Genomic DNA, 72089 nt, shown 5'->3' with positions numbered 1-72089 from the left:
AGGTTAAATTGATGGATACACAGAACAGGGCCTTTTCAGTAGTAGCACCTAGCCTCCATTCTTATTTCCTTTCCTTTCCTGGGAGGCCTGTTTGGTTCTCTCACTCTCAGCCTTTAGCCTTTAGAGAAACTATGAAAACAGTTTTCTTCAAGAGCTTTTATTATTTTAAATGCTATAGTTTTAATTCAACATTGTTTTTACTTTTTGCTGAATGGTTTTTGGGTGTCCATTGTAACTTTTTGTGCTGTAAACCATTTTGAAGGCCACATATGTGGCTGAAAAGTAGCACATCAATAACAGTGCAAATAACACTTCAGCACATGGTACCTAAGCTTTCATTCATCTGGAGCAAAGATGGTTGTACCATTGCTTTGGCCAGGTGCAGAAATAAGATTTCAGTGTATGTTACAAATTTGAGTTGATTGGTGGCATGTGTAGCTTAACCCAGTTTCTAAATATGCACATCTGGTTAAATGAGAGAGACTTCAGCATATGTTCAAAAGCGATGTGGACTGAGGTAGGCATGCGGAATCATAAAGTATGCTAGACTAGAGATTGTTTCAGCTTCATAAGTCTTGCTACAGCAGTACCTGTTCTGCATGGGAGATGTTCCATCAAACACATTGATGGAAACATTGCTATGGACAGTACATGCCATAAGCCTGTCATAAGACTGTGCTGACCCATCCGTAAAAACATTCTACATTCAAAACTCAGTCCATGTCACTGAAGCCACCACATGAGGCCATCACCCTCTGAATCAGCACCAACAGGACTGGCACTAGGGACACCTTGTGTCCTACTTTATAGGAAGCAGTTGAAGGACTGTCCAAAGGCAGTCCTCTGTTTGAAGGGCTGGCTGGTCCATGTCCAGTTTAAAAATAAAGAACCACAAGAAGGAGAGCAGCAGAGGCCTTGAAGTTTACCATCCACAGTTAGTATCTGGACAGCAGACTGAGCAGACACACAAATCACCTGGTCATAGTCTTTCTCACTATGGTAAGATGTATTGTATTTCTCTTTAAATTATAATAACTATTTCTAAATTTGCATCTGTACATGTACATTAGCACATCAAATTTCATGCAAATCATTGCCCTCTTTTGCTGATGCAATTCCTCTTATTCGGCAATGAGTAATTGGTCACCCAAGCTGGTACATGGCTCATTATACTCTGGGGACAGATTCACCTGTTAACCAATCCACCCATGCTAAAGATGCCTATGCCTCAAAAACAGGGATACAAAATGCTATTTTGTAGGACACTTAACAAGAAAAGAAGTGCTGCAGACAACAGAGTTGATTGCAACCCAGGCCCAGCTATTCCATTTCAGCTGAAATTGTTTCATTTCATATAGCAAAACACATCTGCATTTGAAAGTTTCCATCTCTGTGACCCAAATACGTGGCTATGAACAGATCCAGTGGGAGAATGGGAAAGAGTGAGGTCAGAAGGACACCAGGTTTTGCTTTTATTCCATCACACAGCCATGCTTTCATGTTTACAGACAAGCTTTCCTTTTTCTGCACACACTGCTACCACCATTTCAGAAACTAGGTCAGTGTGGCATTTGAAAACAGACAAGAGATGAATGAAAATAAACCCTGGCACAGAGCTTTCAGACAATTACTGCAGTTGCGAGAGACACCTTGATGAATGAAGAGAGGAAAATAACATCAGAACCAGACAGACCTATCTAACCCTCTGATGAAATCAGCTTTGATATAGCCTTTATGACTCTCTTCCAGTGACATTCTCAGAAAGGCATTAAATGAGGCTTACTTCCAAGGAAGTGCAGGACTGTGGCAATATTCTCAGAAGCCAGTTAAGTTTAGAGGATGTATGCCTCTATCCCCATGTAGCTATCATGCTTCTGTGGAACTACTGTTTCCAAAAATATCTTATTCAAAATTAAGGACTTAAAATAGTAACTGCTTAGAGAAAAGTGTGGCCACATGCTGAAATATTAGCATTCATATTAACAGTTGCAGAGTCTGAGACAAAAGATTGGGATAAAAACCAAAGAAATGATGAAATTTTAAAAGGGGTAGGCCTAGAAGTAGGCATTGTGAGAGCAGGGGCACAGGATATAAATTCAGAAGAGCAAAATTACCACAGGCCAAACCACAAGTGCCAAAGACACTGGAAGAGAGACACTGCTTACAAGTGCCTGTATGCTAATGCTAGGAGCCTTCGAACCAAGATGGGAGAACTGGAGTGCTTGGTCTTAGAGGAGAGCATTGATATAGTGAGCATAACGGAGACCTGGTGGAATGGAGAAAACCAGTGGAATACGGTTATCCCTGGATATAAACTATATCGGAAGGACAGGGCAGGATGTATTGGTGGTGGAGTCGCTCTATACATGAAAGAAGGCATTGAATCCAGCAAGCTCGAAACCCCCAAAGAGGCTGACTCCTCCACAGAATCGTTGTGGGTGGTGATACCATGCCCCAGGAGGGACTTAATACTGGGAACGATCTATCGTCCCCCTGATCAAAATGCTCAGGGAGACCTTGAGATGAGATATGAAATTGAGGAAGCATCCAAACTAGGAAATGTGGTAGTAATGGGTGACTTCAACTACCCGGACATAGACTGGCCGCATATGTGTTCCAGTCATGACAAAGAAGCAAAGTTTCTAGATATTCTAAATGACTATTCCCTAGACCAGTTGGTCATGGAACCGACCAGAGGGACGGCAACCCTGGACTTAATCCTCAGTGGGGACCGGGACCTGGTGTGAGATGTAAGTGTTGTTGAACCGATTGGGAGCAGTGACCACAGTGCTATTAAATTAAACATCATGTAAATGGCCAATTGCCAAGAAAATCCAACACGGTCACATTTGACTTCAAAAGAGGAAACTTCACAAAAATGAGGGGATTGGTAAAAAGAAAGCTGAAAAACAAAGTCCAGAGGGTCACATCACTCAAAAATGTTTGGAAGTTGTTTAAAAACACTATATTAGAAGCTCAACTGGAGTGCATACCGCAGATCAGAAAAGGTACCGCCAGGGCCAAGAAGATGCCAGCATGGTTAACGAGCAAAGTCAAGGAAGCTCTTAGAGACAAAAAGTCTTCCTTCAGAAAATGGAAGTCTTGTCCGAATGAAGAAAATAAAAAGGAACACAAACTCTGGCAAAAGAAATGCAAGAAGACAATAAGGGATGCTAAAAAAGAATTTGAGGAGCACATTGCTAAGAACATAAAAACCAACAACAAAAAATTCTATAAATACATTCAAAGCAGGAGACCATCTAGGGAGGCGATTGGACCCTTGGATGATAAGGGAGTCAAAGGTGTACTAAAGAATGATAAGGAGATTGCAGAGAAGCTAAATGAATTCTTTGCATCTGTCTTCACTGTGGAAGATATAGGGCAGATCCCTGAACCTGAACTAACATTTGCAGGAAGGGATTCTGAGGAACTGAGACAAATAGTGGTAACGAGAGAGGAAGTTCTAGGCTTAATGGACAATATAAAAACTGACAAATCACCGGGCCCGGATGGCATCCACCCGAGAGTTCTCAAAGAACTCAGATGTGAAATTGCTGATCTGCTAACTAAAATATATAACTTGTCCCTCGGGTCGTCCTCCGTGCCTGAGGACTGGAAAGTGGCCAATGTAACGCCAATATTCAAAAAGGGATCCAGAAGGGATCCTGGAAATTACAGGCCAGTTAGCTTAACTTCTGTCCCTGGAAAACTGGTAGAAAGTATGATTAAAGCTAGATTAACTAAGCATAAAGAAGAACAAGCCTTGCTGAAGCAGAGCCAGCATGGCTTCTGCAAGGGAAAGTCCTGTCTCAGTAACCTATTAGAATTCTTTGAGAGTGTCAACAAGCATATAGATAGAGGTGATCCAGTGGACATAGTGTACTTAGACTTTCAAAAAGCTTTTGACAAGGTGCCTCACCAAAGACTTCTGAGGAAGCTTAGCAGTCATGGAATAAGAGGAGAGGTTCTCTTGTGGATAAGGAATTGGTTAAGAAGCAGAAAGCAGAGAGTAGGAATAAACGGACAGTTCTCCCAATGGAGGGCTGTAGAAAGTGGAGTCCCTCAAGGATCGGTATTGGGACCTGTACTTTTCAACTTGTTCATTAATGACCTAGAATTAGGAGTGAGCAGTGAAGTGGCCAAGTTTGCTGACAACACTAAATTGTTCAGGGTTGTTAAAACAAAAAGGGATTGCGAAGAGCTCCAAAAAGACCTCTCCAAACTGAGTGAATGGGCGGGAAAATGGCAAATGCAATTCAATATAAACAAGTGTAAAATTATGCATATTGGAGCAAAAAATCTGAATTTCACATATACGCTCATGGGGTCTGAACTGGCGGTGACCGACCAGGAGAGAGACCTCGGGGTTGTAGTGGACAGCACGATGAAAATGTCGACCCAGTGTGCGGCAGCTGTGAAAAAGGCAAATTCCATGCTAGCAATAATTAGGAAAGGTATTGAAAATAAAACAGCCAATATCATAATGCCATTGTATAAATCTATGGTGCGGCCGCATTTGGAATACTGTGTACAGTTCTGGTCGCCTCATCTCAAAAAGGATATTATAGAGTTGGAAAAGGTTCAGAAGAGGGCAACCAGAATGATCAAGGGGATGGAGCGACTCCCTTACGAGGAAAGGTTGCAGCATTTGGGGCTTTTTAGTTTAGAGAAAAGGCGGGTCAGAGGAGACATAATAGAAGTGTATAAAATTATGCATGGCATTGAGAAAGTGGATAGAGAAAAGTTCTTCTCCCTCTCATAATACTACAACTCGTGGACGTTCAAAGAAGCTGAATGTTGGAAGATTCAGGACAGACAAAAGGAAGTACTTCTTTACTCAGCGCATAGTTAAACTATGGAATTTGCTCCCACAAGATGCAGTAATGGCCACCAGCTTGGATGGCTTTAAAAGAAGATTTGACAAATTCATGGAGGACAGTGGCTACTAGCCGTGATGGCTGTGCTGTGCCACCCTAGTCAGAGGCAGCATGCTTCTGAAAACCAGTTGCCGGAAGCCTCAGGAGGGGAGAGTGTTCTTGCACTCGGGTCCTGCTTGCGGGCTTCCCCCAGGCACCTGGTTGGCCACTGTGAGAACAGGATGCTGGACAAGATGGGCCACTGGCCTGATCCAGCAGGCTCTTCTTATGTTCTTATTGGAATACAGATGAAGCTGTGAAACGGGAAGTCTCTGGTTCAAATCCGACCTCTGCCAGGGACTTGCTAAGGTGGCCTTACACAAAGTAACTGAGTTTCACGCCCCCATCATGCCCTGTGCATTATTTTGATAATAATTCTGGCCCACATTCCAGGATTGTTGTACGGGTTACTTAGATAATACATGTGAAGCACTATAAAATACTAGATAAATGTTTATTAATAATAAAAAGTGGGACCCTCAACAAAATGTTGCAGTTTTGGGAGTGTTGCTATTCAGGATTGCTCCTACTCTGTTCCATTCCATCTCCCCACCCCCTTCCCATTTCCCACCTTCCCATTTCCCTCTCAAACTTCAGTCAGGATTTTGTGTCCAAATTTGGACAGGACAGCCCTCAAATAGAAGAGAACTTCAAATAAAGGACTGTCCTTGGTAAAGCAGGGCACATGGCCATCCTAAGCTAAATATGGGGATGGGAAAATATTTCAATCCAAAGTGTAGACTTTCAAGAGGAAACACATTCTTTTGCTGAAGTTATTTTCATGCTACTCTAGTTACAATGGACAACCAGCTTCTTCAGGCTCCTCCTTCAACTCTCATATATTTATTTTTAATTTTCATTTATTTATTACATTTCTTTACCATCTTTCCTCCAAGGAACTCAAAGTGGTGTACACGGTTCTCCCTTCTCCATTTTATCCTCACAACAACCCTGTGAGGTAGGTTAGACTGACAGTAGGGATGGGATTCATTGGCAGATGCTGATTCAAAAGCATTCCATCAATCTAACAGGCTGGTATCGATTCAAGTTCATTCTTTGTCCACTAGCCACTATTTTAAAAGGAAATAATTGATATTTTGAAAGGAAATAATTGATATTTTGAAAGGAAATAATTGATATTTTGAAAGGAAATAATCAATACATGAAAGGAAACATCAATAAAATTCTCATTCTTAATATTGATATTTTAGAGAAAGATTTTTTAAAAAAGGCTGTGGAAAACTGCTACATAAAAGTCTGATTTGCAACAATAGAGAATAAGCAATTTAATGGAAAATACAGTCAACTTGAAGGCACATAACAACAACACAACTGTACCAACTCCGAACTGGGCAGAATTCTAGCACATCCCTATCTGAGAGACAGTGACTACAGAGACAGCAGCTATACCATCAAGCTCTTGGAAAGGGAAAGAGATGAGTCTGTAAGATCTTTCCATCAGCTCTCCAGAAACATTAACAACTTCTGTCTTATTCTCTTGAACTCTCTCCATTCCAGTTGGCCATTACAAGATCTCTGTAACCAAGGAACAGTACCCAGGATTGCTTTTTCCTCTCCTCCCTCCCAATTCCTTTTCCTTTTGTGTCTTGTCTTTCAGATTGCATGAAGGACTGCTAGAGACTGCTCTGCTGCACACTATCCTGCCTTCTTGGTGCCGAATCAGGGTCCCATTCCACAGAGGCTACTGTTAGGGACTCAAACAGAAAACAGCTGGAATTAGATGCAGCTGCTTGGAATGACCTTGAAAATGCCCCAGATCCTCCTATAAAAGAAGAGCTGTAGCATCAGGAGGACCGGCAGGACGACCTGTTAAGCAAGAGGGGAAACTCCTAGAGTAGGAGGGACTCAGTAAGTGGCGGGCCTTGTGTGAAGGAGAACTTGAAGGGGATAGGTACAGGCAGAGAAGCCGACTTCATTCAGTGGGCCCCTTTACCTCAGAGTTTGCTCACCTGGAAATGTGGGAAGGTCCTGGAAAGGAACTGCAGTAAGGTTTCCCCCTGTCTTGTGCCTACCCTGGAAAAAGGCTGCACTAGAACTGCCAGGAAAGAAACGCCCTTGCTTCCACAAGTAAAGCAAAGACTGTATTTTCTCTCTGTAGAAGATCTCTTGAGGGGGATCACTGGTGTGGTGTGGACTGGGGTGTTCAGAGTATGTGCTAACACATAAGCTGCTGAGCATTTCCTGTGACTGTGTCCATTTGTATAGCAGAAGAGGAGGGCGGGAGGATTGGAAGGAACTCCTTTTGATGGGCCCCTGCCCATGGATGTCCACCAGATTGTAAAGCTAAAAAAGGGGGTCACTTATCCCAGGCATTTGTAAGCTGCTCTGGGGGCCTTTTATGGTTGAGCAGTGGGGTAAAAATGGAGCATTGCTTTACATGGAGTCAGACCCTTGGTCCATCTAGCATTGTGTTGTCCAGGGTTTCAGACAAGGGGACACTTTCCCCAGCACTTCCTGGAGATTCAACTTGGGACCTTCTGCATGCAAAGCATATATGCTGTATCACTTTCTCCCCTGAAGGATTCTAGAAACCTTACGCTACAATCCTATGCACCTTTACTTGACAGCAAGTATCCACTCACTTTGGGCTCATCTACACGGTGGTTTATTGTGCGTTTGGTGCTACTCACATCCCCTTTTAATTCACATGGTTCACATGACGTTACTGGCAAACAGAAGCTACCATGCAATTTCCCCCCATAAATTCATACTAACCCAATCCTCTGATAATATGAAAAGGGAAGGAAAAATGACCTCACTGTGTAGTGCTTGCCGACACTTTGCTCTGATGCTTTTAGGTGTGTGTGTCAATCATTCCCCTCTCCACGCCCAATCCCTCCTCCTCCATTCATTTCATATCCTGTGGGCTGACAAACGACTTCTGGCTGCTCTCTCCCATTCTGCAAGCCTTTTTTATGTTGCTGCAAATGGTGCCTTATTTTTCTTTTCCCATTAACTGGTGTGCAACAGCATAACACTGCTCAAACAAAGATTTGTATTTCAGCTGTATTGTACCAATGAAAATGCAAATAATTGCACTTCCAGGTTGTTGTTTTTTAAATGAAACTAACTGGTAGAACAAAGTGAGCATGCTTGGTTGCCTAGTAACCAGAAGGAGTGGAAAAGTTAAATTAGAGGGTGTGGTCATTAGGAAACTGTATGATTGATCCTTCCCCTCAGTGTGAATAGAAAACACCATGTTTGAAGCTGGCATTGAGCCCTTCCTGTGGACGATGCAAATAGAAAATGGAGGTAAAAACAGTGTCTTTAGTATGAAGTAATGCTTCCATGTGGATAAGCCCTTTGACTACAACCAGCCCACTTTTGACTGGTTCCACCTACCAGTGGCTCTAACCCCCAACTGTTTGTTTTCTCCCGGGATCAATGGCCCTTCAGAGAAAAATGCCCCCTTGCTGTTGCTCTAGTACAGGTGTGGGGAACCTTTCAGCCTCCAGATGTTGCTGAACTACAGCTGTATTTTAATATCTAGAGGACCAGATGTACCTGCTCTAGTACATACAGTCTTTCTTTAGATAGCATGCATTGTGGGAGGGGGCCTGTGTTCCAATGCCTAGTTCAGATATTGATTCAGTGGATGGCCTCACTGTCAGCTATATGTTAAATAAAGCCAACTGCTGGAATTTAGGTCACTGTCCTGTCTCACAAATGAATGAGATTAGAAAATACCTTTGCATAGTCTTAGAGAAGGGACAAACTAAAGATATAAATAACCATGATCAGCACTCTCTCCAATTGCATAAATATTTAATTCTTCTTTGTTGCTCTGTGTGTAGTTGTGTTGCTTAATTTCATTTAAAAGCAACACCACAGCAGCAGAGAGTAACAGCAGATGTTGAAATGCGAGTGTGCTAGTGTGTGCGTGCGTTTGCCTAAGAAACAGGCTTTTACCCTGCATCAGCATCACTGAGACTGGAGATTTAGTAAAATAAGAAAAGCTACTCTATTTATAGAAATACATAGTAGACAGAAAAGGCATACCTAGTTCTAACTAACTAGCTAAGTTGGAGGCATAACTCCCAGGTGTAGGAGTCAGCCCCATGCTCAGAGAGAGAGCAGAGACAAAGGGATGTCTCCTCTCTCACGGACAGCCGGAGGACAAAGGAGTGGAAAGGGCGGAAGGAGGAGGGGCAGGTAAGCTTCCCTAAAGACTTAACAGTCTAGTGACAGAAGGAAGTCAGTCAGAGCATCACCGGTAAAAGGTAAACAAGCCTGTCCATCTGGAGGACCCTAGCTCTATCTTCCCTCTGGAGCATAAACAAAAGAACAAAACAGGAGTTGCTCTTGCTCCACTTCCAACACCCCTTCTCAACGAGTGTTTGGTTCAGTCCACGAGATTTGTCTTGTCTCACAGCTTGCAATGTCTGACTTTGCCCAACGCCTTTGTGAGAGCATCTGCAGTCATGTCTTCTGTTGGACAATACTCCATCTTGAGCAGTCCTCTACAGTAGGTGGGTGCTTCACGTCTATGTACTTGGTGCGTGAACTCACCCCTTCTGACTCCAAGAGTCTGTTGCATCCTTGCTTGCTTCCCAGTCCCTTTTGGTTGGCGAGCTGGTTCTTCAGCACAGGTATCCCACTGCTACCACATCTGGCTTGGTAACAGTACTCATATACAGGCTTTTCTTTAGCATTTGGCTTCTTCTTGAATTTCCTCTTGTAGCTTGTGGCTTTCCTTCCTTGAGGAAGCTTGGGTGGTGTCCAAGTTTTACTTTGGTGAAGAGATCCCAGCTTTTCCTTAGCTGGCTGCCTCCACCTCTCAGCTTCAGCTTTGGGTAAGGCATCAAATCAATCTCTTTCCAGGTCTCTGGTTCTGGAAGTTCATCTCTCACGAGGTAAGCAAGTCTCTCTAGTGGTACACCTCTGTTGGTGCGCTCAGAGCGTCTGGGTGCTGGCACTGCGGCTGCCCCTTCTGGCTCTGATGCCTGTTCTGGCTCACTTGCCTCTTCTGGCTCAGACTCCTCACCTTCCTCTGCAGGTATATTGTTATACCTTCTGTGGTGAAAGAATAACTCAGCTTCTTCTTCCATTTCGCTGTCATCTGTTTGGTGTGGCGCCCCTTCTGGTTGGTGTACGCACTTCCTTTCATCAAAATGGACAGCTCTGCATACTTCAACTTTGCCAGTTTGGGGATCTATTACTCTGTATCCTTTTTCGTTGGAGAATATCCAATAAAAATCACTTCCCTGGCAGTGTTGTCAAGTTTGGATCTCTTTTCCTTTGGGATGTGCACAAAGGCCTTGCACCCAAATACACAAAGGTGTGACATACTTGGTATCCTGTCATGCCACACTTCAAACGGTGTTTTGTTGGTTGCAGATGGAGGAAGTCGGTTCCGCAGGTTAGTAGCAGTAACTGCAGCTTCTCCCCGGTACTCCTTTGGTAACTGTGCATCATCCAACAGGGAATTAATCATTTGTCCAAGAGTCCAGTTCATGTGTGCTGCAATCCCATTTTGCTCTGGGTTGGACACAACTGTAGTCTGGTGCTCTATGCCTTCCTCACAGAGAAAGTCTTGCATAGCCCCAGACACATATTCCCTTGCATTGTCAGATCTTATGATACATGGCTTTCTGCCAAATTTGTTGGACACAATCCTAACCTAGTCCTTCAGTTTTTGAAGTACTTGACTTTTCTCCCTTTTCAGATACATAGTACGTCGCCTAGAGTGGCCATTTGCCAGATAGGCGACAAACAAATTAAATATTATTATTATTATTATTATTATTATTATTATTATACCTGGAGTAGTCACCTATAAAAGTCAGCATGTATAAATTTCCACCTTGGGAGGGCATTCTCATTGGCCCACATAGATCTGTGTGGATTAACTCTAGAGGCCTTTTGGTTTTCCTCTCACTTTTCTTAGGAAATTTTGGCTTCACACTTTTACTTTTAATGCAGCACTCGCAAATCTGTATACAATTGCACTGTTTCATTTTAATGCCTCTTGCTAAATTCTCTTTTTCAAGAGCAGTAATTCTGGCAAAGGAGGCATGTCCCATTCTCCTGTGCCAGATATGTAAGCATTGAGAATCACTCATTTCCTTGACCACATTTGCATGCATAGTTTCAATAGAATCCAAAATTAAAAGTCCATTTTTCACTTTTGCAGTGCAACTTATTACTCCTTTACTTAGAACATGGCAAAATTCTCCACTCATATGGAATTCCCCTCCATATTGCATTTCTGGTAACACTGATTAGATTGTGCTTAAACTCTGGAACATATAAACATTCCTTCAGTTCCACTGATGTCTGTCCATCTGGCACTTTACATAATAATTTCACTGTCCCTTTTCCTTCAGAGAAAATTTCCTCTCCAGATGCTGTCAGTATCTTTTGCCTGTGACTTTCAAAACTTTTAAACAGGTTCCTATCAATTATTACATGAGAGGTGGATCCTGAGTCAATTAAAAACCTGCTTTTACAGTCACTCCTGCCTTGATGACACACATAGCTAAAACCCTCTGTTTCTGGGTTTCTCTGCCTTTGCTTAAATTTAAAGTCAGTTTGCCTGGGGGCTTCTCTGACTTCAGCCGGCCTCTGTTTGAAGTCAGGCTTTGGAGTTTTGCATATGAAACCCCTTGTGCTGTGTTTGTCTCTGCCCTTTTGTGGATTCGGGTGGTGACTCATTCTTTTGTCCCTATCATGTCTGCCTGTAGCAAGGTTTGCTTCTTGAGACAGACCTTTTTCTTCCTGCCTTTTCTCTAAAGTCCTGGTCCTTTAAATACGACACAAGCTGACTCAAACTTTGATCAGAATTTTCCAGTACACAGCAAATTAATTTATGATCCTGATTAAGAGAGCTTAAAAGCAAAGCCTTTTTCATATCCTCTTCTAAACATTTTCCACACCTTTCCAGTCTAGCAAGAAGGCTTGTAAAATTCTCTGTTTACTTAGACTGCCCCTTTCATTAGTTTCTTTCAGAGAAAACAACTCTTTGTACAGAAATAAGACGTGGCTCTTTGTTTTCTTGTTATAGACTTCTTGCAACTTTTCATACATCTATCTAACACTGTTGCAGCCTGTGCACAGATTCAGTGCTTGATCTGATAGAGCAGAAATAAGCAGAGCTTTTACTTTAGCATGCTTACATATCCAGAAAGCTGTTGCATCTTCATCCCCAGCCGAGGGCTCTCTCTCAGTCAGGATTCCTTCCAGACCCTCTCCACCAAGCAGGGCTCTGAATCTTAAATCCCACAGATTGAAGCTATCCTTTTCCAGCCTTGTAACACATCTCTTGAGGAAAGATACCTCAGCCATCTTTTCTATCTCTGTTCTGCTTTTCTTTCTAACTTAAAGTCTCCCTTGTAAATTACACACAAGCACTTTTAGCTTCAGCTACAACTTGCATTCAACTTAGTTTGCTGGGCCCATAACCCTTGTTGCTCTGTGTGTAGTTCATTTAACAGCAACACCACAGCAGCAGAGAGTAACAGCAGATGTTGAAATGTGAGTGTGCTAGTGTGTGAGTGCATTTGCCTAAGAAACAGGCTTTTACCCTGCATCAGCATCACTGAGACTGGAGATTTAGTAAAATAAGAAAAGCTCCTCTATTTATAGAAATACATAGTAGATAGAAAAGGCATACCTAGTTCTAACTAACTAGCTAAGTTGGAGGCATAACTCCCAGGTGTAGGAGTTAGCCCCATGCTTGGAGAGAGAGCAGAGACAAAGGGATGTCTCCTCTCTCACAGACAGCCGGAGGACAAAGGAGTGGAAAGGGCGGAAGGAGGAGGGGCAGGTAAGCTTCCCTAAAGACGTAATGGTCTAGCGACGGAAGGAAGTCAGTCAGAGCATCACAGGTAAAAGGTAAACAAGCCTGTCCATCTGGAGAACCCTAGCTCTATCTTCCCTCTGGAGCATAAACAAAAGAACAAAACAGGAGTTGCTCTTGCCCCGCTTCTAACATTTTTGAATCTAAAAAAGTCATATGCTATGTTCAGCAAACTATGATGGTCTATTATGCATACTTTGTTTTTAATTTTTTGATAAGCAAGTCTTGGCTAACCCTATGCTTTTTCCAAGACCGGGCTGCAGTTTGTATGTGGAGCTGTACATTCATTTATTCTATTTGAAGGGCTGCCTGGTTCAAGCCTGGTTTAAAAATAAAGAATTGTAAGAAGGGAGAGCACCAATCTAGACATTACCCATCAACACAGTTAGCACCTGGATGGCAGAGCGAGCAAGAACACAGGTCACTTGGTCACAGTCTTCCCTGCTACGGTGAGATGTCTCGAATTTGTACTCATCTCATATCTGATCTTTCTAGACTTGCACTTACGCATAAAAATTAGGATGTTTAAACTTTGTGTAAATTTGTGCCCTCTTTAGTTCTTTTCTTTAAGTGATGCATTTCCTCTTTTTTGGTGATGTGTAAGTAGCCGCCCTACCTAGAATTTTTAAAAATAATATCATCAAAATAATGATGTTAGACTTTTTGAAAGAGTTCCATGGACAATGTAGGACAGGTAAGGATAGCAGAACAACCTGGAAGCAACGAAGGATGGGTGAATTGGTCAAATTCAGTTTCTCATTTTTCCAATCTTAAAATTCAGTTCTCCACATTCTACAACTTTTTTTAAAAAGCCTTCTCTTCTAATACACACATTTGTATGAAATTTTGCCTACTATACATATTTTTCCAAATCAATTTTCCCCAATATAATACATTTTTGTATGTGGTTTTTCACTAACATAATGCATTTTTATCATCTTTTACCCCAGTATATGCATTTTTGCGCACATGACTTGGTTGGAAAAGTGCACTGCAAAATTTGGAGAAATACGAATATCAAAGGATGGCTGTGTTTCGTTTCTCATATTGTTTTGGAAAGTGCAAATTGGATAGGATCACCTTTAAATGCAAACTGAATTGAATTTATCCCCCATCCCTAGCAGCCATATCACCAACTACCTTCTGAAACCATCCCTCCCATCAAGTGCGTCAATAGCCAGTCTACATTTGAAAGGCTGGAACTGAATGTCAGAAAAATTGCTACAATCCAGGCCTTTAAAAAGAAGAGGAGGAGGACTCCAGAGAAAACACTGGAATGCAATCGTTTGGCAATGGCAGCTGCTGGATAATCTGTTATAGTGGAATTAACCACATCAATTCTCGAGAAAATGGCTATTGTAGAGAGGACCCTTTCCTAGCACAAGGCTACACAGGGATTCCTGGAAGGCTTCAGATCCCCAGATGCATGAATCTGACTAGTTAGTAAATGCACAAACAGATGAATGAAATCTTAATGGCCCCTCAAATCATCACAGAAGCTCTCGTAGTTTCACAGAACCAATATTAGTACTGACCAATGGAAGCAGCAGATGCTGCTGCTGCCGCCCATGGAATAAACAGGAAGCCATCCTTATTCTCTGAGGAGCAAAAGGATTAAGGAGTCAGTTATTCTGACTTTCCCCATACAACGTTAACCAAATACATTTGGCTTTTTTCCCCACCAGCTGTGGATCTAAACTAAAAAGGGTGTGGGTATGTATATGTGCTCCCATACCCTCCAAAATTCACGAGAAGAGAATACGCATGCATGGCTTATATTAAGCAAGAGGAACTCTTCATAGAAAACTGCAGAGCAAGTAGTGGGAACAAACTGTTTCCACATGAACTGATGGCAGCAAACCCAGCTAAACATGTATTTCTAAAGTTCAGGGGTGAATTTAAGGGAAAAGGTTGTAGCTCAGCAGCAGAGCATCTGCACTGCTTGCAGAAGGTCCCATGTTCAATCCCTGGGGTCTCCAGGTAGAGCTGGGAAAGGCTTCTGCCTGAAACCCTGGAGAGCTGCTGCCAGTCAGAGCAAACAGTACTGAGCTAGGTAGACCAATGGTCTGACTCGGGATAAGGCAGCATGTAGTACATCTGGCAAGGAGCCTCAGGAAGTGCCTTTTTTGTGATGGCTCTGTTCCTGGAGAATTTCCTTCCCACCGAGGTGCATTTTATACTCTTCATTTTATACTGTTAGGAAACAGACTAAGATGCATTGCTTTTGGATGTGTGTGTATGAAAAATTGTTAGTTGATCTCCTGCAGTGGGATTTATATGGAAGTTTTGAAAAAGTTAAGGTGGCCTTTTTCTGTTGTGTCTTAGAGTTATGGAACTGTTTCAGTTATATTTGACATGTATCTTTTGCTATTGTTTTATAGATGTACACTGCCTTGGGACCTTATCTGCAAATCAAGCATGGATTTTTCACGTTCTGCCATGTTAAATTGAAAATCCCATGCTATTCTGCTGCTTCCCATGAGCTCATTTCAAAACAAAACCATACAAAGCTTACAGTCCTGAACTCAGAAACGCTAGCTTAACAACCCTCTAAGTGTTTGTGGTGATACACAAAATGCTTGGAGATAATTGTCAATTTAAAATCCAAAACAAGAGTAAAAAAATCCAGACCCCTGCTGGACTTTTTTTCTGTCAGTGGTCTCATAATTTGTCAAAATTAATTAAAATCAGCCATGTTCACAGAATACATGTAATCCTATTACTGACCTTGCCCCATACTCTGACCTTCATCTTTTGCAGTTTAAAAGTTAAAAGAAAGTATGGCTAATTTTTAATTAATTTAAGAAAATCAATATTGGAATCTATTATAGTACAGGCATGCTCAGTAAGAACCACCTGTCAGTGTGTTTTAAAACAGCTATTTGGCTTGGCTAACGGGGCGACATCCATACCAGACCTTTACTTTAAACAGTCATGGCTTCCTCTAAAGAATCCTGGGAGGTGTAGCTTATGAAGGATGCTGAGTTGTTAGGAGATTCCTATTCCAGTGGTCAGAGTGACTGAACAGTCAGCCCCGCTTCCCAGAGAATTCTGGGGATTGTAACTCTGTGAGGGGAATAGGGCATCTCCAAGCAACTCTCAGCACCCTTTGCAAACTCCACTTCCCAGGATTCTTTGGGGGAAGCCATGACTGTCTAAAGTGGAATAAATGTCTGGTGTGGATGTGGCCAGGAACAGCTTTGGTTTCAATTTAGGTGGGAGGCTACATGTGTATGCTGTAAAATAAAAAGGTGGAGGAAACCCTGAAAAATAATGATTCTACTAACACTGTTTTCCTTTTGGAAAGGCAAGAAGCTTTAAATATACCTTTAAAAGTTGTGCAGGGGAAAGGGAGAATTTCACCTTGTGGTTTTTCCCATTACAGTGTTGCAAGAAAACCTGCACTTGGCTGAATTTTCTCTTCTCTTAAAGATACAGAATCATTCTCAGGCCCTGAACCTGGCAACCCTACTTTGGAAACGACAAATAAATAAAATGTCTTCAAAATAAATTTATACATTTAGGACACAATCCTGTACTTAATTTGTGCATGCATAGTATTAGTTTATCTCTACTCCTGGCATATTGGAGTACAGAATTATTCTCGATAGATTCAGGAGGCAATATTCAAATTTTGAGGCGATTATGGTTGCAATCCAGTATATACTTACCTGGAAGTAAGTCCCACTGAACCCAATGGAGCTTACTTCTGAGTAGACATGTATTGGATTGCAGCCTACATAAGATTTCTAGGTACCCAAACAACCAGGTGTTTTCCCAAGCCCACCATCTTATATTTTCCAGGGTGTCATATACACCTAACTATGAAATACTCAAGTTAGCATTTTAATACTTGGCTCATGCCAGTAAACTTATTAAATCTGTAGTAAAGCAAGGAAGATGGTATTTTTTCATCTAGATACATTTATGGAAGCCAGGGCATTCATTGTAATGGTCAGCTTGTTGGACTAGGACCAGAAAGACCTAGTTTCAAATTTCCATTCAGCACATTATAATTGCTGCAACAGGCAGAAAAATCTGCCAAAGTGGTCTGCCAATTTTCAAGTGCTCAGGTTATTTGGCCCTTCCTGATCTCCAATGTATCTTTCTATCCTTAAAGTCAATTATGATTGTTGAGCCATTGCTTGGAAAATTGGTACCTTGTTTCCAGGTTACTGTATATAGCACTTTGCTAGTGCCTCAGTGCAGAACAGTAGGTTACTAGAGGGTGCAATGTGTTGATGTTAATGTTGCTGTGGAAACCATGAGGTCTGAATTGCCTGACTTCAGAAAGTGCATGCACAAGAACTCAAGCAAATTTATCTTTATGGTTTCCACAGCAACATTAACTTCACAACAAAGATGAGGAGGCTGAGAACCAGTTCTCTTGTCTTCCAGACTCATCTCTGCTACTGATTTTGGGGGTAACCTTTGGCAGCTTACTCCCGCTCTGTGCCTCTGCCTCCCTCTCTGGCATATATAGAAAATGAGACATCAGGGGTGGTGATACTCCAGCTTCTCCCTGAGGCACTCTTTTTATTAATGTGCAGGATTGTTTTGCCCATTGGGAAGTGTTCAACTGTGTGATTCACCTCCACCTGCAGTTCACAGTGGTACATACCATGAATGGTAAAACTACACCAGGTTATGTGTAGCTCCATGATTCTATTTCAGTGTTGTTGTTGTTTAAAAAAACATTCAGCCACTGAGGCTGCAATTTGAAATGGAAGACCAGCATGTGGGTGGGGAGTGGGGCTTCTCAAACTTTTCCTTTGCATCATTCATTATCTTAAAACGCCCTGTCAAGGTTAAGAAGCCTTTCTCCACCACATCGCTATTCCTCCACCCCGTGAGAACGTAAGTAGAGCCCTGCTGCATCAGGCAAAAGGCTCATCTAGTCCTGCATGCTATTCTCACAGTGGCCAAACAGATGCCTCTGGGTAGCCCACAAGTAGGTCAAGAGCAGTGCAAGAACCTTCTCCTGCTCATGTTGCCCAGCAACTGGTAGTCAGAGACACACTGTCTCTGATACTGGGGATAGTATAGCCATCATAGACAGAAGCTCTTGATAGCTTTGAATTGCATAAACCAAGTTGGTGGCCATCACTGCCTCTTGTGGTAGCACCTTCCATACTTTAACTATGTGCTGTTTGAAGAAGTGCTTCCTTTTGTCTGTCCTGAATCTCTCATCATTCAGCTTCAATCGATGATCTTGGTTGCCAGTATTAAGAGAGAGGGAGAAAAGTGTCTCTCTATCACTTTCTCCACACTATGCATAATTTTATACACCTCTATCATGCCCCACCATTTACTCACCTTTTTTCTAAACTGAAAAGCCCCAAACACTGTAACATTTCCTCATAGGGGAGTCGCTCCATCCCCTTGATCATTTTGGTTGCCCTTTTCTGAACCTTGTCCGGCTCCACAATATCCTTTCTGAGGCAGGCGACCAAAAGTGTACACTGTATTCCAAGTGCAGTTGCATCATAGATTTGTATAATAACTTTATGATATTGGCAGTTTTATTTTCAGTCTCTTACCTCATGATCTCTCACATGGAATTCACCTTTTCCACAGCTTTTCCACACACTGGATCCACATCTTCAATGAGCTATCCACCATGACCTTAAGATCTCTTTCTTGGTCAATTACTGACAGCTCAGACTCCAAGTTTTTACCACCCTGAATACCAGCCTGTTCCATACCAAAAGCCAATGCGGTGTAATGATTAGAACAGGTGTGGCGAACTGTTGGCCCTCCAGATGTTGCTGGACTACAACTCCCATCATCCCGGACTACGCTTGCTGGGGCTGATGGGAATTGTAGTTCAGAACTGGGAGATGGGGCAAAGGTTCCCCACACCTGGATTAGAGTTTCACACTAGGACTGGGGATATTCAGATTCCCACTTGGCCACAAAGCTCGCTGGGCAACTGTGGGCCAGGTCCCACCTCTCGCCCTGACTAACTTTGTAGAGTTGTGGTGAGGAGCTCTGGGCTCCTGCTGGGAGGAATGGCGAGATGTAAATTTAAATAAATAATACATTTAAATTTATTTAATAAATTAAATAAATAAATAATAAAATGGAAGGGCTGGGAATGGGGACAGAAGCATGTATGCCACCTTGAGCTCTAGGGAGGAAAAGTGGTATATTACTGTAGCAAGTTCGGTTTCAAACTGCAGCCTCGGCTGTAAAACAAACAAGCTGCCACTCCTCAAAACAAAAAAACCCAAGAAATTACACGGGTATAGTCCATCTTTCTTTCATTACTGTATGCAAGGGACTATAGTCAGGGTAATGGATTTCATGTATCATTAAAGAGAGTGGAGGAGGACGCTCAAAGTAGGGATGGGGGCACTGCATAGGAACATTGGAAGCTGCCTCATGCTGAGTCAGAGCATTGGCCCATCTACCTCAGTATTGGCTACACTGACTGGCAGCGGCTTTCCAGGGTTTCAGACGGGACATTCCCAGTCCTACCTGGAGATGTCTGGGATCGAACCTAGGACCTTCTGCATGCAAGGCAGATGCTCTACCATTGAACTACGGCCCCACCGACAGTGAAAAAGCCAAGGTCAATCCTGCCATGGTGGTTTCTGGAAGAACAGTAGCGAATAGTACACACTTTTTTGTACTATGACTTGCCTAGAAAATATATCATGATGCAGAGGGTGAGGGCTAATATGCATAGTTTAATTGTGTGTAATTGTCTACAACTGGCTGCAGTTATTAAAAACACAGGCAACTTTCTCTTCATAGATGAAAAACACAGAACTGCCTCTTGACAAGCATCGGCAAATGGACTTAGGACTCCTAAGACTTGCTGGGGGGAAACAAAACTGATGGGTTTCTCTTCACCTGCATTCTTGCTCCTAATGTTTTAGTATTGTTGCTATCATGTATTCAATCTTATTTTTATGAGTGTGAGAGCAAGAAAAGTCTTGGGGAAATTTCTCACTTAAAACAGGCTTTTCCCACTACATTTTGTGCTCTGATGCAAATACCCAATACAAAATAACACACTTGTGGGGCTTTGTATTCACAATTTTCTACTTGAAATGTAGCAGTACAATAAGAGATCTTGTACACCAAAACATTTGGCCCATGTGAATTTTAACCATGAATGTCCCCAACTCATCCTCATAAAACTATAGCCCGGTCCTTTCCCCCCTTCCAGAGACGCAATCTTAGGATGTTCAAACCACATGAAATACAATTAACTAAATTAACAAATATATAATCTAAGCTAGAGTTCACTAGGAGTGAATTATGGTCAGAGGCAGTCCTCCTGTTAGGCAGAGTGAGGCAACCACCTCAGGCAGCAGATGCATGGTGGGACAGTGGTGGTGGCGGCAGCAGCAGCAGCAGCAGCAGCAGCAGCAGCAGCAGCAGTGGCAGCCCTGGTTGCTCCTCCTGAGTCCCCTAGCTATTCCCTTCTGTTGGAGAACTGAGCTATACTTAGCTATGTTGGGATGGGGGAGAAATTCAGTTCAGTTCACATTCAAAGATGAACCACCTAATTCACAATTTCTGAAACCATTCGAGAATGGTAACACAACAATCCTTTGAAATTTGCACATATCCGAATTTTGCAATTCAGTTGTCCAGCCAAGTAATGTGTGCAAAAATGCACATATGCAAATGTGGCAAAGTGGGCATACAAATGCATATAGTCATGAAAATAACATACAAAAATGTGTCATATCAGGGGAAATTGCTTTGCAAAAATATGTATACTATAGTAGGGGAAATGGCAGACAAACCTGTGTATATTAGGAGAAATTTGCACTAAAAATGCTGAACAAGTTTCACGAGGGCTTTACAAAAAATGGTGTGGAAATGTGGAAAACTGAACTTAAGATTGGAAAAATGAGAAACGGGAAGAAACCAAAATTGACAAATTTGCCCATCTCTCGTGCCATGTGGCCAGTCCTGCACCCCCATAAGGTAGCTTGCTGCTCTGAAATGGCAGCACTCTCTGATTCTATGAAGTGTGCTAGTGGCCATTATCTCAAAGCCAGTATTGAAATGAGGCTTAGCTGCCAGTCCAATCAGTTATTGTGCAGGGAAAGACAGACTCGCTATCTTGTCCTTAGCCTCAGGCAGCAAAATGTTTTGTGCCGGCCCTCTTGATGGGGTCACAGTTGGTTAACCCCCTGAAGCTGGAGAAAAGGCACACCACCATAACCACCAATGCTACCTGCACATCTTAGCAAGAGTGCCAGATCAAGGAGTACCGTAAAACTACAAAATGGAACTTTCAGCAGGGAGTGAGACCTCATCCAGAACAGGTTGTAATCGAAACCCGAATCAGACAGTCCATCTAACAACAGTATTCCTGCTTCTCAGAATTAAGGCTCCATCTGCACTATCCATTTAAAACACTATTATACCACTTTAAACTGTCATGATTTCCCCCAAAGATTCCTGAGAATTGTAGTTGGTAAAGGTTGCTAAGAGTAGTTAGCAAACCCCTATTCCCCTCACAGAGATACAGTTCCCAGAGTTTCCTGGGAAGAAAGATTGATTGTTAAAACACTCTTGGAACTGTAGTTAACCACTCTTGGAACTCTCAGCACCCTTAACAAACTACAAGTCCCAGGATGCTTTGGGAGGAACCATGACTGATTAAAGTGGTGTGATACTTCTTTAAATGGATAATACAGATGAGGCCTACGCTACAACTTATTCCACCCAATTTCCAAAGTTTGAAAAACTTGCCAGTAGAGTTTAAACACTAAAATTTGGCTTTAATGTACTTTTAGATCCATACTGTGTTAATGCATTAAATGCCATCTCTCTTAACTGCTGCTGATCTCACAACCCCAAATGTGAATTACCAGTTACTGGCAAACTGAAGGATAAAGTGAGTAAATTGCTGGATTATTCCGTTCCATTTCCAAGAGTCTTTCTTTCTCGCATATAATACCAGAATCTCTTTGGATACAGCTCAACTGCATACATTAGCTGCTAGACAATAGCATTCATTTGCAAGCCTTACACACGCTTATATAACCTTCTACACCATATAATCAACATATTTTGTCATGCCAAAGGATGTCAATCATCCTGCCTGTAATTGTCAGTATCCTTTGCCAACACATCACGGTACTAGAACTTAAACTCTGATGCAACTTACAGTCCCTCTTCCCACCGCTGAGTTCTACATACTTTAACAAAGAAGCACCTCTCTCTTCCATGTGACACAGAAATAAGCAAATGTGGGTGAATGTGTGGGGTGGGTGAATATGAGATGGGATGGGGGAGGGTGAAAGATAGTGAGCAAAAGGCTGAGGTCATAAGGACCTCATAAAATCCCAGTAAGGACAGCCTTATTTGGTAAGGCAAAGTGTTAATCTGCTCCAGAATCTTGCTTCTGACAGTTTGGGATGCTTAAGAGTTGGGACAGATAGCACATACAGCCTCTCGCTGCAACTTCCTGCAAGCATGATGAGTGTTCAAGGAGACCTTCCAGCCAGACAAAAGCACTCAAGGAGGATTCAAAGCACTGCCTCTGACAGTGGAGAAAGAGCATAGTCATTGTGGCTCACAGACATTGATAGCCATTTCCTCCATGAATTTGTCTAATTCAGGAGGTCTCTTCCACACAATATAGGAAGCGAACCTTGAGTGAAGTGGCCCCTACCCTTTGGAATTCCCTCCCCTTAAATATTAGAGATGTTTTGTTTTAATATATTATGAAGTCTGTTTTCAAGATGTTTTAGAGTGTGTTTAGTGTTTTGTTTGCTGCCCTGGGCTCCTTCTGTGAGGAAGGGTGAGATACAAATTTAATAAATAAATAAATAATCCATTCAATGCAATCCAAGTTGGTGGACATCACTGCCTCTTGGGGGAGTGAATTCCGTAGTTTAACTATGCACAGTGCAATGAACCCCATTCTTTTGTCTGTCTTGATTCTTCCAACATTCAGCTTCATTGAATGTCCCAGAGTTCTAATATTATGAGAGGGAAAAAAACTTTTCTCTACATACTTTCTCCACATCATGCATAATTTTATACTCGTCCTCTATCATGTCACCTCTTACCTTTTCTCCAAACTAAAAAGCCCCAGATGTTGTACCTTTCCTTATAGGGGAGTTGCTCTATTCCCTTGATCAGTTTACTTGCCCTGTTCTGAGCCTTTTCCAACGCTACAAAATCCTTTCTCAGGTGAGCCAACCAGCACTGCACACAGCATTACAAGTGTGCTCTCACCGTAGATTTGTATAATGGCAGTTTTGAAAGTGGCGGTTTTATTTTCAATCCCTTTCCTAATGATCCCTAGCATGGAATTTGCAGTTTTCACAGATGCCACACACTGCTTCAGCATCTTCATTAAACTATCCTGTGAAATCCATTGCACCTGACTCTGGATGGTAGCTCTTGGGATTCCAGTTAAAAAACAAAGTAGAATCCACAAGCCTGAAATTGCCAATCACTGATATAGACCATTGTGTCCTCAGTGTGGGGTGTACTTCCAGTACTTTTCAGATTCCCCTCTTCTGTGAACACACACTGGCTCCCTGCTGTATTACCCTTCTTTTCATCCCCACTGCTGCCCCTACACCCCCTAACCTGCTCTAGCTACCATTTTCTAACTTGTGGAAAGTTTTAAGGGCATCCTGCATAGAGGGTAAGATTTACACTTGCACGTTTCACTACATTTGCATTAAAGAAACAACTCTGAAAAGGGGAGCAACTGGACCACACAGCAGGTGATCCATGAATGGATCTCCCATGTTTTTCTTTAAAAGTATAATGGTCGCAATGGCAGGAGTAGGGATGGGAGAAAGAAACCAATATTGAAAGAAAACTACCAGTTAATTGGTAAACAGAAGCTAATTACCTAGCAAATCCTCAATAATCCCCGGCTGTGCTCAGCAAGAAGCAATGCAGAAGGCTGAACCTGCAAGGAGGAACATTTTAATTAACATTGCAGGGGAGCTTTGCTAAAGAGGACATATTTGTGAGTAAACATTAAAGAAAGAATAGGCCAGGGGGAAAGGCAATGGCAGATAATATAGTACTATATAATAAATGGCATGCAGAACCATGTCTTAAATCCCACCTCCAGCTTATTGTGGAAAACCTATGTCTGTGCAACACTAAAATATTATTTATTTATTAATTAAATTTATGTTCTGCCTTTCCAGAAGGAGCCCAGGGCAGCAAACAAAAACACTAAAAGCACTTTAAAACATCTTTAAAACAAAAGACTTTAAAACATATTAAAACATATTTAAAAACATATTAAAATAAAACATCTTGAAAACATCTTTTAAAAAACTTTAAAAACATCTTAAAAAGCAATTTCAGCACAGATGCAGACTGGGATAAGGCCTCTACTTAAAAGGCTTGTTGAAAGAGGAAGGTCTTCAGCAGCTGCCAAAAAGATAACAGAGATGGCGCCTGTCTAATATTTAAGGGAAGGGAATTCCAAAGTGTCGGTGCTATACCATTAAAGGTCCACTTCCAATGTTGTGCTGAAATGGACCTCCTGATAAGATGGTATCTGCAGCAGGCCCTCATTTTCAGGGCACAGTGATCAACTGGGTATATAAGGGGTAAGATGATCTTTCAGGTATCCTGGCCCCAAACTGTGTAGGGCTTTGTACACCAAAACTAGAACCTTGAACTTGATCTGGTAGCTAATGGGCAGCCAGTGCAATTCTTTGAGCAATGGGGTGACATGTTGGTGATACCCTGCCCCAGTGAGCAGTTGCACCGTCACATTTATTATTATTATTATTATTATTATTATTATTATTATTATTATTATTATTAATTGAATTTATTAGTCGCCCATCTGACTGGTTGTCCAGCCACTCTGGGCGACGTACAAAATAGGCATACAATACCTAGACATTAAAAAACAAAAACAATGAAGATAAAATCTAGTCAACCCCAAAAGCCTGCCTGAAGAGCCAGGTCTTCAAAGCCTGGCAGAAACTCATCATGGAAGGGGCATGGCGGAGATGATTTGGGAGGGAGTTCCACAGGGTGGAGGCTACAACTGAAAAAGCCCTCTCTCTAGTCCTCACCAGTTTGGCTGTTTTGACTGATGGGATGGAGAGAAGGTCTTTTGAGGCTGATCTTGTTGGGCAGCATAGCTGATGATGCTGGAGGCGCTCCTTTAGATAGACTGGGCCGAAACCATATAGGGATTTAAAGGTCAAAACCAACACCTTGAATTGGGCCCGGTAAGCAACTGGTAACCAGTGCAACTCTTTTAGCACTGGAGTGATATGATCTCACCGGCGGCTGCCTTTAATCAGGTGCGCTGATGGCATTACACCCTCTTCCAAGGACGCATTTACCACCGCCTTGATCTCCTCGCCCAGACTGTCCTTGCAGCTCATAATGAGCCACGACGGGCAAGGATCGAGTAAGCAGGTGGTTGGCCTTAAGGTTGAAAGCACCTTGTCCATTTCATCAGAAGGAACCGATCCCACACCACCGGAGAACCACTGGCCAACTCTGGCTTTCTCACTGTATCCATAGCGTGCAGAATCGCACTCTTTAGATAATCGATTTTATCTGCAAAGTGCTTTGCAAACTCATCACAGGAGGTCTTAGAATGTTCCATAGGTTCCGAAGCAACTGGACCAACCAGGCTTCGGACCACTTGGAACAGCATCCTGGGACAGCACTCTGCTGGAGGCGCTCCTTTAGATAGACTGGGCCAAAACCGTATAGGGATTTAAAGGTCAAAACCAACACCTTGAATTGGGCCCGGTAAGCAACTGGTAACCAGTGCAACTCTTTTAGCACTGGAGTGATATGATCTCGCCAGAAGCTGCCTTTAATCAGGCGCGCCGCCGCATTCTGTACCAGCTGCAGCTTCCAGACCAACCTCAAGGGCAGCCCCACATAGAGTTCATTACAGTAATCCAGGCTGGAGGTTACAACGCATGGACAACAGTGGTCAAGCTATTCCAGTCCACAAATGGCTGCAGCTGTCTTACCAACAGAACCTGGTAAAAAGCACTCCTAGCCACTGAAGTCACCTGGGCTTCTAGCAACAAAGATGAATCCAAGAGCACTCCGTCTATGAACCTGCTCTTTCAGTGGGAGTACGACCCCATCAAAATTAGGCAACTGATCAATTATCTGAATTCGGAACCACCAGCCCATAGCGCCTCCATTTTGCTAGGATTTGGACTCAGTTTATTGGTCCTCTTCCAGCCCACCACTGAGTCCAGGCAGCGGTCCAGGGTTTACACAGCTTCTCCTAATTCAGATATTACAGAGAAACTGAGCTGGGTGTCACCAGTGTACTGCTGGGTCTTAAGTGTGGAAACAACCACTGTTGTTGCTTCCTTTCCTCCAGCTATTTATTTCTTAGCAGAACATGCATTCTTCTTTCTCTTTCCCCTCTTTGGACAGTGCTGACGTCACCATCCACGCCATAAAAAGCAGCGGCCTGTGGGGAAAATCAGGAGAAGAAACACTCAGTACAGGAGAGATTACTGCTCATCATTTTTAACTCACTGTTAAAGTGGCAAGAGAGCAAAGCAATATACTATATTGTTTCCATCCCCACTTTGCCCCTCTGTGGCTCCTCAGAGCCCTTGCAAAGAAGAAAAGTGATGTGGTTACATTCCATGAAGCCCACGTCAGCAGTCCGTCAGCAAATGGCACACTTGCCTGCTTTTCCTTGTACTTTCTCACTGCCACAGCTGGCCTAGGCTGCCAGAAGCAGTGCACAAAGAAACAAACAAGAGCACAAACTCAACAAGCAGCCCTAGATGAAGGTCCCAGAGGACCTCCAGCAATGGGAGGGTGAGGAGTTTACCTTGGATGACTTGAGGCGGGGGCTAGCTTCTTCCTGTGCCCATAATATCTCTTACTGAAGCAGACTCCTGAAAAGAACATGCAGGTGCCAACAGCCGGTATGCTTTTGACTTCCTTCCAGGCTAAAGCAAAAAGTGCTATTTTGCCAGCTGTGTAAAACCGAGCAGATCTGCAGCAGGCCATCATTTATTTCACATCCACACCATACATTTAAAGCACATCCAGCGCACATTTAAATCACATGACTTCCTCTAAAGTATCCTGGTAACTGTGGTTTCCCCCTCACAGAGCTACAGCTTCCCAGCACCCTTAACAAACTGCCCTTCCCAGGATCCTTTGGGGGAAGCCATGATTGTTTAAAGTGGAACAACAGTGGAATCAAGGTATGGTGTAAATGTGGCTATTCTGTCTCTCTCTCTCTCTCACTCACACACACACAAACACACATCTTCCCCATCTGTCATTCCGCTGAATGCGCACCCAATCTGGTTAAAATAATGCATTTCCCTACTATGTACAACAGGGGTGGGCCCCAGATGTTGCTGGACTACAGCATCCCTGACCGTTGGTTGTGCTAGAATCCAACAACGTCTGGAAGACCAGAGGTCCCCCGCCCCTGATGCACAATGATCATGATAATGGCTGTTCATAAGATTCTTTTTAAAAAATTGTTATTTGTTATCCTGCACAAAGCACGCCCTGTCCTGATTGCACCCTGCAGTTAAAAGTCCAAACCGGGGGGGGGGGCTTAAAAAAGCAAAAGAACTGTGCAAAAACAACCAAAGAATGAAGGAGAGACAAGAAAAGAAGGGAAAGGGGGAGAATGCAGGAGTGGAAGCGCCTCTGGGTCGCTATAGCAACCACTGAACTGGCACAGAGTGCTCTATTGTACACTTGAACTCCCAGCGCTGCATGTAGTCCTGTCACTCTCCAGCACGTGCAGCTACTTGGAATGGGCTGTTCACATCTATATTCATGACTCATTCATCCCACCTGGATGGAAAGTGATGCTTGCAATCCCTGCCGACCGCTTCCTTGTTCGCAATATTGCTGCCACTGCCTGATGCTAGTTAAGCCTCAACCCCAGCAATACCCAGAAAGGGCCATCTAGCCCAATTGCCTCTTGTAAGGCAGCAGCACCACACACCAAGCCTTCACAGATTAACTCTCACAAGTGGTTGACACGACATATGATATATCCCTGCTGGAACAGGCCAGTGAGCCGTCTAGTCCAGCATCCTGTTTTCACCGTGGCCAACTAGATGCCTACGGGAAGCCTGAAGGCAATAAATGGCGCACAACTGCATTCTCCCCATTTGTGATTCTCAGCAACTGGTATTCAGAAGCATACTGCCTCTGTCAGTGAAGAATATAACTATTGTCACCAGCAGCCATTGATACCATTTATCCTCCATAAATTTGTCTGAAGCTCTTTCAAAGCCATCCAAGTTGGTGGCCATCACAGCCTCTTGCAAGAGCAAATTCTATAGACTGACTGTGTGCTGTGTGAAGAGGTATTTTCTTTTGTCCGCCCTTAATCTTCCAACATTCAGCTTCACTGGATGTCCTCTAGTTCCCTAAGTTCTAATGATGTTATAAAAGAAGCAGAAAAAGGCTGTGAACGCATTAGTTGCCTACCCCAAAGTGTTTCTATTAGCCACACCTAGAGGGGGAATTGGTTGATCTGCGGATCAGTTGTGAAATCTCTTTGAAGCTTAAAGAAATAGTGGATTCTGTGAGAGAGGAGTTTGATGGGATAGGGAAGCTACAAGACCTGGAGATTGGAACAAATGTGAAATTTGAAAAAGATTTGGATTTTAGGGATGTTAGAAATAAAGTTGACTGTTTGGAATTCAGCGTTGTCTCTGAAGAAATTAATGAAGATTTTGGTGGTAAAGTTATCAATGTCTTGGATAATTTTCTGGACTGGAATGAAGTGATGGAGTTTGACAGAGAAAAAATCTATGGAGTTGGCTACAGATATGTGACAGTGGAGAAACTCTTAAGAGATGAGCCAGTGCATTTTGTAAAAAAGAAGAACAGAGATATGACTTTGCAGCAATACTTCAGCAACATATTCAGAATTCTTGACTGGAATGATGTGATGGGGCTTGACATGGAAAAAAATTATGGAATTAACTACAAATATGTGACAGAGCAGAGATGCACCCAGAGCAGAGATGTGACTTTACAACAATATTTCAACAACATATTCAGAATTGATGGCAAAGACATATTTGTGATGGGGGAAATTCCCATCAGACTCTTGTTATATGACTATGGCTACGACAGCAAGATCATCATGGGATACTGATAATGGACGAATGGATACTGAAACCACTGGATTTAACAGGACTATTGAAGATGGAAGATGGAATTAATATTGATAATGGAAGAATGGTTATGGAAATTATTGGACTTAACAGATTTGACGAGATGGATTAATTGATATGTTTACTTGGACTATGGATATGACAACAAGATTATTATGGGATATTGATAACGGAAGAATGGCTACTGAAATTACTGGACTTAACAGGATTATTGAAGATGGAAGATGGAGTTAATATAGATAATGAAAGAATGGCTATTGAAATTATTGGGCCTAACAGATTTGAATTAGATGGATTAAGCGATATGTTTATTTGGAGAAAAATTGAAAGATATATCTTTCAAGGAATTGAAACCTCTCTTTGACTTTTTGTAGAAAGAATAAAATAATGTTTATGAGATTTTGATGATTAATTAAGATAACTACTGGAGGAAAGTTATTTTATAATATAATTTTAGAGATAGGATTGTTATATATTTTAGACCTATAACTGATCTGCGACAAATCGGAAGTCGACATTTTATTTTATTGTTTAATTGTTTTTGTTTTGTTTTGTTTTCTGTCTTTGAAAATTTGAATAAAAATTAATTGGACTTCCGGGAAGGGTGACTTAGCCTGTGCCTGCTTTTGAGACGGGCTCCTGCCTCAAAAGAAGCTTATTCAGATATATCAGTCAGTTTTTTCTTTTTTTTTTGACTGATTAAACTTCTCCCGGGTAGGGAGAAACGAAGAGATTAACCTCAAAGCCTATTTTTGTTGGGACGACCAGATCTCATTAATTTATGGGACGAGGTCCAGCCGACGAAGGTGGGACGGATTTTCAACAGCAAGCTCTATCTGTTAAAGCGAACGTTCATCTTATCTTCTAAGAGAGAACGCACTAACAGGCAAGCACCCTTCTTTCTATATTTTTCTTTTACTTGACTTAAATTGTTGCTGTTTAAAAGAGATTTGCCAGATTGATCGGTTTTTGACATCTCACTGGGGAGCCATAACTTCTCTCTGCTACGCACTAATTAATAGCTTATCTCTGTTTTTGTTGCAAAAAGCTGTCCTGGATTTGCATTCTAAAGATATACACAGAAGAGGGATTTCTATTCCAGATTTTTATTTTGAAGAATATTATACTGTCTGAGACTACTCTCTTTTTGGTCTATTTTATTTTGACGAATCTGTTTCTTGACGACTGCCATTAATTGTTTCGATCCTGGGAACTGCATTTTGTTTACTTAACTATGGAGAGATAAGGCTGTCTGCTCTGTTTATACTGTGATGTCACCAAGTTTGGAGTATTAACCCAATTGTTGCTGAAATAAGAAGTGGTTTTCCTATATTTTTCTTTTAAAATGGCAATTAAGAAAGTGGCTGAGAAGCTGGAAACAACTATGTTTCAGAAAATAATGGATGAGATTGAGATAACGAAACAAAACCTGCGACAGGGTTGTAAGGAGCTGAAAGTTGAATTGAGTAAAATGAAGCAGGAGATTAAAGATATAGGGGTCCCTGTGAGAGAGGTGACCCTGGAAGGGGTCCCTGTGAGAGAGGAGACCCCGGAGATTGGAACAAACGTGGAACAGGAAAAAGATTTGGAGTCTATGGACTTTAGAAACAAAATCTATTGTTTGGAGACACAGGAGATTAAAGACATAGGGGTCCTTGTGAGAGAGGAGACCCTGGAGACTGGAACAGGGGTCCCTGTGAGAGAGGAGACCCTGGAGACTGGAACAGGGGTCCCTGTGAGAGAGGAGATCCAGGAGATTGGAACAAACGTGGAACAGGAACAAGATTTGGAGTCTATGGACTTTAGAAATAAAATCTACTGTTTGGAACTCAATGTTATCTCTGAAGAAATTAATGAAGATTCTAGAGATAAAGTTATTAATGGCATGGATAATCTTCTGGACTGGAATGATGTGATGGAGCCCAATATAGAGAAAATCTATGGAATTAACTGCAGCCATGTGACAATGGAAAAACTTTCAAGAGATGACCCAGTGTATTTTGAAAAAAAGAACAGAGATATGATTTTACAGCTGTATTTCAGCAACCTATTCAGAATGGATGGCAAGAAAATATTTGGGATAGAGGTAATTCCCATTAGACTCTTACTATATGACTATGGCTTTGACAGCAAGATTATTATGGAATACTGATAATGGAAGATTGGATACTGAAATTACTGGACTTAACAAGACTACTGAAGATGGAAGATGGAAAATGGAACTAATAGGGATAATAGAACAATGGCTACTGAAATTACTGAACCTAACAGATTCTGATGTGATGGATTAATTGAAATGTTTATTTTGACTATGGTTATGACAATAAGATTATCATAATTAGTAATGAGATGGATTAATCGATATGCTTATCTGGAAAAAAAAATTGATAGATATATTTCTTAAAGAATTGAAACCTCTCTTTGACTTTTTGTGGAAAGAATAAAGTAATGTTTATGAGATTTGATGATTAAGTAAGATAACTACTGGAGGAAAGTGATTTTATAATATGACTTAAGAGACAGGATTGTTATATATTATAGACTTATAACTGATTTGATCTTTGACAAATGGGAAGTCAATATTTTACTCTTTATTTTTTATTTTTGTTTTTTTTTTCTTTTTTTCTTTTTGTTTAACTATTTTTGATTTTGTTTTTTGTCTTTGAATGTTTTATGATTTTGTCTTGTATGTTTTATGAAAATCTGAATAAAAATTATTGAAAAAAAAAAGAAAATTTGAATAAAAATTAATGATAAAAAAAAAGAAATCTCTTTGAAGCTCAGTGGAAACCCCCCCCCCACTCAAGCTGTGTTTTCTATTCACGTTGAGGGGAAAGATCAATCATGCCATTTCCTAATGACCACACCCTCTAATTTAACATTTCCACTCCCTCTCGTTGCTTGGCAACTGAGTGTGCTCAGTTTGTTCTACCAGCTGCAGCAGGTTCCATTTTTAAAAAAACAAACCGGAAGTATGATTATTAGCATTTTCACTGGTAGGATATGGCTGAAATACAAATCTTTGCTTGAGCAATGTTATGCTTTTGTGCACAAGTTAGGGGGAAAAGAAAATAATGGCACCGTTTGCAGCAACATAAAAAAGGCCAGCAGAATGGAGGAGAGCAGCCAGAAATTGCTTGTCAGCCCACAGGAAATGAAATGAAAGCAGGGAGGAGGAGGGAGTGGGTGTGGAGAGGGGAACGATTGACACACCCACCTAAAAGCATCGGAGCAAAGTAGTGCAGTAGAAATGGTTTTTCCTCCACTTTGCATATTATTAGTGGATTAGGCTAGTATGGATTTACAGGAGAGAACTGCTTCTGTTTGCTGGTAATATCATGTGAACCATGCAAATTAAAAGGAGATGTGAGCAGCACCAAACGCATACTAAACCACCGTATAGATGAGCCGTGAGTGTGTTTCCACCCCAAGTGTCTCCATCTGCTTTCACCACACCGCACATAATTTTATACACCTCTATCATGTGCCCCCTTACATGACTCTTTTCTAAACTAACAAGCCCAAAATGTTTTCAGACTGTTCTGTATATAAGTAATGCCAGACAAGTAGTTTTTGTTGTTGGAGGAAAGGGGCAGGGGCATTGGTTACCTTATGTATTTAAGGTAAGATGAACACTCTTAAAATTCATCTACCCCAAAAGTTGCCGAATCTTTCTCTCTCCCTGCTTTCAGAGGGGACTATTGTTCCCACAAAAGTGTGTGGGGGGGAGATATTAACCCAAGCTTGACTTTTAGCTATGTTCCACCTTTCTGCTGCAGATATGGGAAGCACAGCCCACTTCATTGACTTGCTAAGAGACCAGCTCCACCAGATTCCTCTCTCCCTCAACTGTCATCTACCAGCAGTCATTCCTTCAGACTGCGGGAGACAGACAGACAGACAGACGAAGTAGGACCATTGCAGCAAATCTGCTGAGAAACCAGCTCCATAAGGCTCCTCCTCTGGGCAAACTGTTTTTACTCATGGTGGTTGCATCGTGAGAACCTTTTAACTTTGACAATGGGTGCCTGAGTTTGTTTTCATCTTCTCTCCTCGTCCCTTTTTTCTTTTGTGTTGTGCCTTTTAGGTTGTAAGCCTAAAGGCAGGGACTGTGGTGTTTGCTACTGATCTTATATAAGCCACTTGTAAAGCTTTTTCATCAAAAGAGTGCAGTAAAAGTGCTTTAAATAAATAAACAAACTCCCAGTGACCCAATACTCTAACAAGGACCCTAGAGAGCTACTTTAGGCACACCTAAACAACATACCTTCGTGTCCTGTCAGAAGCTGTTTTTGGAACTTGCCTTAGTGGATGGCAAATGGATGGATGGCAAAAATATCCCTCCTGATCCCAATGGGCAACCTCTGACCAGTTAAATTGGTTACTTTCCTCATAACACTAATGGCTCTGGGCTGACCTATATGAAAAGCAGAATCTGTGTGGGAACTTGCCTATTTTCTCCCTTACTTTTTTTTTTAAAGCCTCCCTGCCTATATAAATCTAGCACATCAGAGGAAGGCATAAGCTAAAACCCTTATTCCCATTGTATTAGCTTTCTACTCTTTGGGAGATTTATCAAAATCAGGCATGTAACTTGCATTCCAAAGAAGTTTAGTCCCAGTGAGGCTGCACTATGTATATGCTGCTTCTGAACATTTGGATCCAAGGATCTGGAAGGTGGAGAGGCTAAGAAAACACAATTCTGCAGCTTCCATGTTGCCTAACACACCTCCTTCTTTAGCATCTCCCTCATCAACCCATTCTTAGCCCACCCCCGTCCCCATGTCTCTGTTGTTTTTGCCACCTACTGGGACTGTCTGTTCCTCCATTAGCACATCTGAAATCTTCTTGGAAGACAAGGGACCGCAAGTCGGGCCTGGGCTTTGACTACACTTAACCTCTTGTCCCTGTGCAGAACTAGGAGAGGGGAAGCATTAAGTGCTCTTTGATTGTACCAGTTATACACACACTCTGTGAATGTCAGGCTAATTAATGATATCTCTTTCCCCTCTGCAGTATCAAAAAAACCCAAAACAAAACCCTCCGCCTGCCGTTTGGGAAATGTCACCAAGGCTCAAGTATGTGCAATTGGATGAAACAGCAAGCGCACTGACTCCAAGGCTACCAATGGGGCCACTGGCTGCTCCCCTAGAGAAACATTGCCACAGCCTGAGATGTGATAGGCAAGACCACCCCATGTTAGTAGAGCGTATTCTCAAACCAAGCGCCTTCCCCCAGCCTTTCCCTTTCTGCCACTTTCCAGTTGGTTTGCAAGCAGCTTACACTTTATTAGTTGCACGCTACACAGCTGTGTTGATTCCATTGTGGTCTGGTACTGATATTTACTGTGAAGGAGGTGACACTTTCCATCCGACATCCTGGGATCTGTCTCCATCACTTCTTGGGTATTTTCTTGCACAAAAAGCTTGTGGCCTGTTAAAAAGTGAGAAACATTTCTGAAACTGTGCCAGCCAGAAGTCTTGGACAGTTGTATCATCCTGGCTGTTGCCCTGTCTCTCTCTTGCATTATTGGAACTTTACTTCGTTAAACGTTTGACTAGAAAAACAAAGGAGATTTTAGCAAAACTGGAAGATGTTAATATTTACAGTTGAGCAGGGTACATTTTCAATCTTAAAGTCAAATCCTTCCCCAACCTAGGGTGGAATAACAATTCCAACATGCACCCTTTCCTCCTTTATGCTTTTAAAAATATACAGTGAAGAGTGATGGATCCATTCACTGTTTTCACAGTTGTGTTCATTCATCCTTATGTACATTCACTTAGGCAGTAAACCTATACACACTTCCTGTGAGTCTCACTGAACACAGTGGGAGCTGACTGCATAAATAAGCATCTGATCAAGGCCATAAGTTGTCTTTTATCAAAAGCTAAACCTGCTTACTTCTCAGTGCTGTCTCAAGTCTTTGTTGTTGTTATTTCAAAAATTTCTGTACCGCTTAATTACAAATTACTCTCAGCAGGATACAAAAAAATTCAATATAATCAAAATAAAAATAAGTTAAAATTATAAGATCAGAATTCAGTTAAAACGCTCACTGGAATAATAATAAAAATGTCTTCAGTGGGCACTGAAAGTTCAGTAGGGACCTCCCCCCAAATGGGCCCACATTACTGAATGCACAGCTCCTGGTGCATATGAGCTGTGTGTCTGAGCCATGGGGGACAACTTCCAGTGATTCCCCAAAGACCTCAGTGATTGAGCAAGAATACATGTGGGCAGGATATGCATGTGTACATACTGTTGCACCACCGCAATCTCCCAGCAGTGAACTCCCAGGAGTTCTAGCACTTACCCAGGGTTTGGTTTCCTTGGAATGAAGGTCAGAGGAGACTGTGATGTCTTTAGGATATATGGTTTTATTTACACATACATAAAACCTGAGCTTAGGATCGAAGGGCTCGCAGCAATAACAGTCCAACAGAACTTGCTTCCCCATTAGGTTTCTAGGGGAGTCCCCAAAGCCATAGCTGTCACAAGCTTGCAGAACGGGGTGGACCAGCAAGACTGCAGAGGAAGAGGAGGAGGACTTTGGAACTGTCATCCCATTCAATGTCCGGCCGACTGGCATGCAGGACTCTGAGAACTCTCTCGCAATTGGACAGCGACAGCTCTGCCCCTATAGCTCCAGTTACCCACAGAGGCCCAACCCAGTCAGGCAGTTGCCACTCCACCCACCGATCCTCTTCTTCCCACGTCCACTTTGCTGCCGCCCCAGGGCAGCCCTCCTCCCTCTGACAAGGACCTGCTGATGCAGAGCAGCCGCCCTCACCTCGCACACAGAGGCTCTTCCAGCTCCCAGATCCACCCCAGACTCAAACACAAAATCTACCTCCTGCCTCAACCAGGTGAGGGAGGAGGGCTTCCTCGTTCCTATGGCAACACTGCTCTTGACCAGTTCTTTACACATGTTAATGGGGCACTTGACAGACTTGGCCCCAGATCTATTAGCTTAACAAAGACACTGGCTTGACCAGTTTAGCAGGTTCCTCTGCTACAACTCCATCTAGGCATATTCAAAATCACGAGCTAGAAGGGGACCCAAAGACATTATCCAGACCAACCCCCAATCGCTAACAATATTGATGCAAGTGCAGCAATTCAGTTTTTTAAAAAAGACCTCCCTTCTTCCCTCAAGCCCATAAGGCAACTCCATTTACAGGAAGTTCATAACAGTTAATAGCAGGGCAAGAGAAGGGCAAAACTAAAGGAGAATATAAGAATGTGTCTAAACCCTCTTAATTATAGGCTCCCCCCCCCCATTAGTTTCTCTTAGATTTTCGTTATTTTAGTGTGGAAATTTGCAATGGCTCTTGCTAGAATGAAGAGGCTCTAATGAATAGTAAGGTAGCTGAGTTTGCTAATTTTCTGCTGTTGGCACTGCCATCAGCCCTACTGCTAATTAACAAACAGATCCAGCAGAGTGGATAATGGAGAACAGGGTATTTATTTATTTATTAGTCGCCCATCTGACTGGCCGTCCAGCCACTCTGGGCGACGTACAAAATAGGCATACAATACCTAGACATTAAAAAACTAAAAACAATGAAGATAAAATCTAGCCAACCCCAAAAGCCTGCCTGAAGAGCCAGGTCTTCAAGGCCTGGCAGAAACTCATCATGGAAGGGGCATGGCGGAGATCATTTGGGAGGGAGTTCCACAGGGTGGGGGCCACAACTGAAAAAGCCCTCTCTCTAGTCCTCACCAGTTTGGCTGTTTTGACTGATGGGATGGAGAGAAGGTCTTTTGAGGCTGATCTTGTTGGGCGGCATAGCTAATGATGCTGGAGGCGCTCCTTTAGATAGACTGGGCCAAAACCGTATAGGGATTTAAAGGTCAAAACCAACACCTTGAATTGGGCCCGGTAAGCAACTGGTAACCAGTGCAACTCTTTTAGCACTGGAGTGATATGATCTCACTGGCGGCTGCCTTTAATAAGGCGCGCCGCCACGTTCTGTACCAGTTGCAGCTTCTGGACCGTTTTCAAGGGTAGCCCCATGTGGAGCACATTACAGTAGTCTAGGCGAGAGGAGACCAGGGCATGTACCACCGATGGGAGCAGATGATTGGGAAGGTAGGGGCGTAGCCTCCGTATCAGAGGGAGTTGATACAGTGCTGCCCAGCTCACAGCCGAAACCTGAGCTTATGTTGGATCATTTGTCTATTTGTTTCCTAAAGGACAGCAGAAAAACACAAAGAGACAGCAAGGACTGACGTTAGCTTTTGGGAGACCATCACAAAGCTTGGATTGTAATTCTGAGAGGAGGGGCAGAGGAAATGAAGGAACAGTGAGTGAGAGAGAGAGATGTGCCCTGGGGCTCAATTTTATGTTATACAGAGAGTCCACTGATGTTTACAATGGCACCTTGCCTAAACTAGGAGTAAATATCAGAGGTCCTTGCACCATTGCAATGGGCTGTGGCAATCACCTTGTCGGAATCCAGACCAAGTAAGAGCCGAAATGACATCACTGGCCCTTGACTACCTGGCCCTGCGAAGTGTGATTCTGTCAGTCTCTAGGCACTCATTTTTTGTGGAGAAGAGATCAATGCTTTCTAAATCAGGGCCAGGAAGGAGCAAGGATGCAAAACTACTTTAACTTGAAAAGGAATAAAAGGTACATGTCAAAGGGGAAAATTCATAACCTGTTAATTCAATGGGAGAGCTTTCCTTGCAATAAACTGCAGCTGACACATGACTTGGCAAAGAATGAGCTAGACATTTCATTGATAACACATCAGAGTTCTTAAGAAAATGTTTTGGCAAATGCTGGACTGTGTTGCAATGGCTTCACTCAAAAAAGCAATCAGGCAATAGCTACAGCTTATCATGGAGAAGCTACCATGCTTACCGCATATAAACAGATCTGTCTATTTGAGAGTGTGACTCCACATAATCAGGTGAGAGACGGACTGCTTGCAGATCTCATGTAGCGCTCAGTATCCTTCCAGCTGAGGGCAGCAGAAGCTTATGGCTAACCATCAACCAATCAGAAGCCACTTCATCTCGTTTGTAATTTCAGTAAAGCAACTTTTACCCATCCCAGACAACAACTTGTTGAGACTCTACACTTTATTCCCAAAGTGCTAGCACCCTCTTCTGGTCATTATGTATGCAACATTCAAGTACCTTCATGCTCACAGCTGTGCCACATTATTATTGTTATTATTATTAATTTTTATTATATTGTAGAAGACATGGGGGCAACTCATGGCAGATTCATAACATGGACTTCCTATTTCAGAGAATATGCAAGCATGGGCAAAAAGGTGAAGAAGTTGTTTCCAAATGACCAGTCACAGAGGCCAAAATTCCCATGTTGCACTTACCCTTGGAACATTAATAAACAATCATTAATAAAGTGCTTGAAACCACAAGGTGGTACACAAGTTAAAACCAAAACAGGCATTGCCCTTGGACTTACTATGGGGTGTATCCAACAGAGTTAAATTCAAAGTAGACCCATTGAAATTCATGAATCTCAGTTAATCATGTCAATGAATTTCAGTGGGTCTACTCTGAGTATGACTAATATTGGATACAATCGCAACCTAACCAACTAGAGGGAAGATGGTCTGGGCACAGCTGCTCTCTGGGCATATAGCAACTACCTATGCTAATATAACCAGCTGGTAAAGCGAGTCACACCTTTCCCAACAGGAGGGGAGCCAGATCGCACAAACAACTAAACTCATAACTTTTGTTTTAAGATGCAGCCAAGCCACTGTTGCAGGGATAGACAACGTGGTGCCCTCCAGCTGTTTTGGACTACACTACCCATCAGCCTCACTCGGCATGACCAATAGACAGCTATGATGGGAGTTGTGCAGTGCTCAGCCTCTGGAGAGCATGGCATTGACTATCTTTTCACTATTGAAATGGCAAACTGGGCCCCACTCATAGCTACATTTACCTGATTACAGAAACAGGCCTAAAACCAGTAAGCATTCTGTGCCCAGTGCCCACTGAGCGGTGATTCCTCCATTTATTTTCCCCCCTAGGGCTGTGCACCAGATTCAGCTGAGGCCTGAGCTAAATTGAGTCCATTTGGATGTTTTGGGGCTTTTGTTGAGTCAGGTTCCGACAGCCACGGATCCCTAGGGTCTGGTTCGATAACCTAGAGTTACCCAGGGCTGTCAGGAAGTGGGGCATCAGGGAGGAAGAGGCACCATGGCTCTTTCCTGCCTGATGAGCAGAGGCATCGATCCTCCGGGGATGTTTTAAGATGCAGCCAAGCCACTGTTGCAGGGATAGACAATGTGGTGCCCTCCAGCTGTTTTGGACTACACTACCCATCAGCTTCACTCGGCATAACCAATAGTCAGCGATGACGGGAGTTGTGCAGTGCTCAGCCTCTGGAGAGCACGGCCTTGACTATCCTTTCACTATTGAAATAGCAAACTGGCCCACACTCATAGCTACATTTACCTGATTACACAAACAGGCCTGAAACCAGTAAGCATTCTGTGCCCAGTGCCCACTGAGCGGGCATGACCAATGGCCAGAAAAAATGAATGTTGTAGTGTAGTAACATCTGGAGGGCCAAAGATTTTCTATACCTGCTATATGCTAATAGCAAACTCATTATCAGAGTATGGATTGTTATATAACCAAAATAGGAGCATCCACACACAACAGGGAGGTATCAGCAGGGTTAGAGGAACCCCAAGATTTTCAGAAGTACAAAAATACTTTGGGGGAAAAAAACTAGGGCTGTGCAGTCCTGCTATCTGCCCCATAGCTCCAATCCAAAGGGGGGGGATAAGGCTGACCTGCCCTGGGTTGACCTGAGGACCACCCACACCAGCTCAGAGCCACTCCTGAATAGGTTTGGGGGGTGGGGCTCATGTTAAATGAGGGTAAACAACCACTAATTAAATATATGGCAGGGAAGGGGAAGATGTTGTGTCTCCTTCCCACCTGCAACCAAGAGTAGGGCCAATTTACACTGCATGATTCTGTTTTGCAAAGGGCTTTCCGGCAGGAACAGCGCTTACAAAACAGCACCCACATGGACATTCACCCTGCAGTCCTTGGAAGCATGGATGCACTTAGCTTAATACAGTACTGTACTGTCTAAACCAACAGGCACCTTTCTCACCAGGGTTTCAGACAGGAGTCTTTCCTAGCCCTACCTGGATATTTTAGGAATTGAACCGAGGACCTCTTTTGCATGCCAAAGAACATGCACCCTCAAATCAGCCATGGCCCTTCTGTTTCACAGCATGGGAGTTTTGGTGAGTCAGTTCATTCTGGGTCCTTTGCAGTGGTAGTGGTGCTGTTATGGAATACACTATCCAGGGATATCTGCTTTACATCTTGAGGTTAACTTGCTTTTGGGGATATTTAGAAAAGCTGTGCTATGTTGGTCTTGTTATTTGATTGCTAAGGTAGAGCAGTGGATAGTTTAAGTGTCACTATTTTGAATTTTGCATTGTTATATGCAGTCTTGTTATTGCTACTATTTTTAATGATCCTCAGCGAATTGCTTAGTTATTTCACTCAATGCTGTGGAAAGGGAGGCGGCATAAAATTAAAATAAAATGTAATGAGGACATTTTTCCTGAGAACAATACATGATGAGCATTTCCACTATGAAGGAATACTATGAGTAGACACTGATTTTCTGTAAAAGAGAGTATACTTGCATGTAGGAAATTGTGCAGGTGTGTACTCCACTCAACTGTGCACATTAGCTACCAGGGCAGAGGCCAACAGGTACATGTGCTTTGATTCTTTTCTGATTAAACCCTTTCCCTACTTGAAGTCAGAGAAAAAGCTGAAGGCGCTTTGGTACCTTTGTCACAGCTTTAATAGCCATCTAAAAGTAGCTCACAAGTGCTACAGAATCAGATCAAAGGCCTATTTAATCCAGCATCCTATTTCTCACAGCAGCCAAACAGATGCCTATGACAAGTCCAGAAACAGGGCATAAGGGCAACACCCCTCTCCTGCTTGTGGTCCCCAGGCAGATGGTATTGATACTCTAGATAGCATATAGCTATCAGGATTAGTAGCCTGATGCTCCATGAGATGGTCTATCCCACTTCTAAAGGTGTCTAAGTTGGCAGCCATCATCACATCTTCTGGGAGGAAGGGCAGGATACAAATTGAATAAATAAATAAATCCATACATTTATCTATGTTCCTCCTCTTAAAAAAAAAAAAGGGATGGATTTATCCTTGCATCTCCTCATTATAAACATTAGCACATTTGCTTCCGTTCCTCTGTCCAAACCCAAATGACTTTACCAATTACAGACTAATTAATTACTTATTGATGTGTCACCATCATGCACAAGAGTCAAGTTGCATAAACATGCCTTGGAACAAACACCTCTCCAGGGAAGGTCCTTTGTTTTCTGCAAACCCTTTGCTCCTGGGACTCCCTCAGTGACCTCAATGCAGGTCACTTGAGATCACCGTACAACATAGGCCACTTGAGATCGTGATATAAACTTTACTAGACAAAGTGAGTAGAAAGATCTAGGAGAAAGAAATTGGATGTGTGTCTGACCACCCACCTTCCCTTACTCCCACCATTCACACAACACCATCCACCCATTACAAATACATTATACTTTATTAGTTTAAGTTTTAATGCAACTAAAAGGCTTTTAATGTTCAAGCAAAACATCATGGTGACACTTTTAATGGGGAAACGGAAACAAATAGTAGAAATCAAGAGTTCTCATCTCTGGCGTCTGCCAAGCTTCATGCCATGAAGAGTGTCTGTCTTTTGGATGTAGATGCACCAGGTTCCTTTTCATTGTAGGGACGGGAGGCAGGTAGCCTAAGAAGACTCACAGAACTTTGATGCCAATCTACTGGAGTTTTACTTGACGCGGTACAGGACCTTACGCTGCATGCGATGCTGGATCTCGCCACGGCGCATCATAAGCTGCAGCACCCTGTAGACGGCATGTTCGGGATATTTCTGGGAAGGAGGCAAGAGGGCAGGGAGAGGTTCTGTGAAGCCCATTATGTTGAAAAACAACAGCTGGACTAGGAAGCAGAACGTTGGGAGAGTTAAGACGCCAGTTTCTGGGTGAATTTACCATGCAGGGTGGTTAGATTAGCCTTTGCTCTACAGAGTAGCCTTGCCTCTGAAATACAACAGGAGCACAGCACTGGGTCTGAAGGGGGGAAAGGGGTGAGGCAGAGGACAAATGCTGCTTCCTTTTTTATTACCATTCTGTACTATCTATGTATTATAGGACATGATTATTCATAGTGTGAAAAAGCAACAGAGAGCCCCCTCCCCATTTTCCTCTCTCTGCTGCTGGTGGAGATAGGCCATTCAGGAGAAAAGGCCTGATGGGATGATCACACTTCCTATATCCCCATCCAGCTCAAGTAACCTCAACAGAGAAGGGATAGAGCTAGATGTGGATATGGGAGGTGTGCAGAGATGCATCTTCACTGATGAGGGGCAGGAGAGGAGAACCTGGGCCCCACTCAGCCCTGCGGAGGATTCTTCTGCAGGCAAAAGCCATGTTCTTCTGTGGGGAGTCATGCCTTATTCCGCTCTCTTCCTTCAAACGAGCACAGAGCTGCTTAATAAGTAGTCCCCAGTTGATCCCAGTTGATGTGTGTGTATACACACACACACACACACACACTTTTCAATTGTTTCATATGTATCTTAATTCCTATAACACCATTAATCTTATGCAAAAATATATCCTAGTTCTTTCAGATACTTTAAAGTACATTCATATCTTTGTTTTATATTCTGTTCTATCAGTTCTATAATACCATTTAGGTTTGTACATCAATAAGCCAGTATATTCGTTTCAGTTACAGTTTTGAGGTTGTGGTTTTTCTGTGGTCGTGCCTGGCTCCTTATTCTACTGTGTTGCCGCAGAGCAAATTGAACAGGATTGAAGGATCCAATGACGGTTGATGCATAGGGCAGAATGTGGCATGGTGTACGTGAGTCCTGATTAGATCCCCCAATTCAAAAAGATGACATGCCCAGGGCCAATTTAACAGGCAAGCGAGTATAGGCAGCTGTTCTCTCTCATCCCAGTGCTTGCTCAGGGTAAATGGATCATAGAACAGTAGAGTTGGAAGGGACCTATAAGGCCATCGAGTCCAACTCCCTGCTCAATGCAGGAATCAAATTAAATCATACCCGAAGGTGGCTATCTGGCTGCCTCTTGAATGCCTCCAGTGTTGGAGAACCTCCCTAGGTCATTGGTTCCATTGTCGTATAGCTCTAACAGTTAATCAAGTATGAGAAAACTCCTCCATGGCCCTAAGGATGCCACGGCAGTTTTTCCAAACTATTTCCTTACTGACCAATGATACATGCCACTATGGCCTGAGTCTGCACAGCAGAGATGCACACCCCAACCTGCTCATCACAAGCCAGCTATTCAGACCAGTATAATAACCAGTGGGGCTGTATGGTTGGGGATCCTGCTGTTGTGCCACAGTGAGCTTCCCGCATAGCACGCTCCCCCCCCTTGATAAGCAACAACGACATATGGTGTTGGAAAGCCAGGAGGGCAGCACAGCCCCATCTGCACAGGACCACCAGCCACTAATGCATACAGACCTGTGGCAGGGTTACTTTTGCTTCCAAAGGCACAAAAACTGTTGGTTTTTGGACATATGCTGGCTTGCTCACATGGAGACTTGGTTAACAGACCTTCTTAATCTGCTTCAAAGATGACTTGCACAATCAGGTCTTAATGAGCATCAGAAACAAAGTAAGAGCATAAGAGCCCTGCTGGATCAGCCCAAAAACCTTTTTCCACAGTGGGCACCCAGATGCCTCTGGGAATCCTGTAAGCAGGACATGGTCTTAACAGGAGGAAGTGAAGAGCCCCTGAACTATGAGAGGCTCTTGAGTTTTCCATTTCATTTTGGGTTAAGTGACTTATGTTTTTTTTAAAAAAAGAGGCGTTATATCTAGGCTTGGTTACATAAGACCTCAAACAGTGAGCAAGTGGGTATGAGACAGACAAAATCCCAGAGTGTGAAGTATTACAGGTTCAGGAAACATACACCTTAAGGTTTTTCAGCAAGATGAAGAAGCTCTGAAAGCTGCTAGAAAAGTGTTTGTTTTTAAAACAAACATTCCCCAAGTCTGTTGCTCTCGAGCAAAGGTGAATGAGCACCTTAAGGGGATCAGGTAGGTTTTCTTCAATGGAAGGAAAAATCCACAGACGCTCTAGTTCAGGCATGCACAACTTGAGACTCAACAAGCCAAATTTGTGAAGCACACATTAGAGCTTGCACAGCATCTCTTGATAATGCAACTCTTGGCTTATGCAAGCCTCTAATTTTTTGCTGCCTTCCTGGGACTGCAGAGGTGGATTATCAATGGCTGCCATTCTGGCCTTGGCGGGTCACAGGTTTTGCAAGCCTGTTCTAGGCCTTCAAGCCAACAGCATGCCCTGCTTAACTCACTTGCTTCACAAAATCCTGGATGATACTGTGTTCAGATACTTGGGAGCCTATGGCAAAGCGACGCTTGAGTTGTTTTTCAATGCGAGACAGCATCTCCTGGTCCTCCTGGGTAGTGAAACCCTCCACACCTAGAAAAGAGATGCTCCATTTAAACACATTTCTCTCTACAGAAGTTTACTACAAAGATCTCTGGGCTCCACTACACCTCCCAGTTAACACAGTACATTTTGGGGGTAAGGGCTGTCACTCAGTGGAAGAGCATCTTCCTTGCATGCAGAAGGTCTAGGTTCAGTCCCCAGCATCTCCAGATAGGGCTGGGAATGTCCCCTGCCTGAAACCCTAGACCAGCCTTTCCCATCCAGTGTGCCTCCAGATGTTGTTGGACCACAACTCCCATCTTTCCTGACCATTGGCAATGCTGGCTGAGGCTGATGGGAGTTGTGGTCCAACAACATATGGAGGCACACTGGTTGGGAAAGGCTGCCCTACACAGCCACTGCCAGTCAGTGTAGACAGTACTGAACTAGATGAACCAGTGATATAAGGCAGCTTCCTACGTTCCTCTTCCTATGTTGTATTCACAAGAGCAGTTCTGTCCAATCTTCATCGGGAACACGTACGTGCAGACAAGATGTAAGGAGCAAACCAGTTTAACACATCTGCAGTTTTGCTGAAGGTGGAACTACCACAGCATTTATATTTGGTAAAGTTGGCCCACTGTTAAAATATTAAGTTGTGTCACTCCTAAGACCTGCCTTGGTAAATGCAGGCAGATAAGCAATACTCTTGGTAAACTTGTACAATCAGGACGCAATTGACATCCAGAAGCAAGGCAAGAACATAAGAAGAGCCTTCGGTAAATCCTGCTGAGCCATCCCCATCTCAAAATGAGTGCCTTATCAGGAGGACCAGATTTCACTCAAGTTATTTTTCTCATGGATCCATCCTTTACAACACTTAGGCATGCGTGTAGCACTTTAAGAGATTGTCCAAAGCACTTCACTTGGGACCTGGGAGACCAGGGTGCGAACCCTCACTCAGCCAAGAAGCTCACTGGGTGACCTTGAGCTAGTCACTGTCTCCCAGCCTAACCTACTTCACAAGATTGTCGTGAGGATAAAATCAGGAGAGGGAAAACCATGTTTGTACGCCACCTTGAGCTCCTAGGAAGAAAGGGGGGATAGAAATGCAATAAAATAAATAGAATAAAATAAAATAGAATAGATTATGTCCTTAAAGTAATCTTGGAAGTCAGTATCTTCATCATATTGCAGATTTGGGCAAAAGCAAGAGAAAATGGTTTGCCTAAAGCAGGGTTGAGGACTCTCGGATTAGGGGGGCAAATGTGGCCCTCCAGGCTTTTCCATCTGGCCCTCTGGGCTCTTTCCAGGCCACTCAGCCTCCCAGCCCTGCTTTGCATTCTTCTTCAGCGTTTTTGCCTGGCTAAAATGTGTCCTTGATCTCTGATAACGCCTTTTGCTTGCCTAGGTACAGAGAGGAGTGCGTGATTGTGAAGAAACTAGCCTACTCGACAAATGTAAAATAAATAAATAAATCACATTTATTGCTCTGCAAGCTTTTGCCTCTGGCCCCGTTCACCACTGGCATGTGGCCCCCAGAAGAGAAAGTGGCCCTTTGGCTGAAAAAAATCCTCCACCCCTGGCTTAAACCCAGGTACTAAATTCATGGCAGAAGCAAGATCTGAAGCAGAGCTCACTCTTAGCCTAGCTCATTTCTCAGCCATGGGACTATACCAGCTCTTCAAGTAGTACTAAGCCATAATTATGTGGTTTTTATTTATTTATTTGTTTGTTTGTTTATTTCTCTCTATATGTATCCCGCCCTTCCTCCCAGCAGGAGGACAGGGTGGCAAACAAAAGCACTAAAAACACTTTAAAACATCATAAAAACAGATTTTAAAATATATTAAAACAAAACATTTTTAAAAAAGGTTTAAAAACATCTATTTTTTTTAAAAAAGTTTGAAAAAAATTAAAAAGCTATTCCAACACAGACGCAGACTGGGGAAGAACCCCCACTGTCACCATATAAGAACAGCTGAGAAAACACTGGCTATCTATTGCTGTTTCCTCCGGGAGGAGCATGTTTGTATCTATCCAGCCTGACTGTGAATACAAAGCAACCTCCGGAGGGACACTGATGCTGCGGGAGCGAGTTGCATTTCCTCGGCTCACCTGAGAGGTTGCCCGACATGGCAGCATCAAGCGTTGACACCTGGAAGAGCCGCAAGGCTTCCTCAACATCTGTCTCGGTGGCAAAAGGCTGAAGCTTCATCTTGCTGAGGGACTCTGCAATCCGCACAACGGCCTCCAGCTGTCTGCATGACACAAATGGGAGCTCCTTAAAAAAAATCTAGCAGGTGGAAGAACTGAATAGGAAAGGACAAGAAAAAAAGGGGGCAGGAACAAGGACACTGGAAAGTTATGAAGAAAAAGCATCCAAAAAGTTGGGAATAGAAATACTTATTGGAAATTGCAACTGGCAGTGGTGATTTCTGATAAACTTCCTTATTTCCTCTTTTTGAGGCTTTACCTCTCCCGCTTTTTAAAAAAAACTTTGGAAGAGCAGATCATTTAAAGGACAATGCTAAGATTGCCAACAGCCAAACCCTACCTCATATTAAAGAGGGAGTTAGCTGGACAGGAGGCAAGACTGTAGCCTTGAACCCGTGCAGGCAGAAGTCCTCTGCCTAGCACCAATGAAAGGAACTCGAGAGTGGAGCTGTACTCACAAGCACTTGCACAGACCCCAAGCGGGCAATGGTGGGCGTGGAAGGAGAGGGATGTGGCTCCTTGGGCACTCTAGACTTGTGAGAGGCTGTACTCTAAAAGGAGAGTTTGAAAAACAGCCCATGCTCCATAGACCAAAGCCACATTCACATCATACATTTATTTCACTATTTTTCCACTTTAAACAGTCATGACTTCCCCCAAAGAATCCTGGGAAGTGTAGTCTGTGAAGGGTGCTGAGAGTTGTTAGGAGACTACTATGCCCCTCCCAGAGGTTCAGTTTCCCAAGTGGTTTAACAATCAGTCCCTCTTCCCAGAGAAGTCTGGGAATTGTAGTTCTGCAAGGGTAATAGGGAGGTCTCTTAACTACTCTCAGCTCCCTTTGCAAACTACCCTTCCCAGGATTCTTTGGGGGAAGCCATGACTATTTAAAGTGGAATAAATGTATGGTGTAAATGTGGTCCAAAACGGCACACAAAAGAATCTGAAGACTACCTGTCTCTCCCTCTTATAAGATAGCCATGACACACAGGACTCCCCCATCCTAAGAAGGAAGCTCCTGAAAGACAAAACCCCACTCAACAGTAACAGCCATGCTGGCACACACTCTACTCATTCCATAGCTCTAAAAGTGGGAGAGGCCACTGCTAAGTGGCAGAGCACATATTCTGCATGGAGAAGGTCTGCGATTCAATCCTTGGCATCTGCAGTTAAAAAAAGCTCAGGTTGCAGGTGATGGAGAAACCTTCTGCCCAAGATCATGGAGAACCACTGCCAGTCAGAGAACACAATACTGGGCTAGACAGCCCAATAATCTCAGGATAAGGCAGCTTCATATGAACATTTTAAAATTCTCCCAAAACTCCAGAAACGGGCAGGCAACGAACTTCTCTGGAGAAACAAATAAAACAGATGCCTAACATGAGTGCAAAGGGTGGAAATTACATAGAGGGTGAGAATACAGGATGGCAATTAAGTCAGTTTGGAGGACAGGATATGCCCTAACTTGTACATTTGCGAGCCAAAATGCAGTAGCAACTGTTGTAGCTGGAACATAGGCCAAGGTTCATATTCTTGCTGGGACTAGCCCTAAGCTTTTTTTTTTTTTGAGGAAGTGGGGAAAAATTAATGTGCCCTTCAGCCTCAAGCACTAGAAGTTGAAGGCAGCTCTTAAGCTTAATGGAGTGCCTTTCCTCCCGAAAGGAGAACACACTTTGAACACCATCACTGGTAGTATGATAGAGAAACACAACTATCTTTACAGAGCCCCATAAGGAATAGTAAAGTTCTCAATGAGATGGTAAACTTCAGTCTGCATTGTGCCACTACAGATTGCATATGGGTGGTGGATTTCCATCACAGAATGCTCCTCTATGCAAAATAGAAAACCCTGGACATAAAGCAGCTAAATGATAAAGAGAAGGGTTTTCTTTTTAAAAATGGTAGAGCTTGGATGGGGAACCTGTGACTCTCCGCATATAATGGAATTGCAACTCCCATCAGTCCCAGCCAGCATGGCCAATGTCAGGGATTATGAGAGCTGTCCATCCAGCAACATCTGGAGGGCCACAAGTTTCCCATTCCTGGGTCAAGAACATTCAGTCATGAAAAGCTCTCTACACATGCAGTCAGAAGTGGTACAACTTTGCCATCTCGGCAAGACCTAGTCCAGACAGACAGACAAACTTCCCTTCCCCTCATCATGACACTGGTCTGATGGAAGAATTCTCCATTTCCTGGTCCAGGCCAAGCAAAATCAGCCAGACAAGCTCCCTGAGTAGAACCTCCATGCGACATCCATGTCCCCACTAGCTCCAAGCACCCAGCAAAAGGATATGCATCCTTCATCCAACACAACTGTCCATAGGATAAAAGCGAACATCTGGTCTCAGCAATGGATCTACATTGTCCTCACTCAAGGGAGCCTGGCCTAATAGCACAAATGGCTTCTTTGTCCATCCTTTTGCGGCATTGTTTCATTCCTTTCCATCACCCCAAAACCACAAGCTGTCGCCTTACCTGACTGTAATGGGAATGCTGGATCGGTGGTCGCTTTCCCTTTCATGCTGACGGGCACCACTACGCATGAGGATGTAGCAGTTCTTCAGCTTCTCTGCAGCCTCTGCAGAAAGACGAGGGCCACACCTCCTGCAGGAAGCATTGCAGAGCTTCAGAAACCGGAGTATCAAACTCTTGCAGTTATACCAGACAACTCTGCCAACTGGCTCCGCCATAGATCTTCTCCAATCTCACCCACCTAGGAGGAGCCTCCATGCAATTCAACCACGAGCTAGAAATAGCTTTATGCATTTGAGGAGCTTTACAAACTGGAGCAGATTTTTAGAGATATGATTCAGCTTTTTCCACAGCATCTCTGATAGCTCACCATAGTAATAAAATCCAGTAGCATGACCCAAGCCAACTAAGCAGTAAGCCTACATTCCAGATCCTAAACTTTGATATACGTGAGTTACAAAAGGTTGCCAAAATGATATACCCTTCACATAGTTACTCTTCGTGTGGGAGATGGCCTTTTCAATTGTGGCTCCCAGACTTTGGAATTCTCTGCCCCAAGAAGCCCACTTTGCTCCCTCCATGATGGTTTTCCAGAAACTTGTAAAAACTATTTTGTTCCGGAGAGCCTTTGGTTGGGACTGACGGGTCAGCCTGACACTGTTTTAAGTTTTTTTCTCTTTTATTTTTATCTTTTAAGTTCTTTTATTCTCATTCCCTCTTATGTGTATGCACATATATACATGTATGTGTGTGTATGCGTATGCATAATGCATTTTATGTATTTTAATTGTATTTTATACATGTTAATTTACTGTAATGTTTGTGTTTTTTATTTTGTATTTTATTATATATGTGTGCAATTTTATTGTAGCTGCCCTGAGTGCCCTATTGTAGGGTAGAAGGGCAGGATAGAAACATTTTAAATAAATAAAATAAAATAGTTCTGGAAGGCTTTGCCTTGTGGTTTGTGGGATAGGGTTGTTGATGGAGGAATGCAATGCTATGAAAAGTGATAGTGAAAATATTGGGAGGGACAGGAATGGAGGGTGGTGGTATAAAGGTGTGGGGAACCTTTGGCCCTCCAGATGTTGCTGAATGACAACTCCCATCAGCCCTAGCAAGGACGGCCAATGGCCAGGGCTGATGGGAGTTATATTCAGCAGCATCTAGAGCAGCCTCTCCCAACCAGTGTGCCTCCAGATGTTGTTGGACCACAACTCCCATCAGCCTCAGCCAGCATTGCCAATGGTCAGGAAAGATGGGAATTGTGGTCCAACAACATCTGGAGGCACACTGGTTGGGAAAGGCTGCTCTAGAGGGCCAAAGGTTTACCACACCTGGTATAAAGATATGTTCAATGGCACTCCTTAGTTTGCTTTACAGTAGAAAAAGAACTCACTCTGAGCTATTAAAGCTGAGGTGGACAGTGTTTTTAGCACAAAGACTTATATGGAAAAGTTATCATGAATATAATGATGTTGTCATGGAATCCCACCAGATGTTTTTACCTGCAGATAAAAAACCAGTTGGGAGTGGTTTTAGGGGAATGGAGATTAAAGCAGCCCCTTTCCCCCTTGTGCGTACTCTGCTGACATTGACAGCCTCTTCGGGTTGCTTTGGGTTAAAAAGAATATGAAGAGAAAAACATTGCAACTATGTATCTCATCCAGTTGGATCTCAGCCCACTCTGTAGGCTCCCTAGAAGTTCCCACCATCCTTCCTGTATGTCTGTGCTACAATTTCCCAACTGACTCACGCTCGGCAGTAGGCAATCAACTTCTTCAGTTTGTTCAGCTCAATCTCACCCTCCACGGCTTGAGTCTGTGTCAGAGCGCTCACATGCAGCGACATCACGTGCTTGGCCAACGTCTAGGGATGCAACAAAGAGCAGGAGGGTTGGGAGCATGAAGCACACAAAAACAAGAGTCTTGTAAACATGCAAGAGACATGTAACCATCCAAAAATAATTTAAACAAGTGCAGGCTAGGTTCTAACTATGGCTCTGTTCTGCCTTACTATTAGTGATCCTTGTGGAAGCCATTTCAGTTTACAACATGTTCTGCAGTCTTGCAAATAAACTCAGCTTGTGCAGCAGAGCTGTGCAATATTTCCATGCCAGAGGCTGAGAGATTATGTGGCTTCAGCAAGTAGCAAAACATTTCAAGGCAGAGATGGGACTTCGAACACAGGATGTGTTCACATTGGCTTTGGGATATTAGCCTTCCACCCTTAGGAAGTACTAAATCTTAATCAAGGAAGCTACGCTACCTAGGAGGGGATGCCAGTGGACATACTGTTGGTCAAGCCAAGAAGCGTACTGGGTAACCTTGGGCCAGTCACTGTCTCTCAGCCTAACCTACCTGACAGGGTTGTTGTAAGGGTGCAGTGCAGAGGGGGAGAGCCATGTGCTCCACTTTGAGCTCCATGAAGGAAAGGGGATATATAAATGTAATGAAATACATAAAATAAGTGCCTATCCTTTCTCCAGAAGTGCTCTGCCATGCCAAATGGATGAAAACCAGGATTATGACAGAAGACATAGTCTCTTTTTTGCTGTTACAATTAGTTAGTTTCCCAAGCAGGCAAACCTACAGCACCATCCCCTTGCACCACTATCCAGCCCACCTACCATGTCTCTTTCCTCATTGTGTTCATCCTTGACAATGAAGATCATGTCAAATCGGGAGAGAATGGTGGGCATGAAGTCTATGTTCTCTTCGCCTTTAGTTTCATCCCAGCGCCCAAAAACAGAGTTGGCAGCTGCCAGCACAGAACAGCGTGAGTTTAGGGTGGTCGTGATACCAGCCTGCATACACACACCAAGGTGAAAAGAAGATTAATCTCAGTAGGAGTCTGAAGCATGCTAGTAAGTACTGCAAAATAAATGGATGCGTAAACCCCCATGCCAAGTCCTTCTCTGAAAACTTGGATGAATGGAGACCAGGCCCATAGGTTACAGTTAATGCTTGAAGTCACTTTGGAAACCCATCAGCTCTCTCTACGTCCCAGTAAGGAGAAGTTAAGCCCGTATTATTGGGTATTTACAATTTAAAGGAATCACCAGGTTAAAGAATAAGGCTCACACACTAAAGATGCTTAAATAAGGAGGTTGCAAGCCCTACTCAAAAAATTGAGGAGGAGGAGTAACAGTAATGTTGTTCGTTTATATAATCATATGATATACACTGTGGAACGAATTTAATAATAAAAGCTGATTTTTCTAAAAAACAAAAAGACTGTTGCTCCCTTGGCAATGAAGCTCACCTTGGCAATGGAGATGGTCTGCTGCTCCATCGCTTCATGGATAGCCACTCTATCATCCTCACGCATCTTAAAAAAAGATTTTTTTTGGGGGGGGGGGGAGAAAAAGAACCCAAAACAATTACAGAGCCAGCTTTCTCATAGGATTGGAAGAAGAGAGTATCAAGCAGTCTACTCTGTTTTCGGCTCTCTCAGTCATCGTGCCAGTTGTCTAAGATGCTACCCCATCTCTCACCCCTGGCTCATGCTGCTGCCGCAAAAATTGCAGCAGATCAATGCCCCAAAACATGGAACAAGACAAAAACTTTGCACCATTCTGCCCAATCAAGAGCCTTTGTAATGCTGACATGCTCAACAGAACATAGTTTTGAACTGCTGGTCAAACTATTTCCACTAGAGACCAGGAGTAGCCAACATGGTGCCTTCCAGATGTTGATGGACTACAGCTCCCATCATCCCTGACGACTGACCATCATGGCTGGGGCTGATGGGAGTTAGGAGTCCCACAATATCTGGAAGACACCATGCTGGCTACTACTCCGTTTTTCTGTCATTTTATGACAAAACTCTAGGAATGCACGTTATACAGTACACCTGAACTTTTCCTTTATTTAACACACTTATGTCCTGTCTTTCAGCATCAAAAGCTCCATTAGGACACAATTCAGTACAAAACCATATAAAAGGAACATAAAAACCACAAAAACAGAGCTGGATAAAACTAATCAGAGTAGTGGGCATAAAACAAAAACAACAATTTAAATCAGAGGCTTGGTGAAACAACGTTATCATCATCTGCCTAAAAGGTAGCAAAGAAGGCCAGACAACTCTATAGAAAATTCCACAATCTGAATGCCACCTCTGAAAAAGCCCTGTCCCATGTTCCAGTCAAATGCACCACAGAAGGCAATGGGATGCATAAACAGGACCTTCGGGGATGAATGCAATTGGCAGGTATTCTCATTTGGGAGTCAAGTTTGACTCTGAATCTGGTTATTCACCTGAGGTCCTTACTCATTGGTTACTTATCTGAGGTCCTTCTTCCTGTGCCCCGTCTGAGGGAGATACAGAGAGTGGCAACAAGAGATCAGATCTTTTCAGTAGTGGCTCCCCAACTGTGAAATGCTCTCCCCAGAGACATCTGCCTGGCACCATCACTATCAATCTTTAGGTGTCAGGTGAAGATGTTTTTATTCACCCAAATATGTTGCTTCTACTTGGTGTTCATCTTTAGTTGGATGGGGTAGGATGTGTCCTTTTTATGTTTTTGTTCTATGAGCATTTTTAGTTAATACTTCTTTATCTCTGATATATTATAAATGTTATATGAAGATGTTTTTAAAAATTCTAAGTTGCTTGAGACAAAAATATTCAGTGACATTATTATTATTAAATTTATTAGGCCAGTTAGCCTCTAGCCACCTGCTTATATTACTTAGATTATGTATTTATTTACTTACTTACTTGTATTAATAGACTGGCCTGCCCTTATCTTTTTGTGGCATCCTAAAAACTAACCTGGTGCTCTCCAGACGCTTTGGACTCCAACTTCCATCAGTCCCAGCCAGCAGGGTCAACATTCAGGCAGGATGGGAGATTTAGTCCAAAACATGTGGACAGTTCTAGATTGGAAGAGGCTGGCCTAGCAGGAGACATACTTCGGCCATTGTATGTTGCCACACAGGATTTTGCTGGTCCATCCCATTTGTACCTTGTCAAACTCATCAATGCAAACCACTCCTCCATCAGCCAACACCATGGCTCCTCCTTCCATGAAGAAACTCCGTGACGATGGGTCTCGGATCACTGAGGCTGTTAGACCAGCTGCACTGCTGCCTTTCCCAGAGGTGTACACCTAAAAGGAGGGAAAACATGTCATATCACATTGTGCAAATATTCTGTTGACAAGTCATAACATGGAAAATCATTGTGCAACACAGGTGTCAACACCTGGTCTGCTCCACAACTACAGAAGACAATAGGAGGTTAATTCTGAAAACTTCGGTTTAGGAAATCTTTCTAAAACAGGCCAGCTTACACAGAGCAAGACAGGAAGCCAGTGTTTTTAGTGCTGTCGTGCCAATTCTCTGGAATTCTCCCCTAGAAGCAAAGCAAGCCGCCACATTGTTGTATTTCAGATGTTAGTTGAAAATTTTTCTTTTCTCCCAAGCCTTTCCAAATTAGTCCATTTTATTTCTTCAGCTTTTAATTCTTGTTGGCTTCTTGTTTTTAACATTGTTTTCTGATTTGCATTATGTTTCATATTCTATTTTTGTACATTGTTAGAGTATTTTTTGGAATGTAAAAATAAAAAGCCTTGGAGAATAATAATCAGTCACATTCAGCTTGCCTCATGATTGGATCATAAGACTATGGGTGGAAGGCAATAAGGGTGAGGAAGGTTGACAGGTGGAGAGGGGGACTAGTGCAACAATAAAGATTTCAGCCTTCAAATGCAGGAGAACATATGGTGGATACTAGAGAGGAAGAACCAGTTACATTGGTCAGGTTAACAGCAACAAGTCCAGATCATGGCTCAACAACCTTGCAGTTGAGATGTGCATAAAGCCATTCAAATGTTCACTTTCACTTTTGCAAACCCACAGCTTCAGCAGTCACAGGAATCCACTTTATGTTGAGGAAAGCAAGACAGGCGAGCTTAACACTTACAAGGTGTCCACCTGTGAGAACCTTCTTCACTCTCCAGATCCTCATTTATTACCCACCCTTCACTCAAAGTTTACAGGACAGGTTACAACAATTTTAAAAATTGACATTAAAAACCATTTAAAAACAACTTAAAATCCCAAAATAGGGTGGATCCTAAAACACATGTCAGGTGTCAAAGACCAGGGTAAAAGGCCATATGTCTGAGCAGGAAGACTACTATTTTAATTGCAAGGCTGATGTAAAAAGCTTAGCAGAGTTCCCCAAACAGCTTAAGATATTCCTGTGATCACATGGTTAGTTACTCTTTGTGCTGTTTTCTCCATGTATTAGAGTAAACTAACATGTTCAAGGCCACTGTGGCTAATCTTAAGAATTGACTTGGGAAGCATAAGAAGAGGTTCTACTACAGCTATTTGGGCTCTGAGCCATATGACTTTGTAAACCATTACTAACACCTTGAATCCAGCCTGGCAGCATACTGGCAGCCAGTGCAAAGCATTTAAGATAGGTGGTATATAATCCCATATCACTGCCCCACTTAATAACCTAGCAGCCACATTCTGAACTAGCTACAGTTTCTGGACTGTCTTCAAGGGCAGTCCACATAGGGCGCATTGCAACAATCCAAACAAGAGGACACTAGAGCATGGGTTACTGATAGCAGTTACCAACGTCCATCATGTTTCTGATGCCGCTCTGGGCTCCTACTGGGAGGAAGGGCGGAATACAAATTTAATAACAATGTATTGTAAGAGAATTTCTTTGTGGTGCAGTAAAGTAGCACTGATTGATTTTAAGAAGTCTCAAAGTGGCACTAAGCAACTGTGCCCTGGGACACTTACCCCAATGGGTGAACATCTTTCTACAAACTTTAACAGTTGGGACTTGGCTGTGCCAGGATCTCCCAACATGAGCAGATTAATATCCCCTCTACGGGTCAATCCATCTGGAAGCCTGCAGAGTAAGCCAGAGAAAAAGTAAGAGAATGATCTATTTGTTCGGAAGTCAGCACCCTCCCACCCAAAAGATCACTGATATATCTAGCAAACAGCGGACTTCCCAGGAGGATCCCTCCGCCTGTGCAGCCTCTAAGACGGGCTCCCGTCTTGGATGAAACTTTTTCAGTTTTAAATCCAGTCAGAAGGGTTTTTTTTGACTGGGGATAATTTCTTCCGGATAAGGAAGAAACGTGAGATTTCCCACACAGCTTTGTTGTGTTTGCTGGAGACTGGAATTCGTCAGAATTGTCTGTGAAAGAAGGTCTTCCAGCAGCTCGGATGGAGCTAGGATTTCTAGCTAGCTCAGCTGAATAAGTGAACCGTTTTTTTTTTCTTCAAAGAAAAACGGCCTAACAGGCAAGCATTCTCCTGTCTACGCTCATTATTTTGTTATCTATACAGCTAAAGAGATTTGTCAAAGAACCAGCAATTAAGAAAACCTGGGTGAGTCAAAACTTTCTCTTTTACTCATGGAACTAAGGGGGAAGAAAATAAAAATAGCCTATCTTTTTTTTAATTGCAAAAAGCTGACATGGAAATTAGCATTCTAAAGATTACAACGGATGAGGGGTTTCTGATTGGAAGACAAAAGAAAAATCTTTTTGATTTATAAGACTTTTGTGTAATATATGTCTGGGACTATTTTTTCTGGTCTACTTTTTTTTCTTTTTTTTTGACAAATCTGCTCATTCTTTCTGCTACTAGTTATTTGGACGCTGTGAACTAAAGCTGTTTTTGCACTTCTGGGCATATAAGAGATAAGGGCTGTCTAGAGTGTGACGTCAGTTGGTTTGAAAGATTAACTCCTTTGTAACTGGATAAAGAAATAAACTGCTCTTTGCTTGGGACATTGAAAATTGAAGGAGTTTTGTTCCTTTGGTTTTAAGAATGACAATTAAGAAGATCATGGATGTACAAGAAGGGACTTTATCTTTAGATATGTTTCAGAAAATAATGAATGGGATTAAGTCAATAAAACAAGAACTGAGAAATAATAGTCAAGCGTTGAGAATTGAATTTGACGAAATGAGACAGGAGCTGAAAGAAATTCAGGATTCTATGAGAAAGGAGAATAAAGATAGATCTGGAAAACCAAAAAAGGAAGAAAGAAAAATTAAAGGCAAGGTTCAAACTATGGAGATTGGATTAAATATGGACCTGGAAAAAGATTTGGATTTCCTGGCTGTGATGGATCCTGGAGACAAATATTACGGTTTGGAACTCAGCGCTGTCCCTGAAGGAATTGATGAAGAGATTGGAGATAAAGATATTATCGGTTCAAAAAAATTCCTGGACTGGAAGGATTTGATGGAACTTGAAATGGAGAAAGTTAACAGAATTAATCCCTGTTTTGTGTCAATGGAAAAATCTTCAAGAGATGTGCTAGTGTATTCTGTAAAAAAGAGGAACAGAGATGCGGCTTTGCAATACTTCAGTGATACGTTCGGAATTGATGGCAAGGAAATATCTGTGATAAAGGAAATTCCTATCAGACTCTTATTATATGACTATGACAGCAAGATTATTGGGTGCGTAAAGATGGAAGATGGATCCAACACGGATAATGGAAGAAGAGCGATTTGAAATTACTGGACTTAGTAGACTTGATGAGTTGGATTAATTGACATGTTTATCTAGAAAAAAAATTGATGGACATATATCTCAAGGATTGGAAACTTCTCTTTGACTTTTTGTGGAAGAATAAAATGATATGATGTTAATGAGATTTGATACCAATTAAGATAACCGCTGGAGGAAGGTGATTTTATAATCTATTAAGAGACAGGCTTGTTATATATTATAGACTTACAGCTGAACTACGACAAATCGGAAGTCAATATTTTAATTTTTTTTCTTTCTTTTATTGTATTAGTTATTGATTTGTGTTTTTTCTTTTTGTATTGCTTTGGTTTTGAAAATCTGAATAAAAATTGAAAAAAAAATATATCTAGCAAACAGCTTGAGCAGCATCCTGTAACTTGAGAGAAAGAAATCCCGCTCTCTTAATTAACATCTCATCTGCTCAAGAGAACACTGAGCAAGTCACTTTGCCACGTGGCAAGGGATACTGTAAGTAGGACCTGAAATAAAATGCTGCAATGTATCCTCCTCAAAAGAATGCTCCTCTCCAGGGTTGCAGCCAGCCATGCCCTGCTCCAGGATATTGTAAGCTATTAGAACAGGGATGGGGGGCTTGTGGACCTCCAGATGTCACTGCATCACAACCCCATCCCTGACTCTTGGCCATGTTAACTGGGGCTAGTGGGACTTGGAGAACAACAATGTCTAGAGGGCCACAGGTTCCTCATCACTGTATTAGAGGCTCTACCAGGGCCCTCCACTCCCACCCCCACCGTTCAGTTTATTGGTTTCATTTTCCAACCACCAACACTCAACTTTCCATGGTTAATGAGCATTTTCAGTCTTCATCTTAAGGGCCATCTTAGGATGCAAAAACCCTCCTTTTTTAAAAAAAGGATTTTTTTATAATTCTGTAAATCTTGGTTCTCCCAAGAAAGCAGGCGCCAGTCTCGCTTCTCAGTTTTGGCTCCATTCGTCGGTACTCACCACCTGGGTTTATTAAGGGAGAGGGACGTCTTTCAATTCCATCTGGCCAAATGCAGCTTCCAAGAGCTTCAAGGCCATTTTATGCCAGAAGCAGGGGTACTCTGTCAGCCATTCTATTTAGCTCAGTGAAGAAGGATCATGACTAATGTGGCCCTTTTAATATACCTCTGGTATGGCCCTACTCTGCCCAACAGGAACAGTCACAACATATATTAAATGCAAAGGAAACTGCTGAACAGCCTGTTCTCCTGTAAGATGGGAAGAGAGGGACATGTAAGGTCCACTCTTCCTTCTGACTGTATTTTTCTGTTTGCTCTTTACTCCGTGCCTGTTGCCAATACCTCTTCCGAGAGCCTCCAAAGAGCATGCACGCAATAGCCTTCTTGATATCACTACTACCATAGATGGAGGGAGCAATACTCTTGGCAATTGCCTCATAAATATTGGGCATGGAAGTGAGTTGCCTAAACTCCTCTTCTTCCTGAGGAGTCACAGAGCCACTGACACTGCGTCCTAGAGAGGAGGGGAAAAACAGAAAACACATGATTTTAAGTATTGTAAGCATTTGCTGCGATGTCAAACTAATGCTTTTAATATTTTCCCCCACACATTAGCATTTCTTTTTGTACACTTAGAAGCATTTCATCCATATTTCACACAGGAGAGGTCACAGTCCCAGGATGAGAACCCAGATATTGTAGCATGGCACAAGTGGCAGTAATGGAGAATATTTATTTATTTAACAGAATTTGTATATGGCTTAATTGTAAATAAAACCTCTAAACAGTTTACAAAGGATCTAAAATATACACAGAAAAGGACAATAAAAGTCATAGGTTAAAAACAAGTTTTTTTAAAAAAATTAAAATATAAATAAAATCAAAAGTTAAAAATAAAAATCAACAGTTAAAAAATCTACATTATAAGCTAAAGGCAGCGATTAAAATGCATGTCAAATGTACTTGTCTGGGTGGGCTTGCCTAAACTACAAAAGCAGAGTACTGTAAAGGCACCTGCCTAATGCCAATGGACAGGGAGTTCTAGAGTATAGGAGCTACCACACTAAGAGATCAATTCCTTACCAGTGCAGAACGAACATTATGCGGCACTTGTAAAAGTGCCGGTTCCACAAATCAAAGTGGTTGAGTGAGCGTACATAGAATAAGGTCATCCTTCAAGAACACGACAACTTCTATTTATTCTACCAAGTTATTTGCATTAAATAGCCACGGGTATAGGCGCTATCATTTCATTGATTTGTTAATACACTGTGTACCATAGTTAGCATAGTGGGCAAGAGTTTGAGTAATGAGCCAGCAATTCCCCAGGTCAACTTGAGACAGCTTTCCACTAAGCCTCAACGCCAAAGATCTGCCTTTCAAACCAAAGCATTCCTTAACAGGTGATTAAACTCAACAGAAATACAAAAATGCACCATATTGTTCAGAACCCCGAACGAGGAACAGAGTGTTCTGAGAATAGCTTTACCGGAGCCTTCAGTATCTACTTGGATTCCCACCACACGGATGTAAGAGCTTCGGATGCCCACGCCGACTTTATCCCGGCCCTTGCTCTTAGTAAGGCCAGCCTTCTTGATAGAGTAGATGCCCATAATGGTAACTCTATTTCCAGGGACAACCTTGTCACATAAATACCTGGAAAATGAATGGTTAGTGTAAGCAAGGGAGAAAAACAAAAGTGAAACTATAAGATTGAATTTGTTTCCTCCTGAACAACAAACACAGTTTCACTTTTGCTATAGTGAGTACGCAAGCCTCAAGTATTGCAGAATTGGGCCAGGAGACACAAATTTGTAATCTTATTTATTACAAGGTATATTTATGCTACTTTTCCATGTTACATATTTATCTCTGAGGTTTTAAAGTGGCTAACAACATGCCAACAATGTTATAATTATTGCCAACACACACACTCTACACACGAGCAAGCCAGCCAGCCACAATTGCTGTGGCCTGCATTGCACTGTCAGTGGATAGTTGACCCAGTGTGCTGGGAGTTGGACTAGAAAATGGACTTTTTGTTCCTTCCAGATTGTTATATAGCTTTATATATAGAACAATCCTGTTATACCTCTACTTACAAGTCCAACTGCCCTTTCACCCATAGTACACTGAAGATGTCATAGCTCTGGCATCTTGGTTTCCCCACGTTTGCAGAGCCAGACACACAGAGGACAACTGAAGCAACTCAAATGTTCCACTTAGTGCTTAGTAATGACAGATTAATCATAGGAAGCTGCTTTATACCATCATCAGATCATTGGTCCATCTAGATTACTGTCTACACCAGGGATTAAGAACTTTTGACCCTCCAGAAGCTGCTTATTTTGTTTATAAAAATATTTATAGACTGCCCATCATAAATATCAGGATGGTCTACAACAAAAATTACAAATGCAAAAAGCATAAAATATCACAAAAACACTACAGAATGATCATAAAAATGGCTGGCTGATCTTTGGACTCCCAACTCCCATCAATCCCAGCCAGCATGGCCAATAGTGAGAGATGAGTTGTAGTCCAACAACATCTGGAGGGCCATAAATTAGCCATCCCTGTTCTGCAGAGTCTGGCAGTGGCTGGCCAGGGTTTCAGAGAGGGGTTTTTCCCCATCACCTGCTATCCAGTCCTTTTACCTGGAGATGTCAAAGACTGAATCTGGGACCTTCTGCATGCAATGCAAAGCATGTGTTCTACCATTGAGGTATGACCCCTTCCTCTTAACCAAGTTGCCCATGTAAATCAGCTGACGGGAGGGATATTTAGAGAGGCATCACCTGTCACAGTACAGCTGCATGTGCCGGGGCAACTCCCCATGAGGGACAGCATCTGGCGACTCCTGGAGCTTCAGTGTCTGGAAATCCACACATTTGCACTTGTCTGGAACAATGAAGTATGGGTCCAAAGGGCACTTTGCTAGGCCTGTCTGCTCCCTGAAGAAGAGAAATTGGGAAGATGGGAACAGATTTGTACATTAAAAGACACTACATGGTATGGTGTATAATCTTTTATTATTACATTTATATCCCACCTCTCCTCCCAGGAGCTCAAAGTGGTGTACGTGACTTGCCCCTCTCCATTTTATCCTCACAACAACTCTGTCAGGAAGGTTAGGCTGAGAGGTAGTGACTTGCCCGAGGTCACCCAGTGGGGATTTGAACCCTTATCTCCCAAATCCCAGTTCAACTCTCTAGCCACTATACCACACTCGCTTTGTCTAGGCTCTTTGTCTAGATCACCCTCAAAACAACTTTGTATAGCAGGTCATGAAAATTCCCATTTTGCCGATTAGGAGAAAATGCAACCAAGAGTCTGCGAACTTGCCCAAAATTACTTGGTGTGCCCAAGGCAAGATGTGAACCCACACACCTCAGCTTCAAGTGGGGTCTATATATTCACCAGGCCTCATTCACTGTCACACCAGTGTTAAGGCACAAGCCGCTAATGATACCAGCCGGGCATGCTAAAATATACGGGCTTGGGTTTTTACCTGTGCAGAGGTAAAAAAGAAGAGTAATCCAAAGTCTGCACCAGTCAACTAAAATAAAGGGAGAGCTCTGGATAGCTTTTGACTGATGCTGAAAAATGCTCTTGTGGATACAGCATAAGCCAAAGGCATGGTTAGAAATGGGGAAACAGGTGGAGACTTCAGCCATCATGGTCCCCACAGGAAGAAGAAAGAGGGCTGGAAGGGAAGAAGATAAAGAACACAGGCCTTCCAACACTGTTTTCATACAAGGATAAATAGATGGGGCCTCCAAAACAGAATAGGACTCACATCAGCAGATCTACCCATGTGAGATTTGATTTACCCAATCCACTACATGTTCTTTTGCAGTGGTAAATGGAAATGGACTGCCTTGAAGTCGATCCCAACTTATGGCGACCCTATGAATAGGGTTTTCATGGTAAGTGGTATTCAGAGGGGGTTTACCATTGCCTCCCTCTGAGGCTTAGAGGCACTGACTGGCCCAAGGTCACCCAGTGAGCTTCAGGGCTGTGTGGGGATTCGAACCCTGGTCTCCCAGGTCGTAGTCCAACACTTTAACCACTACACCACACTGGCTCTCTTTTGCAGTGGTACAACTAGGTTAATTTTAGCCCCTCCCCCCTTAATCGGTAATGTGTATCACTCAACCACCTTCACAACCCTTGGGTGAAAAGAATGGAGGTATGCAAGCCTTGCTTCACTTTGGAGGCCCTCCTGTTCATTCTGCTGAGTGAGGACCCAGACCTCTGCCCCAAAATCCTACCCTTTAGCTCTTGACTAAAAGCTCCTGCTCACAGGGCTAGCTGTGTTTAATTTCAAGGTGCTTGTTGAGCACTTAAGAGACATTTGCTAATATGGAACTGAATTTCCAGGAAAGAAGCATCACAAAGAATTTAGATAAAGGACAGGAAACCTATTAAAAGACAAAACCAAGGTTGCAATCTTATTTCAGAATAAACTCTATTTAACTTAGTAGGACTTACTGAGTGACCATGCATAGGACTATGTAGTAAAACAAACGATTTAGGCTGCAATCCAAAGCCCTCTTATGCCAGGTTGGGGAGTGGGGGAGTTGGACTGACCAGAGGCACGCTCGCTTCTGCTGTCTAGCTGGTTGCTGAATGTGCAGGCAGGCAGAAGGCCCACTGATGATATCCCCACCAACAGACCTCAATGGAAAGCTCCAAAACAGGAATTTCCATGGGTGGTGATGAGCTGATTCGGGATCCACTGGATCCCCAAATGCACTCACAACCTGCATCAGGCCAGATTTGGGCTCAATCACTGTGCCAGCCTGGAGGCAGCACAGGATCAGGCCTGACCTTCCTGCCCCCACCTGCCACCAAACGTGGGGTATGGATGGAGTGGTGGCTCTGTGATTCTGTAGAGCATCAGGGATGGCAGTAGGAAGTTTGGTGTGCTCTGTAAGGCTGCAGCCCTTTACCCAGTTTCCCAAGAGTTTCCTCTAAATTCCCATTTCCCGAGACTAAGCCCCAAATAGTGCAATTGCAGTCATGTGAGTAAACAGATGTAGGGTTGCACTATAAGAGGATTTTGCATGCAAGATGGAACAAACAAGCCACAAAACTTGTGAAATATTTGGAAAAGGAACTTTTGGCTTTACGTGCTGCACTTTCGAGGAAGAGCATATCCTTCCAGGCCAGGGCGCAAGGCAATGTTGGGGATGATGTTCCGGCAGGTGCGGCACTGGATGGTGATCCTGGTCGCTTTGGCTCTCACAGCAGTTGCAGCAATAATGATTCCTGGGATCTTCACCAGATGAGACATCTGTTCCGACTGCAAAGCAAGAGGAAGAAGCCACAGCTGTGCGTTAGCTACAAAGGACACCTCTGACACTGCACAAAAGCATTCCAAGCCAAATGCAAGAAATGTACAAATCCAGCTTCTCCTCTCCAGAACTTAACAAAATCAGTTTTAGAAAACTCAAGTGTTCCATTTTCTAAGGGAGTGGGAAGAACAAAACAAAGAGTGCAAAACAAAACATTTAATAAATATGCCCAATTTGCATTATTTTCTCCACAACGGAATTTGAGTTTTATGTAATTTTGTTTTTGAAGCTGAGAATTGTAGAACATTAGGCCGCAGAAATTAAGATCTCCTAAGGTAGTTTCTATGTGTATATAATAATGTTTACCTGCTAACACAGAGAGGGTGATGCAGAGGGAAGCCACCTTAGTTTTGGTTTTGAAAAAACAGGGTCAGCCCACTTTTACTGACTCACTACTCAGAATCAAGCCATCTTTTGTGATTTTCCAAATGGCTTCTCCATGTTTAAATACTCTAGTGTAGCTTCCATCCCCCCAAGCAAATCCAGCGCACCTTGAGACTGCGGATATTGGCTGGATTGGCATCGGATCTTAACATGACTTGAATATCTTGAAGAGTCTCTTCTCCTGTTGGACGAGGACGTGTTACTTCATCAGCCACCTCCTTTGCTGCTTCCTCCAGCTGGAAAAAGAATGACACTACTCAAAACATCAAAAGCCAGTGACTATCATTCCCTTTAATATCAAACTCAGGTGTTAAGTGTCAACAGAAGCAGAGACAAAATGGGGCCACTGAGAAATATTTATTTATTTTAAAATTTATATCCTGCACCGTTCTCCAAATAGCCCAGGGCAGTAAGCGTGTCATTACTAAAACAATACAATTAAAACTTCTAAAACTTCTCTTTTTTAATGCTGTTTTGTTTTAATGTATTTTAAGATCTGTTTTTATGATGTTTTATAGTGTTTTGGTGCTTTGTTTGCCGCCCTGGGCTCCTGCTGGGAGGAAGGGCGGGATACAAATAAAATAAATAAATAAATAGAAACAGCTAAAATCAACCTTCTAAAAACAAAAACTCTTAAAAGCAATCACTTACTCTCAAACTAATAGTTTCAGGGTTGCTAGAGTCAGCACTTTCAGCCACCAAATGCCTGAGTAAACCGGAAAGTTTTACAATTTCTCCTAAAAGATAATAATGCAGGAAACTGGTACACCTTACTAGGGAGGGCTTTATGGGAAAATGGGGAACCACCACTGCGAAGGCCTTGTTGTGGATCACTGCTAACCAGGGCAACCCCCACTAACGGCACAACCAACAGGGTCTCTCCTGATAATTATAGGGACTCAGATGATTGGTACTGGAGAAAGCGCTCTTTTAAGTACTTGGGTCCCAAGCCATTTAGGGCCTTGTACACTTGTACTTACACTTTGAATTGCGACCAGTCACTCACTGGCAGCCAGTGCAGTGTTGTAAGGAACGGTGACACATGATCCCATCGAACTGCACCACTTACCATCCTAGCAGCTGCATTCTGCAGTAGCTGCAGCCTCTGGACCATCTTCAAGGGGATGTACAAGGGAGGTATCAGCATGTTTGGCTGATCCCTAAGGTATGTGATACACATTTTACATATATATAAAGGAGCTCTACAAAACCCCTGAACATGCTGAGCACTGGTGGAATGAGAAAGACAGAAAGTGACCGGGGGGGGGGGTATGGAGAGATGGAATGGAGGGTTCTAGAGGAGGGCATAGCTGGCTGCCAATGTTTTTGCGATATTCCCACTTGTGGAACCCTGATGCCCAACTCACCATGCCTTTCTCCCAGCCCTTCTCCACCCTTGTCCTATACGTACCAGCTGCAGGTGCTCCGCAGGCTGCTTGAACAGGTAGTCTGCCAGGTCTTCATCAAAGCTTGCCAAGTCCTCCATCTCCACCTCAATCCAGTACTCTCCCAGATTGTAATGGCGCTTAAGCTCATCTCTGAGATACGGTGAGATAAAGGAGGCCAATGAGATTTGGCAGGACTAAAAGCTGCAAGCTCTCATCCTAGCACAGGCTTGTTAAAACTTTATACCAAGCTGGCTAATTTTTTGCTGTGCTCATAGTTATTTTGTTTTTATTGTTATTTATTTATTTTTGAACTGTGAATTGCCCCAAAAACTTTCCAGATGGTAAGCTGTGTTACTCTCTTGCAGCAAAAGCAATCACAGGCCCCAGTAGCACGTTGTCAGATGGCTTGAGTCCATGAAAGCTCAGGTCATAAGAAGTCTTGTTAGCCATTAAGGTGCCACGAGACCCCAAGAACAGGGCAGCATGTAAATACCATACATAAAAGTGTTAAATAATGCAGTCATACCAATCCAAATCAGGAGTACATTAACAGCACAATGCTATACATATCTACTCAGAAGTCCCACTGAATTCATTAAGACTGAAACCTTTAAGTCAAACAGCTCTAAAATATGCTAAGGAAAGAAAATTTATAGGCACCTGTATTTGAAGGTGAAGCCAGTCCGGTCTGTTCCAACCCGATACTGTCTTAAAAACTCTTTGAAACGTTTTTGCAGCTGCGATTTTCGGACCTGTCCCTCATCTGCTACTGGGTCCCCACCGAAACTGTCACTGTAGAAGATGCCAGGGTCATCAAAACCAGACATGATGCCTCACTGTGCAGAAAAAGGAAGGGGTGGCAAGGGGTCAAAAAAGTACAATGGGTTGGCATCTAGGACCTAAACTGACTCAAGGTTCAGTACAGCTGAGCGTCCAAGAAGATTAAAAGTGCATCTGAGCACATGCAAAGCAGATCCCCCTCTCAGCACCAACACCAGCCAAGCTACAAAAGCCAATTCCCGCTCCTTTTTGGTGTTTTCCCTTTTCCTCATGGTCTTGTCATTTTAAGGTTGCAAATCTGAGGGTCTCATTTATTCTCTTTTTTAAAAAAATGAAATACAACCACTGTATACCATTAAGGAGCTTTATAAACGGTTATCAATGATTAAAAGGAACGCCTTCGATTATCAGGCTGTCTTCAGCCCCAAAGGATGCCATAATATGCTCACGAGGAAATACGCGGCGCTGATAAAAGCCTCTATATAGGCATCGAGGAGCCGCTTCCTGGCCTCACATCCGACATTGCCAGTGCCGACGGGAAAGAGCTGTCCGAGACCCGCTTACCTCTCCACAAAGAAAGCGAGAGGCCGCCTCCTCCCCCCACCACCACCACTACTACTACCACCACCACTACTACTACTCCCGGCTGGCAACCCCTCGGGCACTCACCCGCTTAACCAACCACGGACTCGATTCCTGGGAAAACAAACCTCCCCCACTCAAGAAAAGAACGCAAGACGTTTTCGCGGGAAAAAGTAACAAAAAAAGTTTATCTGCCCGCCTACTGTCACCCACAGTTGACTTCCATTGGGCAAAATGACCTAAGGCCTTAGTGATTGGTTTCAGAGTCAAGCAGTCCAGCCTCGCCCTCTCAGGGCGCGAGGGAGAGGGAGACGGCAGGCATAGAAGCTGATTGGAGGAGGAAGAAATAAGAACGTGCCCCTTAGTCGGCTTTTTTTTTTTATGAATAAGCAGCCACTAGAGGAGTTTTTGGCGCCAAAAAAAATTGAACAGAGCGGAAACGGAGAAAAAGACGGATCTAAGATGGCGACTGCGTGTGAGCGGGGAGTTCAACGGACTATTATCCCGTTGTTCTTACCTATAGAAAGTTACCAGGTTCCCCCTTGCCACATGTACGCGCTGGTTTTCCTTCAATTTAAAATAGTTTGATGGTAAGTCAGTAGTCTAAATAGGCGCCGCTTTTTCCCGCATAGAAGAAATGCATTATGCGCTGTTGTGGGAAGATACGCCTGTTGAATTTAGGTGTAGGGGAAGGGCCATAGCTCAGTGGTAGAACATCTGCTTTGCATATGGAAGGTCCCAGATTCAATCCCGGCACCTCCGCGTAGGACTGGGAGCAAATCCCGCCTAAAACCCTGGAGAGTGCTGCCAGTCAATGCAGGCATACTGAACTGGATGGACCCACGGGCTGGCTCGGTATAAGGCAGCTGCTTACGTTCCTAAGTTTTGCCCGTCACATAGCTGTTAAAGGGAGACATTCAGTAGGTGGGCTCTTATTCCCCACTGCATCTCTTTTATCCTAGGAAAGGAGGACCAGCGCATCTGCGCTGAGGAGGAGGAGTGTTGAACGATCTGGCTCCTTCATGGCCCATCCCGGCAACCTGTGTGATCAATCCTTCTCTTTCCTGCTCTGTTTCACCCGATAGGCAGCCCTACCCAGTGGCATTCCAACAGCGTCATTGCCCCGCCCGTCCTCTTCTCTTCCTAACCATCTGCCTCATGCACCCTGGCAGTGGCACACATCCCACTTATGTGCCTTGAGTGGCCTTCCCCCTCACAGTCCAGGGAGCCTGAGTGAACAGAGAATGGTGGGACCATTGCCCCATAACCCATCAAGCTCTGTGCGATCCCCCCCCCTTCTATCCTGAAGGCGACTGAAGCAGGATCATATACTAAGATGTGAGAAAGGGATCTTTATCATTCCCTAGCAACAAAGGCAGTGCACATCTCATACATTTAAAGCACACAACTGCTCCCCCCCAAGAATCCTTGGAACTGTAGTTTACACCTCAGCTACAATTCTCAGCACCTTTACAAACTACAGTTAAGTTACCTGCATTCTTTGGGGGAAGTCACATGTCTTAAATCTATGGCGTGCATGCAGCCAAAGAAGCAATACATCTGGCAAAGTTAAAAAAACCTTTATCAATCATATCTGGGGTCGAGGAGCTCCTAATGGGAAAGTTGTATGTGGATTGGGCAATGCCACAATGCTGCCCTCCTGACAGTGGTATCACTGCCACTTACTGGGATGAGGCAGGGTGGCAGCATAGTTGGGGTTGTTACAGGTGCACCAGTAGGAATGGTGAATTGGCTCCACTGGTGCCCTCACACAACCCTAACCCTGTTACCAGCCTGTCTTATGCCATTCCAATGTGCATCAGGTGTTAGCAGAGTTGATTTAACAGCTGACAGTTCCTCCCTGACAACTAACTCCCAACTGACTAGAACCTCTAGCCAATCGGAGTGTGCTGTCAGCCAGACCAGTAGCAGAATTAACCCTTACATTACTGACTGTATGGTCTCTGCTGTTGTATATCCAGCAGCAGAGATGCTGCTGTTGGGCAGGCAGCAGCACTCCACTGCATCAGCCACTCCTGATGCACCCTCATCTGTGTAAACACAGATCTTCCCTGTGCTGGTACTCATTAATGCTGGATGAGATGCAAAGGAGAAACTTTTTCTTGTGTTTGCCTTGCTAAGTCCAACTGTGCAGAGGGGCCATAGTTCAGTGACAGAGCAGTGCTTTGCCTGTAGAAAGTCCTAGGTTGAATCCTTGACATGCCCAGGCTTGGATAGCAGGAGATAGGGAAAACCTCTGTTTGAGACCCTGGAGAGCGACAGAGTCATTCAATTGAGAACTGCTACAAGTCTGTGTAAGCAATACTAGGCAAAATGGACAAATAGTCTGACTAGCATCCCATGTTCAAATTTGCCAGGTTTCAAGAAGGTACCACCATATCAGTGTGAAAAGCCCTTTCTCCTAGCATCTGATAAAAACACATTGTTGGAAATATCTAACAAAACTCAATGAATTTAATGCTTAAAGAGCATTAGTTCTAAAAGTTTACTCCAATCCTATTCTAATTTAATCCAAACACTAACATGTACCAAACAAACAATTAAACATGTTGTTGTTGTTGCTGCTGCTTTTGTTATTGATTTCATATCTGCCCTTTGCCATAAGACCACAGGGTGGGTTACAAGAACAGAATAAAACCAGCCAACCATACATAACAATCATCAGATTATTTTACTGTTTTCAGGTATGTCACAAAAATACATTTTAAAGAAGTGTATCTTCAACACAGGGCTAAAACTGATTAATGCACCTCTAGGGAGGGAGTTCCACACTTTTGGGACTACTGCAGAGAAAGCCGTCTCTTGGGCTTCAACCCCTCAAACTTAGAGCTGAATGTAGTGTTGAGCAGGGATGGGGTACCTATATCACAGCTTGGAAAAGTTACTTTTTTGAACTATAACTCCCATCAGCCTCAGCCAGCATGGCCACTGGATTGGGCTGATGGGAGTTGTAGTTCAAAAAAGCAACTTTTCCAAGCTCTGAATATAGCCCTCCAGATTTTGTTGGTTACCACCAGCTCCAGCCAGCATGACTAATGGTTAAGGATAATGAGAGTTCTAGTCCCAACAACATTTGAAGGCCCACACGTTTCCCACCCCTGGCGTAGAGGCTAAGAAGGTGAGCTATAAATTACAACATCTCCAGTCTGAATCTTGCCTTTGTTATGATCTAAGATGGTCTTGGACAAGCTGCTGTTCTCTCAGATGTCACCAGCATCTGTACAATGGGTATAATATATGAGTTGCCCTGGGGCTGCAGAGCTGAGGGGAAGCACTCTGGCCTCTACTATCAGCAGCTGGATTGTGTGGACTTGGGGTTTGTGTGTTTATTGTACTTATCGTATGCTGTTTTAAGGATGAATGAATTCTTTGCATCTGTCTTCACAGTGGAAGATATAGGGCAGATCCCTGAACCTGAACTAACATTTGCAGGAAGGGATTCTGAGGAACTGAGACAAATAGTGGTAACGAGAGAGGAAGTTCTAAGCTTAATGGACAATATAAAAACTGACAAATCACCGGGCCCGGATGGCATCCACCCGAGAGTTCTCAAAGAACTCAAAGGTGAAATTGCTGATCTGCTAACTAAAATATGTAACTTGTCCCTTGGGTCCTCCTCCGTGCCTGAGGACTGGAAAGTGGCAAATGTAACGCCAATCTTCAAAAAGGGATCCAGAGGGGATCCCGGAAATTACAGGCCAGTTAGCTTAACTTCTGTCCCTGGAAAACTGGTAGAAAGTATGATTAAAGCTAGATTAACTAAGCACATAGAAGAACAAGCCTTGCTGAAGCAGAGCCAGCATGGCTTCTGCAAGGGAAAGTCCTGTCTCAGTAACCTATTAGAATTCTTTGAGAGTGTCAACAAGCAGATAGAGGTGATCCAGTGGACATAGTGTACTTAGACGTTCAAAAAGCGTTTGACAAGGTACCTCACCAAAGGCTTCTGAGGAAGCTTAGCAGTCATGGAATAAGAGGAGAGGTTCTCTTGTGGATAAGAAATTGGTTAAGAAGCAGAAAGCAGAGAGTAGGAATAAGCAGGACAGTTCTCCCAATGGAGGGCTGTAGAAAGTGGAGTCCCTCAAGGATCGGTATTGGGACCTGTACTTTTCAACTTGTTCATTAATGACCTAGAATTAGGAGTGAGCAGTGAAGTGGCCAAGTTTGCTGACGACACTAAATTGTTCAGGGTTGTTAAAACAAAAAGGGATTGCGAAGAGCTCCAAAAAGACCTCTCCAAACTGAGTGAATGGGCAGAAAAATGGCAAATGCAATTCAATATAAACAAGTGTAAAATTATGCATATTGGAGCAAAAAATCTGAATTTCACATATACGCTCATGGGGTCTGAACTGGCGGTGACCGACCAGGAGAGAGACCTCGGGGTTGTAGTGGACAGCACGATGAAAATGTCGACCCAGTGTGCGGCAGCTGTGAAAAAGGCAAATTCCATGCTAGCGATAATTAGGAAAGGTATTGAAAATAAAACAGCCGATATCATAATGCCGTTGTATAAATCTATGATGCGGCCGCATTTGGAATACTGTGTACAGTTCTGGTCGCCTCATCTCAAAAAGGATATTATAGAGTTGGAAAGGGTTCAGAAGAGGGCAACCAGAATGATCAAGGGGATGGAGCGACTCCCTTACGAGGAAAGGTTGCAGCATTTGGGGCTTTTTAGTTTAGAGAAAAGGCGGGTCAGAGGAGACATGATAGAAGTGTATAAAATTATGCATGGCATGGAGAAAGTGGATAGAGAAAAGTTCTTCTCCCTCTCTCATAATACTAGAACTCGTGGACATTCAAAGAAGCTGAACGTTGGAAGATTCAGGACAGACAAAAGGAAGTACTTCTTTACTCAGCGCATAGTTAAACTATGGAATTTGCTCCCACAAGATGCAGTAATGGCCACCAGCTTGGACGGCTTTAAAAGAAGATTAGACCAATTCATGGAGGACAGGGCTATCAATGGCTACTAGCTGTGATGGCTGTGCTCTGCCACCCTAGTCAGA

General features: G+C 43.0%; 1 protein-coding gene and 1 long non-coding RNA gene across 4 annotated transcripts; both read right to left on the bottom strand.

Moving 5' to 3' along the window:
- Positions 1-26092: 26092 nt before the first annotated feature.
- LOC133390526 (uncharacterized) lies at positions 26093-37814 on the bottom strand. Its single transcript, XR_009764417.1, has 3 exons — positions 37735-37814; positions 34146-34295; positions 26093-26158 (listed from the first exon to the last, which is right to left on the bottom strand). It is a non-coding gene; the product is annotated as an uncharacterized LOC133390526 (long non-coding RNA).
- Positions 37815-41458: 3644 nt separating this feature from the next.
- Positions 41459-67331, bottom strand: MCM5 (minichromosome maintenance complex component 5). 3 transcript variants are annotated; one of them, XM_061638990.1, is made up of 17 exons: positions 67147-67331; positions 66358-66533; positions 65721-65847; positions 64417-64545; positions 63701-63873; positions 61364-61519; positions 60055-60221; positions 58908-59079; positions 55843-55954; positions 54042-54185; positions 52334-52399; positions 51699-51875; positions 50826-50938; positions 49073-49201; positions 46499-46641; positions 44304-44431; positions 41459-41820 (listed from the first exon to the last, which is right to left on the bottom strand). In XM_061638990.1, the coding sequence occupies exons 2-17, from the start codon at positions 66522-66524 to the stop codon at positions 41719-41721; spliced, it is 2205 nt and encodes a 734-aa protein (XP_061494974.1). In that variant the 5' UTR covers positions 66525-66533; positions 67147-67331; the 3' UTR covers positions 41459-41718. The 3 variants fall into 3 exon arrangements, with proteins under 3 accessions (XP_061494974.1, XP_061494976.1, XP_061494975.1); XM_061638992.1 differs by lacking the exon at positions 67147-67331 and adding an exon at positions 66927-67033; XM_061638991.1 differs by lacking the exon at positions 67147-67331 and adding an exon at positions 66831-66920.
- Positions 67332-72089: the final 4758 nt, after the last annotated feature.

The sequence above is a fragment of the Rhineura floridana genome, chromosome 8, assembly GCF_030035675.1.
Source record: "Rhineura floridana isolate rRhiFlo1 chromosome 8, rRhiFlo1.hap2, whole genome shotgun sequence".
Taxonomy (NCBI): Eukaryota; Metazoa; Chordata; class Lepidosauria; order Squamata; family Rhineuridae; genus Rhineura; species Rhineura floridana.
Note: the sequence above shows the minus strand (reverse complement) of the source record. Positions and strands in the feature narration are given on the sequence as shown.

Excerpts from the sequence above, each read along its gene's own strand:
- MCM5 (XM_061638990.1), bottom strand. The coding sequence starts at position 66,524 with ATGTCTGGTTTTGATGACCCTGGCATCTTCTACAGTGACAGTTTCGGT. Across the intron at positions 55,955-58,907 it reads TTTGGAGGCTCTCGGAAGAG|GCTTCCAGATGGATTGACCC; the intron begins GTATTGGCAACA and ends CTTACTCTGCAG. Across the intron at positions 50,939-51,698 it reads ACAATGAGGAAAGAGACATG|ACGTTGGCCAAGCACGTGAT; the intron begins GTAGGTGGGCTG and ends TTGCATCCCTAG.